This window comes from Zea mays, chromosome 3 (assembly GCF_902167145.1).
Source record: "Zea mays cultivar B73 chromosome 3, Zm-B73-REFERENCE-NAM-5.0, whole genome shotgun sequence".
In the NCBI taxonomy this organism is placed as follows: Eukaryota; Viridiplantae; Streptophyta; class Magnoliopsida; order Poales; family Poaceae; genus Zea; species Zea mays.
Window position 1 is genome coordinate 69856166 of NC_050098.1, and position 72089 is coordinate 69928254.

General features: G+C 44.2%; 1 protein-coding gene and 1 long non-coding RNA gene across 2 annotated transcripts; one reads left to right on the plus strand and one right to left on the minus strand.

The window, feature by feature from the left end:
* Positions 1-22416: 22416 nt before the first annotated feature.
* Positions 22417-24857, minus strand: LOC109944822 (uncharacterized). The gene is made up of 2 exons (XR_002268012.3): positions 24446-24857; positions 22417-22505 (listed from the first exon to the last, which is right to left on the minus strand). It is a non-coding gene; the product is annotated as an uncharacterized lncRNA (long non-coding RNA).
* Positions 24858-66976: 42119 nt separating this feature from the next.
* LOC103650187 (glutaredoxin-C1) lies at positions 66977-67787 on the plus strand. Its single transcript, XM_008675825.3, has one exon. It carries the CDS (start codon positions 67220-67222, stop codon positions 67529-67531), a length of 312 nt encoding a protein of 103 aa, XP_008674047.1. The 5' UTR covers positions 66977-67219; the 3' UTR covers positions 67532-67787.
* Positions 67788-72089: the final 4302 nt, after the last annotated feature.

A 72089-nucleotide genomic window follows, 5' to 3' on the forward strand; every position in this document is an offset into this window, starting at 1 on the left:
CTCGTTTCCCTCGAGTACTTCGTGATAGTAGTCGGGGGTCGGAACCTGGTCGGGAATGGCGCCCGCGGATGGCCCGACTGAAGGCCTGCGGACCGGGTGGTTCGGGCGAGGGACTCCGATCCTCCCCGCTGTCGTAGCGCCCCCCACGCCTGGGGTGGTAGCCTCGGCGCACCCTTTCGTCGAGGTGGGCCCGTCGGTCGCGTCGTCGGTGCTCGTTGCCGAGGTGGCCCGGGGCCGCAGGCGCGGTGTTGCGCGTGGGCCCGGTGTAGACCGAGGCTTCCCGCATGAATCGGGAAGTCGCGGCATGAGGTTCCGAGGGATATCCCTGCCTTCAGGAGGCAGTGCTCTCGGCCCGTCGGGCCGCAGCGCCTTCCAGGAGATTCTTGAGCTCTCCCTGGATTCGCCGACCCTCGGTGGTTGATGGCTCCGGCATCACGCGGAGGAGCATCGCTGCGGCTGCCAGGTTCTGACCAACCCCGCTGGATGCGGGCGGCGGCCTGACCCTGACATCGTTGGCGACGCGGTGCTGGAGACCTTGGGGCAGGTGACGTATTTCTCCGGCCAGGGGTTGGCCCGCCCATGCCTGCCCGACGTCCCGACGAATCGGCTCAAGCGCTCCTGTTCCCCCGTTGAGCCTGGCCTGCGCCTCGCGGACTTGCTCGAGTTGTGGGTCGTAACCCCCCGCCGGAGCGGGGACCACAGCTAGCTCCCGTGGGATGTCGGCGCGAGGCATTGGCCTAGGAAGATCACCGTCCTCCGGCATGCCGAGATGGTTGCCTTCGGAGGGATCCCCTAGCTCGATGTGGAAACATTCGCGGCTTGGGCCGTAGCTCTCGTCGCCAAGGCTGCGGCTTCCGTCGGAACAGTCGGATAGGCAGTAGTCACATGCGGTCATGAAGTCCCGCATGACACTGGGGTTGCCAAGTCCGGAGAAATCCCAACAGATGCTGGGATCGTCTTCTTCCTCGGACCCAGAGGGCCCGTAGGTCGAGACGTCCGTCAGCCGGTCCCAAGGCGACCGCATACGAAACCCCAGTGGGGTTGCACTCGCCTCAATGAGAGCGCCCGCCAAAGCGAGGTCGTTTGGCGGGTTGAGGCCGAGTCGAAATGACGTAAGATGGGAGTTAGTCGGTACCTTTTGGTCGACGAGGAGCGACGTAGTCACATCGGGGACTGGTTGCACCGTCATCTCAGGTACGAGGGCGACGTCCTGCAGGCTTTCCGCGAGCGCGCCGGCGTCGTCTTCTTGCTCGGGGTCAGCGTGTCGCGGGGGGACGGCGCTTGCCTTCGTCTTGAACGCGAGGTCGACGTCCGGCGTGCCTTCCGTCGGAGCGTCGGGGGCGTCGATTCGCTCGATGACCAACGAAGCGTGGCCTCCCGCTTGGCCTTGATGGCCCCGCCTCCTCCTCCGTTGGCGGGGGAGAGAACGGAGCGAGCTCGAAGGTTGCTCTTCCACCACGCGGGGAAGATGTCGTCGATTCCGCCGCCGGCGGGCGGGTTGTCGGCCGCCATTGTCGTTGTCGCGCGGCGGTGGAAGAAGTATCATGTCGTAGCTGCCGTCAAGGACATGAACTCAAGTGTCCCGAAACGAAGCACCGCCCCGGGCCGGAGAGGTTGCTGGAGACTGCCCATCTGGAGCTTGACGGGGAGCTGTTCGTCAGCACGCAGCAGGCCCCTACCTGGTGCGCCAACTGTCGGCGTTTCGAGACAGGGGGGTCCCTAAGCCGACGAGTGAGTGTGCTGCGTGCCCCAGCCCAGATGGGTCGAGCGCGTGGGCGAGCGCGAAGGGGGGAGAGGCGAGGTGGCCGGAGTCGAGCGTGAGAGAGGTGGAAGTCCCGCGACCTTCGTGTTCGTCCCGCGCCCAGGTCGGGTGCGCTTGCAGTAGGGGTTTACAAGCGTCCACGCGGGTGAGGGAAGCGAGCGGCCCCAAGAGAGCGCCTGTCCCGTCCTCGGTCCCGCGCGGCCAACCCTCTCTCAGAAGGCCCTGGTCCTCCCTTTTATAGTCGTAAGGAGAGGATCCAGGTGTACAATGGGGGGTGTAGCAGAGTGCTATGTGTCTAGCGGAGCGAGAGCTAGCGCCCTAGGTACATGCCAATGTGGCAGCCGGAGAGGTCTTGGCACCTTGCTGGCGTGATGTCGTGGCTGTCGGAGGTGCGACGGAGCCTGGCGGAGGGACAGCTGTTGGAGCGGTCGAATCCTTGCTGACGTCGCCCTGCTTCCGTAAGAGTGCTGGGGGCCGCCGTCGTCACAGAGCTTGTGGAGCGCCATCATTGCCCATCCGGCGGAGCTGGCCGGATGGGACGCCGGTCTTGTTCTCCGCGACCCGAGTCGATTCGGGGTAGGATGATGATGGCGCTCCCTGTTGACGTGGCGGGTCTATGCCCTAGGCAGGGTGACGTGGGGGCTCCTCCGAAGCCGAGGTTGAGTCTGTCTTCTGTTGCCAAGGCCGAGTCCGAGCCATGGGGTCGGGCGAGGCGGAGGTCGTTCGGCCGAGGCCAGGGCGGAGTCCGAGCCCTGGGGTCGGGCGAGGCGGAGTTTCGTCGTCTTCCGGGTCTTAGCCCGAGTCCGAGCCCTGGGGTTGGGCGGAGCGGAGTTCACCGTCTTCCGGGTCTTAGCCCGAGTCCGAGCCCTGGGGTCGGGCGGAGCGGAGTTCGCCGTCTTCCGGGTCTTAGCCCGAGTCCGAGCCCTGGGGTCGGGCGGAGCGGAGTTCGCCGTCTTCCGGGTCTTAGCCCGAGTCCGAGCCCTGGGGTCGGGCGGAGCGGAGTTCGCCGTCTTCCGGGTCTTAGCCCGAGTCCGAGCCCTGGGGTCGGGCGGAGCGGAGTTCGCCGTCTTCCGGGTCTTAGCCCGAGTCCGAGCCCTGGGGTCGGGTGGAGCGGAGTTCGCCGTGGCGCCTTTGGCAAGGCCTGACTGCCTGTCAGACTCACTCTGTCGAGTGGCACCGCAGTCGGAGTGGCGCAGGCGGCGCTGTCCTTCTGTCAGACTGGTCAGTGGAGCGGTGGAGTGACAGCGGTCACTTCGGCTCTGCCGGGGGGGCGCGTGTCAGGATAAAGGTGTCAGGCCACCTTTGCGTTAAATGCTCCTGCAACTTGGTCAGTCGGTGTGGCAATTTAGTCAGGGTTGCTTCTGAGCGAAGCCAAGGCCTCGGGCGAGCCGGTGATGTGTCCGCCGTAAAAAGGGGGGCCTCGAGCGAGACGGAAGTCTCTCGAGGTCGGCTGCCCTTGGCCGAGGCTAGGCTCGGGTGAAGCGTGATCGAGTCACTCGTGTGGACTGATCCCTGACTTAATCGTACCCATCAGGCCTTTGCAGCTTTATGCTGATGGGGGTTACCAGCTGAGAATTAGGCGTCTTGAGGGTACCCCTAATTATGGTCCCCGACACATAGATTGGTATACCTTTTGATCTACGGACTTACCTCCTATGTTGAGGTCCATGTGTCCATCAGTTCCCATTGGCGTCTTAGCAAGCTTTGCGTCCTTCATCCCAAACTTCTTTAGTATATCTTGGATGTACTTTGTTTGAGAGAGGAATGTCCCTTCCTTGAGTTGCTTTACTTGAAATCTAAGGAAGTAGGTCAACGCTCCCATCATGGACATCTCGAATTTCTGTGTCATCAACCTGCTAAACACTTCACATAACTTTTGATTAGTAGAACCAAATATTATGTCATCGATATATATTTGGCATATTAACAAATCACCATTGCAAGTGTTATTAACAACAATAGGATCCGCTTTCCCGTCCTTGAAAGCATTAGAAATAAGGAAATCTCTAAGGCATTCATACTATGCTCTTGGGGCTTGCTTAAGTCCATAGAGCACCTTAGAGAGCTTGTACACATGGTCGGGGTACCTGTCATTCTCAAAGCCAGGGGGTTGCTTCAGATACACCTCCTCCTTGATTAGCCCATTGAGGAAAGAACTATTCACGTCCATTTGATAGAGCTTAAAAAATGGTGAGCATCGTAGGCTAATAATATACGATTATACTCAAGCCTAGCTACAGGAGCAAAAGTATCCTCAAAATCCAAACCTGCAACTTGGGCATATCATTTTGCCACAAGTCTTGCCTTGTTTATTGCCACCACAACGTATTCATCTTGTTTGTTGCGAAACACCCACTTGGAGCCCACAACATTTTGCTTTGGCCATGGCACTAGATTCCATATTTCATTTATTTTGAAGTTATTGAGCTCCTCTTGCATGGCCAACACCCAGTTCGGATCTTGCAAGGCTTCTTCTACCCTGAAAGGCTCAGTAGAAGAAACAAAAGAGTAGTGCCCATAAAAATTTGCAATACGTGAACGAGTAGTAACTCCCTTGATAATGTCACCAAGAATTTTATCCCTCGGATGATCTCTTTGAATGTTGGTGCGGACTTGGGTCGGAGGTGCTTGTGGTACTCCTTCATCCTCTCTTCCTTCTTGTTCTTGTGCACCCCCTTGATCCATGCTATCATCTTGAGGTACTTGTTCCTCATCTTGTGTTGGGGGTTGCACCATCTTTGAGGAAGAAGGTTGATCTTGCACTTGTTGTTCCTGTGGTCGCACATCACCTATTACCATAGTCCTCATTGCGGCCGTCGGAACCTCATGTTCATCAATGTCATCAGTATTAACTTGCTCTCTTTCAGAGCCATTAGTCTCGTCAAATACAACATCACTAGAGACTTCAACTAAACCTGAAGATTTGTTGAAGACTCTATATGCCTTTGTATTTGAGTCATAACCAAGTAAAAGCCCTTCAACGGCTTTAGGAGCAAATTTTGAATGCCTACCTTTCTTGACCAAGATGTAGTATTTGCTCCCAAATATACAAAAGTAAGAAACATTGGGTTTGTTATCGGTGTATAGCTCCTATGTCGTTCTCTTGAGGAGGCAATGAAGATAGAGACAATTTATGGCACGACAAGCCGTATTTACGGCTTTCGACCAAAACCGTTCTTGTGTCTTGTATTCTCCCAGCATCGTCCTTGCCATGTCAATGAGCGTCCTGTTCTTCCTATCCACTACACCATTTTGTTGTGGTGTGTAGGGAGCGGAGAACTCATGCTTGATGCCTTCTCCTCAAGATATTCCTCCACTTGAAGATTTTTGAACTCAGATCCATTATCGCTCCGTATCTTCTTTACTTTTAGCTCATACTCATTTTGGGCCCGCCTTAGGAAGCGCTTGAGAATTTCTTGGGTTTCAGATTTATCTTGTAAAAAGAATACCCATGTGTAGCGAGAATAGTCATCAATATTTATTAGACCATACTTACTTCCACCGATGCTAAGATAAACAACGGTCCCAAGGAGTTCCTTATGGAGAAGCTCCAATGGTCTTGATGTCCTCATCACATTCTTGCTTGGATGACTTATTCCCACCTATTTACCTGCTCGACACGCTGCACAATGTCTATCTTTCTCAAAAAAGACATTGGTTAGTTCTAAGACATGTTCTCTCTTCAGAAGTTTATCAAGGTTCTTCATTCCAGTATGTGCTAGACGGCGATGCCAAAGCCAGCCCATGCTGGTCTTAGCAAGTAAACATGCGTCTAGATCAGCATTAACTTTAGTAAAATCTACTGAATAAAGCTTACCTTCAAATACACCTTTAAGTGCTAATGAACCATCACGTCTTCTAAAGACAGTTACATCAACATTTGTGAATAAACGATTGTAACCCATGTGACATAACTGAGTATCAGAAAGCAAATTATATCCGAGCAAATCCACCAAAAATACATTAGAAATTGAATGCTCGATAGTAATTGCTATTTTACCTATTCCTTTTACCTTGCCTTGGTTCTCATCTCCAAAGGAAATCGTGTCATGGGAATCCTTATTCTTGATGTAGGAGGTGAACATGTTCTTCTCCCCCGTCATGTGGTTTGTGCATCCGCTATGAATGATCCAACCTGAGCCCCTAGATACATAAACTTGCAAGGTATTTAATTAGGCTTGGGATTTAGGTCCCCAACTTGTGTTGGGTCATGTTAGGTTAGTTACTGTAACACCCTGAATTTGGGGGTATAAAATTTCTTTTCTAATATCTACAAAATTCAGGTGTTACTCTCTCTCTTTTCCTTACTTTTCTTTTCTTTTTTCTAAATAGTGAAGAATATTTTTTTTATTTATTTTAGTTTATATCGATGTGTAAGCCTAGTAAAGTAAAACTCTAGAGGTGCTTTGACTGTTGCATCATACTGGAGCATGCTTTCATTTTGTTTGATGAGTGAATTTGTGAAGCATGCATTCAGTAAGGAATTCGATTTGAATTAGTAGGAAAAAGAAAAGAGAAAAAGAAAAAAAAGAAGAAACAAATAAAAAAGGAGGAATCCTAACTAGACCCCCTCTCGGCCAGCCCAGCTCGCCCCTCCCCGTGGCCCAACAAGCCCCTTCCCCCCAGCCAATTGTCGCGCGTGGCCCGCCTGGCCCTCCCGGCGCAGCCCGCCCCTCCCCCAAACCCTAGCCGCATGGAAACCCTGCCCCAGCCGCCACCTAGCACTGCCACCCACCCCAGCAGCCGCACCGCACGGCGCGCTGGCGCGCTCCCCGCCGCGCCTTTCCCTTCGACGTGTGTGCATGGAAGACAGGAACCATCGCCACGATGTCGCCCAAGTCGTTGAGGTAAGCCCTCGGCCACCCCCATGCGGTTCCTCACACCCCTCGCCTTGTCTCGCATCCCTGTGCAGCAGCCCCTCCGCGTTCTGCCTGAAGTCTCCCTACAGCCTCAAACACCATCGTAGCTGTTTTCCCGCCCATGCCCCCGGCGGCGCGGCGTGGCCAGGAGCGGCTCGCCTTGTGAGGTGGCCCGGTGGAGCAGCTTGCCCATAGTAGTGCGGCATCCCAGCGCGGCTCGGCCATGGCAGCCAGCGCGGCCTGCACGGCCGCTGCGCAGCGACCAGGTGCCCAGGGCAGGCGTGGCGCGCCCGCCGCCGCCCAGGCGAGCCTCCCAGCCCGCGCCCCTGCCAGCCGGCGAGCCGCTCTGTGGACGCAGGCCTGACATGGCCGAGGAGGGCCGTTGTTGAAGCCCCTACGGCTCCCTTGCCATCAACGCGCCAGTGCAGCCCGCGCCGTGGGCTAGAGCCTTGTCGCGCTCCATCACCCGCTTCGTCGAGCACCGCCGTACCGCATCCCCGTCGGCCGTTGAGGTGAGCTCTCTCCTCCTTCTTCTCCCCCCTCCCAGTGTAGCTCGTGGCATGGCCATTTGTGTCCACCTGTGTGGCTCGGCTCTTGCACGGCGAACGCGGCACCAGCTAGCGCCCCGCTGCTACGTGTGTCTAGCGCTGCCCCTGCGGAGCCAACCTAGCGCGACGAGCTTCTACTCATGCGCAAGTCGCCAAACCCAGTCCCAAACCGTGTCGTCGTAGCTCTGCGCTTGTCGTCGTGGTTGTGCCGCGGACGTACCCACATCCGTGTGTGCACAGCGTGTCGTCGGGGTTTAGATGACGTTCATCTACCTGTAGATGACTCTCGTCTACCCCCCGGCTACCTCGTCTACCCCCTGCACGTGCACGCGTTAGCGCCGTTCGCACGTGTCGTTGCTGCCGTGCGCGAGTGCGGTCCGCGTGCGCTGTCACCGTCCATTCGCGCAGTTTCACGCGTGTCACGCGCGATCGGCACTCATTTGTTAATCGTTTCTCTATAATCGTTCATGATTAGTAAGTAATTCTTGTTTAAATCTTGACTAATTGATAATTCAATTTATCTAAAACATCTTATGCAAATAAATTATATTAACTGAAATCAGCTTAGAAATATAGTTTTGTGTGTTTAATCATAATCTAGTGGTATTCATATGTCGCGTCGTTATTTAGCCGTGAATTGTTAATTCTTCAAGATGTTATGCATCGCAAACCTTATTCGACTCGTTTCGGTCGCGTCAAGTTAGTAACAACGTCGTTTTCATATTGGTAACATTATTTTGTCACGATGCATGTTTGAATTAGTGAATTATTTGTTCATCTGATATTTTAGAATATCAATTTAAATAAAACCAATGTTATAATTTTACTTGCGCTTTATAAATGCAAAGTAATATTATTAACGTCGACTCGCATGTCCTGAATTAACACTCGTTTATATTAAACATGATATTTGTTAGTGATCCTCGCGTGTCGTGCGTGCTGTAGCGTGTGCTGTTTCACACGCGTCGTCATGCGTTGTCCGCACATATCGCGCATGGGGATCGCGTGCGTAGCCACGCGTAGTCCGCGCGTTAAGTCGCGTGTGTCCGCGCGTCGTCGTGCATCGTTCACGCGTCATCGTGCTGTTTGCACACGTCGTCGGGTGCCGTTCACACGCGTTGTCGTGCGCCTTTCGTGTGTGTCGCGCGTCTCACCACACGTTGCTCGTACATGTCGCGCATGTCTCGCATGTCGATCACGTGGGTCGCGCGGCGTCTGCTCGTGATGATAAATTGCTTCCGATTATAATCACTTATGTTAAATAACGTTAATTCATCAGGCCATATATTTTAAATAATTTATTTAATGTTGCTCGACTAATATTTATTAGATTAATATTTTAACTAGATTAAATGTGTAGTGTTCAACTTGTGCTTTTATAATAAACATTGACATGGCTAATATTAACTTATCTGCTTTTTATTTATGTAATATTTGTTTAGTGCAAATGTGTCACCTATTTAGTATTTCTCGCCTATCGTGCGTGCTCTTCCACACGTGGTGGCGTGCTGGTTCACGCGTCGTTCGCGTTGGTCGCATGCACTATTTCGTGTGTCGTCAGCGTGATATGTCACACGTGTCCGCACATCGTTTGCACACAGTCGTGTCGTTTCGTGCATCGTAAACTCGACTCGCTTATAATTTCTCATGCTAATTATTTTACTTATTTATTTGACAATTGTTAGTGTAGTAGATTTAATCAAAACAAAATAGCATTTATAATTTATATTTGATGATGTTGAATTAAACGTCCTGACTATCACTTGCGTAGCGTAAACGTTATAACTTCTCGACCGTAGCTTCGACCGTCGCGTTTCTTATCCTCGCGTAACTGTAGAAGCGCTCTCTATTTTATATTGCTCGCTTCTATAATGTTTTATATTGTATGGTGTAATGTTCTTATGTATATATATGTTTGTTTGCTTGTGACTGTTCATCTTCGCTTCGCGTTGCGATTAAATCGCAGTTTTCGTTTATGAGATTCGAGAAATCGACGGTCAAGCGTTGGCGACCAGGTGATCTGGTTCTTCGAGTTCTGTAAAGTTGAGGACCCTCAGCATCTGTTTGGTGAAGGCAAGTGTCCTCTGACCCATTATGTCCTATTTACTTTATAATTCACCGTCCCGCATACCATGATAAACCTAAGGATTGACTAGCTTTCTATTTACCTTGTCCTTGATTACCTTTTGGGTTATTATGGTTAGCTTCATGCTATTGATTAAACTTAATCAATGAACATGATGTGAATACTTATGATACGATGATGTTATCCCCATGATGATCATGTGATATTTTAGGGGCTCAGGCCATTTTTCCTGAGTACCTCTCTGTAAGGACCTGTTCGTGTAGGGACCAACCAGGATAACAGTGCAACCATGAGGGTGGAATAGGACACCCTTAGCTGAATAATTAAATGAACCTGGGGGTGTAGATGGCTTTGCTGGAGGGCCGTCAATGGGGGCTGGGACGTAGTGCTCGCTCTGCCAAAGGGGGGTGCAGAGGTTCATTCGATTTGGTTTTGTTAGTCACCCACCTTAGGGAGGTGTATTGTGTTTGTACGACTGACGAAACATAACGAGCAGCTATGCACCAGGGTAGTCTTTGTAAAGGCTACGCAGTGATACCCTGCCAGGCCACCTAGGTAGTGGTCAATGGAGTGTAACTCTCTCCGGGCAGAAAGGGAATCAGGACTCGTGGGTAAAGTGTGCGACTCTGTAGAGGGAAGGAAACTGATATATCAGTCGTGCTCACGGTTATGAGCGGCCTTGGGATCCTCTTTGATTAGAGATGCAGATGATCTGAGATACAATGACTCTATTAATGGTTTGTTGTTCGATGATGATAATGATGTTCCGTGATGAGGAAATGATTCATAGGTTGGTTATATTACTAAAACTTGGCTTCCACTAATAATAAATACCTGACCAACTAAAAGTGATTGCTTGAGCTTAACCCCACATAAAGCTAGTCCACCTTAGCCAAACGGGACATTTGTTATGTACGTTGATGTGTACTCAGCCTTGCCTTCACAAAACACCAGGTTGCCTTTGGTGCAATCAATGCTCAGGTAAAGAAAGAGAAGAAGGCGTCTGTGGCGGAACTGCCCGAATTATTCCAACTTAAGTGCCTACGTCCCGCCTTAGAGGCTAGACCACACTTAAATGGGAATAACTCGTCAATCTCTCGGATCTAGTCCGACGAGGCCACTGACAGGATCAAGTACCACAATCTCACTCGATGGTGAGTCACAGAGCAAATACAATAAAACATAAAACCATACATTAAGGAGTATTAAATTATTACATCATCATCGGAGTTTTTGCAAAAGTAGTCATCATTGTTCGAAGTGCAGCGGAATGAAATTAACGATAAATAAACAGAGAGATGGGGAAGCCTGTCCCATCACTCCTCATGCTCCTCCTCAGCCAAGGCGGGGTCCCACTCGACAGTCCAACCCGGTGGCAAGATGGACGGCCAAGTAACTCCAGCAACCATGTCCTCCAAAGAACCTGTAAAATTATGCCACAAGCAAGGTTGAGTATACTAATACTCAGATAGACTTACCCGGTGTGAGGAGTCTACTCCTCTACCTCTAGACATGCAGCTGTTTGGCTGTGGGGTTTGGTTGCCAAAAGCACTAGCTAAGTTTCTACATCAAATTTTATCTTTGTCAAGTTTAAGTGTGACTCTCTTAAGGCTAAATGTGTACTATCTACTCATACATAGTATCAAACATATTTAGCAATCAACATCTTATGTCAACTCCTCACATTTCCACTTGTTACTCAATGTAGCAGCATGGATCAAGCAGTCTCATTAGCTGTGAGAAGCAGACGATTCGAATCGAGTTTTTATCCTTGCAAGGTAAATCTAAACACACGACATGTAGGGGCACTCCGTCCCCACACACATCAACCGTCCCCATCGATTCCCCGTCAGCAGATCAAGGCTCACCGCCTTGGCGTACAATGCCTCACTGACCCCGACTGCCGTCGTGCAGTGACCGCACTTGTACCCACCATAACCGGAATGGGAGACCACGTCTCAGGTCGCGTGAGGGGTAAAGTCCACTGCCAGGTTCAATCAGGTACTAGGCTTACCGATTTACCATATTTCTCGGCATGTGCTTAGTACGTTCAAACGCTTGACACACGGTACCACACCTTAATCCTTATTCCAATTTTTATCCCGTGGACAACCAATCCCCATGGATTGTTGTCCACAAACCAGCATCATTATGATAAGAAAGTGGATACAACCAATTTCCTGACCTCGCGCGAGTGCTAGAAAAATCACTCGACTTCTACCGAAATCCTAATTAATAAAGCAGCTACTCGACCTAGCATACTAGTATTCATCTCAACAGGATTCCTGAGATTATGCAACTAGGGTTTCAAACAACTCCTATACTTAAGTGCACATTCAATCCTACAATCAATAAGTGTAGTAAAATAGCATAAATAACAGGTTATGCATAAACCGGGGCTTGCCTTCCAAGGCTGTGGCAGGCAGATCCTCTAGTGTAGGCTCTGGTGCTGGATCCGGGGCTACCTCTTGAGCAGCTCCTTGCTCCGGCACGAGGACGTACTCTCCGTCAGCGAGGTTGCACTCTATCGAATGCAATGAATATGTATGTCATGATCATGCAGGATTTAACAACTTTATGCTAAAGGAAGAAAAACTAAGTTAGTAACTTAGGGTTTCTTGGTCATACGTGGCTTTTGGTGGTTTATGCTTATCACTCTAGGTTTAGGTTTTGTTAAGGATAAGCTTAGTGGATTGGTATTTCTCTTATATATTTTAGTGGACAATTTACAAAGGGTTTTAGGATGACACTAATTTCCATCATTCATTTTCCCCCTTCTTTATTTTCTATTTATAAATTCTAGTGTGGGTTTGAACTACAACAGTGGTTTAACTTTTTCCAAAAATTTTGTAAAAATTACAGTGGGTTGCCATTGGTCACTATAGCCTGTTCTAGGAATTTAAGGTTCAGAATAAAAAGGCTATGCCTTCGACAAAAATAACAAAAGTTGGGCAAAGGGGCCACTTTGCACTACAACTCTTAACTAGGGGTGGGTTCTGCCCTAAGGGTCATTTTTGTTGGCATTTAACAGTAATAACAAGCTTCTGTGCCAAAAATCACAGAAAGATAAATGAGGGTTATTTAGTGGTGCTTTTCTAAAGTTTAATGCCAAAAAGGCACTTTCTACTGTCTTCTTATTTGAAAAATGTCAAACAGCAGATTTCATATTTTTCCTATGTTCTTTATAACAAAACATTAATTACCCCAAAGGTTGGGTTGTTTTTACCTTGGGGTTATTTTTGTAGGGTTTTTCTAAGTTTTCCTTGTTTTCTTAAAATAAAAGGTATCCTATTTATTTTATACTAAACCAGGGTATAATAGATTTTTCTAGTGAGCTACACTGAATAAGTAGACTAACAAAAATAGGGGTGCTCCCTGGTTCTATATTTAAATTGCCTTTTCTATTTTCTTTAACTTTAAGCACAAAGTGAAATAAATGGCAAACTTTACCTTAATGGGGTATATAGAGGGGTTTATCATTTTTAAATAGGTCAGTAGGTGATCAAGTACTTCTCTAAATTTTCTTAACCTCAGTTAAATAGTGCAACTATTTTTCCTCCTATTATTTAGCTTTTGGCCAAATCAATATTTAAATCAGAACCCTAAAGTTTTTTGTAGCACTTAGGGGTTTTATATTTTTCTTACGTAGTTTACATTATTTAAGATTTGGCAAAATTGGTTTGACTTGATTTGGGTGAATAAAACAGAAGATATGAATTATTCAAGTTCTGTTTGAATTTAAATCAGATTTAATAAAAGGTTTCCTGGAAAACCACTTTGCACCGAAGTCCTCGGGTTCTTTCCAAACTAACCCTCTCAGATATACCCCTGTGCTACTATTCCCCTGAGTCACTGACGATGCGCAAAACCCCCTGGCCTTTTCTTCTTCTCCCCTGCGGTCCCTCCCTAGGTTTAAACAGTACCCGCGAAAAAGAAAAGGGTGGCGCGGCTTACCGGCGGTGAGAGAGGTCCGGCGAGGGGCGGGGTTGGCTCCGGGAGGTCCTGGCGGTCATAACGGTGTACGGCTCGACAGCGGAGGTGGCCGGAATCGTCCGGTCCACCTGCGCAGGCGGGTGCTCTCGTCAGCGGCGGGTGTTCTGGCCAAACCACGGCGACCTAGTTCAATCCAATGGCACGGTGAGCTTCACGGGGTGACATAGAGGCTAGGTGCACAAGGAATCGAAGAATGGAGAAGAGGATTACCCGGTCTACGCTCACCGACGGTCGGGCGAAGTCCGGCGACCGTGGACTGGCTTCTCCAGCGAAGCAAACTCCGATTCCTCGCTCGGGGAGCTTCACCGAGGTGTGCACAGTCTTCTCCAAGGGTCGGACGGGGTTGGGAAGGGTTCTGTTGGCCGGTCTACAGTGGCGGGGGAATCGGGCGGCCGCGGGCACGCCGTGCACGGGCAAACGCCGGTGAGGTCGAGCGCGTGCGGAGGGGTACGGTCGAAGTCCCTGGGTGCTTTATAGGCGCGGGCCATGGCGCCGGCTTGGCTTTGGCGCGAGGCGGGGCACGCGGGGGCGCGACGCGGGGCACGCGGGGGCGCGCGCGGGCGTGCTCTGGCGAGCTCAGAGCGCGTCGAACACGTGGCTCTTTGCTTCTGCCCTTGTTTTTCCCTCTACTGAGCGGCCAAAACGTACGAATCTTGCCCTAGAGCCTATGAGAGATCTCTTCCCTGCACCTAGAGCTACCTAGTTCATGTGAGTTCCAAGGGTAGATGTGGTCGGGTTAGAGAGATACGGGGGTGGGAAGTCGGCTATGTCAGAGATGTCCAAACCGAGACAAAACTTGTGCCAAGTCGTGTCAAACGTCTTAGGGTAGGTGTCAACTTCCTCCAGGGCATTCTAGAGGTAATTTGGCACCACTTTGTCAATTGGGTCGAAATGTTTTGAAGTTTGAATGAGGGTGAACATGTGTGATCTTTGGCCAAGGGTTGGTTTTGGGACTTAGAAAAATCCTGATTTTTCTTTTGTGCTCAACCCTTTGGTGAACCTTTTGGGGATTTTCTGAAATCTTTTTGGGGTTACTATCTTACTATTATTTGTAGGTTATTAAGTGTACTACAACTTTTATATTTGGCCCAAGCCATGATCATAAGGTTTTCATGACCTTTTGGTCATACTTACTTCTAGGGTTCCCATTGTCCAATGTGGTTTGCATTAGGGTTTTTGGGCAATTCTGCCCTTTAGATGTGCATGGCAAGTTAGGGTATGAATTCCAAGATGGGTTGCACTTGCTTAGGACCTTGAGTTCCAAGTTTGAGGTACTTTGCTCTATTCCAATCGCATGTGATGATGGGCTTGGCTTGTGTAGTCTTAAGTGAAAACCCTAAGTAACACCTGAGGTGTTACAGCGTCGAGGCGGATCTCTAGGAGTTCCAGGACTTCGACGAGTTCGAGGATTAGGCTAGCGACCTCCCCTAGTCAGCTGCCTGTGGTGGGTTAATTTACGTTGGCTACGTTTCTATTATGTGCACTTTGATTCATATTATGTAAATGACTCTAGTGTTTAATATTATTACTTAATGTTCATAATTATTCGAAGCATTGTGCTATGATGAGTCATTTATATAATCGATGTGTACGTGGATTTCTGACCCTGGCACGTACATGGTTCGCATTCGGTTTACCTCCAAAACTAGGTGTGACATAAGTGGTATCAAAGCCTTGCTGACTGTAGGACCGCTATCCTAGAGTAGCATTGGCCGTTTTAAGGACTTTTTGACTATTACTTCACTTCATCCTTGTTGCTGCTTCAAAATATTAGTCACCACGACAAATTCTATGTTGTACTCCTATATGCCCCCTTGCCAAAAGTATTTTATTTTAGTATGGTCTATATTTCTCTCAATCTATTAGATCTAATCTCACTCTTGTGCTTGCACCATCTTTGTAGATGCCCCCTGACCATAACCTTCTTGTCTTTTGGGATTCTTTTTTCTTCCATTATTAAATTACTACCATTTGACCATATCTATTCCATTGGTATTGACATGCTGCATCTTTTGGATTCCTACATACCCTTATCCCTTAATTCAAATACTTAACCCTAAAGTCTTTGTTGCCTACTTAAACATTTCAGTTTATATGTCTATGACCTTCTTGTCTTTTGATATCCCTTTCTATTCCACTGTTATGTCATCATCCTTCTCCTCTTTCTATTCCCTTGTCTTGGTATGCCTGTGTCCTTGGTATCTGGCATACCCTAATGACTGTTCAAGACATTTCAGTTAACGTGCCCTTGACCACACTTGTTTCTTAATGATCCACGAGCGGTTATTTTATTTTGCACACCTTTGGAAATCTCGTTGTTTCCTTGTAACTTCCTTCGATAATGAATTTTTACTTCAACTCTTCTGCAGGAGTCTCACTTATCTTATCCTTGATTGTTTTCTCCACTTCGTTACTTTGCGAGTCTTGCCTTAACTCTGTCCATGAATTATGTTTTTCACCATTCTCACCTTTATCCTTATCACCTCTATATCTTACCTTGATGTTTATCTTATACTGTCTTTAAAATATCCTCTTTTCCATCTCAATCTAAGCATTGTACTTTACCTACTTTTCCCTTGGTCGTATCCTCTTCCTTGTCACCTGCGAGTTTTTAACTCTATCCTTTGTTGTGTTTTTGTTTGTTATTTCCTTTACCCTTCTCTTCACTATATCCTACCTTGTGATTACATTATGTCCGTTATTTAAAAAATCTCCAATCTCCTATCCCAATCTGAGAGCGGTGTTTTACTTAGCTCACCCTTGGCTATATCCACTTCTTCACCGTGTGTAAGCCTTGAGGTAACTCCATTCTTTAAAGTACTTATACCACTTGCTCTCATGTGCCTTCATCTTATCTCTCATACCCTTGTCTGTTATCGCCTTTGACCCTTGCGATATTGAGGTTTTCTACCTAAATGCTCACCTTGAACTTGTCTTTTAAAAGCCTCTCGTTTCTTTCAACCCAGTTTGAGAACTACGAGTTACCTATCTCTCCCTTGATTTCTTTTCACTCCTTGTCGCCTTACAAGTTTTGTCTTAATTCCATCCTTTGTTGTGTGTTTTATTTGCTATCACCATTACCTTGTCATCCATCGGTCTTGCCCTGATACTTATCTTTCTTCTTGCTCTTTAAAAATCTCCTCTCTTCTGCCTCAATTTGAAAGTGGTAGTTTACTTGTCTGGCCCTTGGATGTACCCTCTCCTTTTCCATTTGCAGGTCCGGTCTTAACTCCATCCTTTATGGTACTTATATCCTTTGTCTTATGCCTAATTATCTCCTCCCATACATCCTTGTCTGTTATTACCTTTAAAACCCTCGTAATATCTATGCCCTTGCCTTCCTTCTTACCTTGAACCTACCCTTTGAAGCCTCCTCCTTTCCATCCTTGTTTGGGGATAATGCCTCATCGATTTCATCATTGACTGCTCCCTTTCTTTGTCACCTTGCAAGTTTTGCCTAAAATACATCCTTTAATGTGTGTTTGTCCGTTATCACTTTAACCCTTGTCATCCCTTGATCTTTACCTTGATGCTTATCTTGTATTTGCATTTTAAAGCCGCCTCTCCCATTTCATTTCAAGAGTGATGTCTTACCCACCCTGCTCTTGTTCGTTCCCTTTTCCTCTATCGCGTTGCAAGTCTTAGCTTATGGTCGATATCACCCTTACCTTCCTAATATCTCGATCTTTCCATGATGATTATCCTATGCCTACCTTTTGAAATATCATCTTTCCCATATCGATTTGAGAATGGTGTTTTACCTATTCTGACCTTGGTTGCATTTTCTCCCTGTCGATTCCAATCCTTGCTTTAGCTCCATCCGTTATTATGTTCATGCCCCTATCCTACATGTCTTATTATTCCCTTTGTCTTTCGATGGCCTTAGAGTAGTTTACCCTTTGTAAGGAAAGACCACCATCTAGTTAACACTAACGTGTAGCAACGAGATGTTTGTTGTTGTGTGCTCGTGATGTTTGTCTTTGTGTTATGACTGATTTGCTTCTTTGAAATGAGTGTAGATGTGTTGTCGCCTTTGGTCCGCAATGGCATCAGTTTACTAGGTGAGTATCATAGAGTCAGGCAGTTGGGCGCTCTCCCTTTTTCTCTCTTTAATCCATATATGCTTACCTTTTCTATCTATACCCTTTCCTCTTGCACCTGTCCGGTTGACATCCTACAACCTCTCTAAATCAGTCAAGATCCGAGTTGGCAACATCTTCACCAAGCGTGTATCAACACTCCTGTTAAGGGGGTTAGCCGCTAACCCCAATGAAGACCATGCGATCAACGTCAACCAACAAGATCAAAGTGACGTAGCGAAAGTGTGTGTGGGTCCTAACCCACAGGTCCAAGGGGTCCACAAGAAGTCTATTGCTTGTTCTTGAGCATCTGAAGGTCAAAGCAACCAGTCCACAAGTTAAGCTTGTAGAGTCAAAGTCAACTCAAGAAAGTCATGAACAACCTATGAACTAACCTAGTTTTCTTGCTAGCTTCTTCTTGAATCTCGAGGGCGAGATTCCTCTTAAGGGGGTTAGATTTGTAACACCCTGAATTTGGGGGTATAAAATTTCTTTTCTAATATCTACCAAATTCAGGTGTTACTCTCTCTTTTCCTTACTTTTATTTTCTTTTTTATAAATAGTGAAGAATTTTTTTTATTTTATTTTATTGTATATCGATGTGTAATCCTAGTAAAGTAAAACTCTAGAGGTGCTTTGACTGTCGCATCATACTGGAGCATGCTTTCATTTTGTTTGATGAGTGAATTTGTGAAGCATGCATTTAATAAGGAATTCGATTTGAATTAGTAGGAAATAGAAAAGAGAAAAAGAAAAAAAGGAGGAAACAAAGAAAAAAGGAGGAAGCCTAACTGGACCCTCTCTCGGCTAGCCCAGCTCGCCCCTCCGCGCGGCCCATTCCCCCCAGCTCATTGCCGCGCACGGCCCGCCTGGCCTACCCGGCGCAGCGCGCCCCTCCCCCAAACCCTAGCCGCATGGAAACCCTGCCCCAGCCGCCACCTAGCACCGCCGCCCACCCCAGCGGCCGCACCGCACGGCATGTAGGCGCGCTCCTCGCTGCTCCTTTCCCCTCGACGTGTGCGCGTGGAAGACGGGAACCATTGCCACGATCTCGCCCAAGCCATTGAGGTAAGGCCCTCGGCCACCCCCATGCGGTTCCTCACTCCCCTCGCCTTGTCTCGCATCCCTGCGAAGTAGCCCCTCCACGTTCTGCCCGAAGTCTCCCTACAGCCTCAAACGCCGTCGTAGCTGTTTTCCCGAGTACCTCTCCGTAAGGACCTGTTCGTGGAGTGACCACCCGGGATAACAGTGCAACCATGAGGGTGGAATGGGATGCCCTAAGCTGAATAATTAGATGAACCTAGGGTGTAGTTGGCTTTGCTGGAGGGCCGTCAATGTGGGCCGAGGCGTAGTGCTCGCTCTGCCAAGGGGGTGGAGAGGTTCATTCGATTTGGTTTTGTTAGTCACCCACCTTAGGGAGGTGTACTGCTTTTGTACGACTGGCAAAACCTAACGAGCAGCTATGCACCATGGGAGTCTTTGTAAAGGCTACGTATTGATACCCTGTCAGGCCACCTAGGTAGTGGTCAATGGAGAGTAGCTCTCTCCGGGCAGAAAGGGAATCATGACTCGTGGGTAAAGTGTGCGACCTCTGCAGGGGGAATGAAACTGATATATCAGCCATGCTCATGGTTATGAGCGGCCTTGGGATCCTCTTTGATTAGAGATGCAGATGATCTGAGATACAATGATTCTATTAATGGTTTGTGGTTTGATGATGACAATGATGTTCCTCGATGAGGAAATGATTCATAGGTTGGTTATATTACTAAATCTTGGCTTCCACTAATAATAAATATCTGACCAACTAAAAGCAACTGCTTGAGCTTAACCCCACATAAAGCTAGTCCACCTTAGCCAAACGAGACATTTGCTAAGTACGTTGATGTGTACTGACCCTTGCTTTCACAAAACACCAGGTTGCCTTTGGTGCAATCTATGCTCAGGTAAAGAAAGAGAAGAAGGCGTCGAGGCAGATCTCCAGGAGTTCTAGGACTTCGACAAGTTCGAGGATTAGGTAAAGAAAAAGAAGAAGGCGTTGAGGCGACCTCCCCCAGTTAGCTATCTGTGGTGGGTTAATTTACGTTGGCTACATTTCTATTATGTGCACTTTGATTGATATTATGTAAATGACTCTAGTCTTTAATATTATTACTTAATGTTTATTATTATTCGAAGCATTGTGCTATGATGAGTCATTTATGTTATCGCTGTGTACGTGAATTTCTGACCCTGGCACATACATGGTTCGCATTCGGTTTACCTCCAAAACTGGGTGTGACAGTTACATAAGACTTTGTAACCCAAATGCAAGTATTACCTTTCTTGCATTTTGGTCCCACATTTGTAGCAACAATTTCATCATTTTTATAATGAATCACATAGGATGCATCAAAAGTACGGAATAAAATGAAAGATCCATGAGATGCATTCCTATCCTTTGGCGTATGAGAAACAACATGAGAAGCATGACGCCTAGTTCTACTCCTATTAGAATCACTAGATGAAGCATGCACAACGTGAGGAGTAGAGATACTACTATGATACTATGGAAAAGAAAAACGATCATTACAAGTATCATGATGAGCATAATGAGAAACATTCATGATATGAGAATATAAGTAAGCATGGTTTTTCCTCTCATGAATAGAATGCAAGCTATTAGCCATAGGTGTCTTCCCCTTCTCCTTTGTGAAGTTGAGAACCTTTTGGCTTTTAGTGTTCTTGGTTCCCTTTTGGAAACCAAGTCCATCCTTAATGGAGGGCTATGTACCAATGGTAAAGGCATCCCTAGCAAATTTAACCTTTTCTACTTTATTTTTGCAAGTTTTAAGTTGAAATTTTAATTAGGCAATTTCATCATTTAATTTTGCAATAGTATAAGCATGATTACTACAAGCATTAAAATCATGGTCTTTGCGTTTAACACAAATTGAAACATGCTCAACGGATGAACTAGGAATACTAAGTTTTTCAATTCTAGCATTCAAGCCATCATTTAAACTTTTAAGACTAGTAATAGTGGAATGGCAAGAAGTCAATTCAAATGTAAGCATTTCATTCTTCTTAATTTCTAATGCAAGAGAGTTTTCCTACTTCAACTACTTTATCATGTTCCTCATAAAGCAGATCCTCTTGTTTTCTAGCAATCTATACTTTTCATTGAGAGCATCAATTAATTCATTAATTTTATCTACCTTAGATTTATCTAAGCCCTTAAAAAGATTGTTGTAGTCTATGTCATCGTCATCGTCACATTCTTCATCACTAGATGAGGTATACTTAGGAGTATCATGTGTATGTACATTCTTATCTTTTTCTACGAGGCAAGTGTGATGCTCGTTGGGGAACAGGGAGGATTTGTCAAAGGCGGAGGCAGCAAGTCCTTCATCATCGGAGTCGGATGAAGAGTAGTCTGAGTCCCATTCCTTACCAATGTGTGCCTCGCCCTTCGTCTATCTGTAGAACTTCTTCTCCTTCTTCCCTTTCTTATCTTGTACCTACTCATTCTCAGTATCGAGATATTGAGCAATAAAATGACTAGACTTACCGCACTTTAAGCATGAACACGTTCCCCTTGATTTGTTCTTGTTGGGGTAGTCCTTGCGTCTTTTCAATGCAGTCTTGAAGCGCTTTATTACAAGCGCCATTTCTTTCTCATTAAATCTGGCAGCTTCCACTTGTGCTACCTTGTTTGGGAGTGTCTCTGTGCTGGTAATTGCTTTGAGTGCAACGAGTTGCAGCTCGTAAAGAGGAAGAGGTCTGTTGGCGATGTTGTCGACGTACCTTGCTTCTTTTACCATCAAGCGCCCACTTACAAACTTACCAAGAATTTCCTCGGCGACATTTTGGTATACCTAGGTTTTCATGAATAAGATTAACAAGATGGGGATCAATTACAGTAAATGACCTTAACATGAGGCGCATGACGTCGTGATCCATCGATCTTGTGCTTCCATAGCTTCATATCTTGTTCACCAGGGTCTCGAGCCTATTGTTCGTTTCAGTTGGCTCCTCTCCCCTTATCATGGAGAATCTCCCCAGCACGCCTTACACCAACTCCATCTTGATGATCATCCTCATGAGAGATCTTGAGGGTGTCCCATATTTTCTTGGCGTTGTTCAAGCCACTAACCTTGTTGTATTCATCCCAGCATAGGGACGCTAAAAGAACAGTAGTGGCTTGGGCACTTTTATGAATGTGATCATTAATAAATATGGCATTATCATTACTATCTAAATTCATTCCATTTTCTACTACTTCCCAAATGCTAGGATGAAGAGAAACTAAATGAATATGCATTTTATGACTCCAAAAAGAATAATCTTCCCCATCAAAGTGAGGGGGCTTGCCAAGAGATATAGATAATAAATGAGCATTGGAGTTGTATGGAATTCGAAAATAATTAAAAGAATTCTTTTGATTAACTGCCTTTTTCATAGTAGATGATCTTCTTGGTGCGCCTCTTCTTCTTGTCCTTCCTCTTGTTGTTTGATCCTAAGTTTTTGGGTTTATCTCCTTTTGGTCGTTATTGTTGAGGATCTCATTCTCCTTGTCGTTATCACAATTCCCTTGCCCTTAGGATCCATCTCTTCGGGCGGTTAGTCCCTTGATGAAGACACTTGCCTAGAGGGGGTCAATAGGTGATCCTGCAAAAATCAATTCTAAACAACACAAACTTGGTTTCTAATGAGTGTTATTGAAAGCTAAAACCAAGTTGATACGAGCAGATATGGAGGAGAGGAGAATTCTTCACTTGATTGCTCCTTTGAGATGTGTATCATACTTAGGAGCAATAATACAAGTGAAATATGATAACTCTAGAAGACACTAATCGCAATAAAGTAAATAGACAAAAGACACGGTGATTTTATCCCTTGGTTTGGCCAATGCCTAGTCAACATTGTAGTGACCTTCTTCGGTCAAGGGTTGCTGTCACACCCGGATTTAAGGGGTAAACCTATGTGCGTCTCATATGTGCGCCAAAAAAGAACAACACATATAATGACCAAGTGTATAGAGATAAATGTCACAAATATTATTACATTGTGGAAGTGTCTTACAAAAATAAATGATAACAAATAAACGAACTAATATTATTCCTTGGCGCCATTAAGACTGGGAGACACCACCTAGACTTCCTCGTACTCCTCGTAGTAGTCCTCCTCCTAGGCTACCTGCTCTTCACATGTGGGGGTTATATATCTCAAGGGCGAGATCACAAAAGATCATAGCTCAACAAGTTGTGGGAAATAATGTGCATGAACTCACCAAAGGTGGGAGCTCATGTGAAGTGTAAAGTTGATCAACAAATAATGGGTAAAGGTAAATCATTGCTTTTAATAAGTTGGTCAAGTATTATTAGCACTTACTAAGTATAAGTAAGTACCAGTCCAAATATTGAGAGATCGCAATTAATAAATAAACCACAATGCGATGCAAATGACCTATTAAATTTAATTCCATAAGTTACTCATGTGAGGGTCCGAGCCGCTCATGACCGTGAGCACGGCTGATATACCAGTTTTACACTCTGCAGAGGTTGCACATCTTTACCCACAAGTCATGTTATCCATCTGCCATGGGGTTGTATAGGCCCCACACACCTCTACCAAGGAAGCGAGGCACGGTAACACTATGAAGCATTTACAAAGTTCCATTAGCTTCAGAAAACCCTCTACGATTTCTAAGGAGCGCAATATAGGAATCCTCCGTCTGAAAAGCCATCTCAGCAAGATCAACCTGAGAACCTCCCTATAACGACAACTCCCCGCCCTTGCCCCTTTCGAGTAAGGTAGTCCTCCACTAGATTTCCTAATTAGTTAGCCAAGGGCATCCGATACCACCCTTGTGGTAGCACTATTTTCCCGGGTGGTCGCTCCATGTTCTAATTAACATAATGATCTTGTCATGAACAGTAAATAACTCATTTGTAATAAAAGCATGATCATGAATAATGTGTATCTTAACACCTAAAACCACATAAAGCAATAACAGGTACTACTCAAAAGTTGAGTGGTAAACAAGGTATAAAGATGACCAAACTAGGGTGACCTATTGGGTCCCAGCAAAATTAGCCTATGCAGATCATAACGATTAACATGAACATTATTGGGTAAAGAGAAGTGATCAAGGGCACAAGTTGCCTTCAATGAGCTCCTGCTCAGTATTTTCCACCTATTGGGTACCGGGATCCTCGGATGCTTCCTCGTACTCGCAACAATACAAACAAACATGGTATAGGAGAAATTAACATCACACCAAACATAAGATCATACTGCATAATAATGTTCTACACATCGTAACGAGATCGTAGGTTCGAGAATCACTAAATTCGGAGTTACGGTTGAAGAGTTATGATTTTCTGAAGTTTTAAGTGTTAGATATAGAATGAATTAAGTGCATAATTTTAACCTATGCTTCATAACAAAATGGATCAAAAAGGAGTTTAAATGAATCACTTATTAATTAAACAAGTTTCTAATTGGGCTACGCCACTATTCTGGAGTTCTCCAAGGTCTATCCTACAATATCCAGGACTCATGTGTAATGGTTTTATCAATAACCTGGAGTGTGGGTTGATAAGTAAAAGCACTAGGGGCTATTTTGTATAGCTGGATGGCTGAAGGGGTACCATCGCATATGGGCCACCAGAACGAACACAGACGATTCAGGTTAGATTGGAGCGGTGAGAAGATCAGTATGCTATACGAGTCCTCAGATCGGGGATCTACGGTCCGAGGCCCACGTGACAACATAACCACTAGCTAACCGATCGACGGCCAAATCTTATTGTCGCAATGGGGTATGTTCATGCGCTAATCTGAAACGCCCAACGTGAGATCGATGGCTAGGGTTTTATGAAACGTGACCCAAATCTGACCCTTGGATTCGATCTCAATGGTCCGAGTGCAATACAACCGAAGGGGTATCCCCACCTAATCGTGGTCGTTACACACGAAATCTATGGCCCAGGAACCAAGGGTCGAATCGTAAGACTACCACGGCGGAGGACTTCACCGATGAGGCGAGTCTACGGTCCTAGCGCCCCAACCTCTAACCCAAACAGCTCTACACGATGCGGAAATAAAAGCGAATGCGGGTGAGGAAACCTTACCGAGGATGATGCGCGCAGGCGGGCAATCCACTTGGAAGAGCGGATCTGTGGTGGATTAGGCTCGACGACGAGAAATTACACAGGGCTCCAGTGAACTTCGCCCGAATCAATGAGGAGCACGCCTTCTACGAGGTGCGATGATCCCCCAAAGCCGAGTCCCAAGCCCAGACTTGTCGCGGTTCCGATTTCCCATGCCGGCGGCCTGCTCTCACTCTCGTTTCACACTCTGCGTCGAAGTGGCTCTCGGCTATTGCTCCTGGTGCGATTGGGGTGGGTCGATATGGCCTAGGCGACCCTACCGCATTGGTTTATAGCAGAGAGGATCCCCCCCCAGTTGGCTCACCCCATCGGGGCGGTTGTTGTAATGTTCCTCGCCGAAAGCTCCGCGACGTGGAAGACAAACAAGGCTGGGGAGAGTGCCCCACACGTCAGCTAGAAGAATGACTGGTGCACGCTGAGTGGCCGACAAGTGGGCCTGGCTTGCTAGTGTCACGTCCAATGATGCGTGTGGTACGCTAGGATGGGCCGGGCGCGCATGCGAGAGAAGAGGAGACTGGGCTGAATTCTAGCTTGCCGGCCCAACACAGGTAGTTTGGCTTTTTCTTTTTCTTTTCCATTCTTTTCTTTTCTATTTCAAACATTCAAACTAAATTTGAACTCTTGTTTTGAACTCCAGATTTCAAAGATCAAACAAAATTCTAATATGAATAATACTTATACTCCTTACAATAATATTATTTATTTATTTATTATTATCATTATTACTATTATTACTATTATTTTCCACTCTTTTGCTCCTATATATCTAGAGCTCAAATTTGAATTAGAAGCTAGGTTTGTTTTAATTACGAGTTTGAGTTTAACACATAAACAAAGGAATGCCAGCATGATGCATAAGTTCATGTGTTTATTTGGTATTCATTTAAAAGAAAAATATGCCTCAATAACAAGTCACATAATCAAATTTGGCTCCTTTATTATTTCTCACATGACTAGAGTCCTAGAGATTAGATCCTAGGGTTTACAGTTGCACTCAATCCCTCTCAAGTGATCCAAAGATCAAACTTGAGTACCATGGTTTTCTTCCTTATATCAAATCCCGTTTGTGAGGAATCTCCACAAGTTGGAGTCTCTCATGCCTTACACAAATTATCTTAATCAAAACTAGAGTAAGGAGGGAGTAGAAACACACACAAGAATACAATCGTAGCAACAACACGCACACAAGTCAAGAAAAAAGAGCAAGAATCAAAACAACGGAGTCACATCTCAAGAACACGCTCAAATCTTTATCTAATGATCCGACAGCGTGGTCGCGGACTCTAGGAGTTGTAGATTGCTCAAAGTGTGCTTAGTTCCTGCTCCATGTCACCTAGTGGGTCCTTTTATAGCCACAAGGGACCTAGGAGCCTTTGGAACTTCATTTGGAAGGCCCTGGGTTCCTTCTGTCCGTGGGTGAACCGGACTTTCCGGTGCACACCGGACACTGCATAGTCACCGGCCTTTCCTTAATCAGTCGAGCCGACCGTTGCCTACCATTGCTCACATGGCACACCGGACAATCCGGTGGCGCACCGGACACTCCGTGCGACTTGGTGACCGTTGCTGGGCTGACGTGGCCTGCGTAGATTGTGTGGCCGACCGTTGCCTAGGAGAGCGGATAGCACATCGGACGGTCCGGTGCACACTAGACAGTCCGATGAATTATAGCCGTGACGTCCCATTGATTTCCCGAGAGTGGTTTGTTTGGCTAGCTGAACAGTCTGGGCACCGAACACTGTCTGGTGCACACCGGACAGTCCGATGCTCCCCAGACTAGCACAAGTTTGGCCAAACTTAGCCAGACTTCTTCCTTTCAATTTTTCTCGACTTGGATAGTTTCCTAGCATTTATATGAACATTGTTATCCACTCAACCAATTTACTAAGTACTAGAATTGTACCTTTGTTTCTTTCATACATTGGGATTTGCAATATACACCAAATGCACTTTTCCATATTTCTTAATTTACCTTTCAAATACTTGCACCTATTCTCATACATCAAGATGTTAGTCCAAGACAATGTGTTGAGCAATTGATCACCAAAACAAACTAGAAATGGCCCAAGGGCACATTTCCCTTTCAAGAAGAGCCTTTGTACGACGAGTCTAAGGGTTGTACCAAAGAGTTCACGACGCTCTAGTCTGTGCTAAAGCTATTGATGTTAAAAGCTAGATATGGTCAGTCTGATGCTTGCTTCGATGTGTTCTTGAGTATTATCGCAGACATGCTTCCAAAGGAGAACAAAATGCTTACTAAGACATACTATGCAAAGAAACTAATCTATCCAGTCACTATGGGTGTGGAGAAGAACCACACATGTAGAAATCAGTGTTTCCTTTATCGAGGTGATGATTATTAAGACTTAGAGAGCTGCCCAAAGTGTGATGCAAGTAGGTACAAGACGAATAAAGACTATCAAGAAGAAGAGTGTGTTGCATCTGTGTCTACAGGGAAGAAGTGAAAGAAAGCCCAAAAAAGACTTCAAAATCCACGAGCAAAGAAAAAGAAGTAGACTATTATGCACTCAAAAAGAGTCCTGCTTTGGTGATGTGGTACCTCCCCATTGTCAATCGACTAAGGTGTTTGTTTGCTAACCCTTAGGATGCCAAAGTTATCAGCTGGAATGCTTTTGTTGAGTACAAAAACGATGGGAAGCTTCGACATCCAGCTGGTGGGGAAGCAGTGGGCAAGATTTCAATGACAACCACTGAGACTTCGCCAATGAACTAAGAAATGTTAGGTTCATACTAAGTACTGATGGATTGAATCCATTTTTTGAGAGGAGTAGCAAGCATAGCACATGGTCAGTGATCCTCACTATCTACAACCTTCCTCCATGGTTGTTGCAGAAACGAAAGTACATTTTGCTAAACATCCTTATTTTTGGACCTACACAACCTGGAGTTGACATGGATGTATTTTTGAAGCCCTTAATGGAGGATATGAAAATATTGTGGGAAACAAGTGTTCAAATGTTGGATGAGTATTATAAAGATTCATTCATGCTTAGAGAAATTCATTTTGTTATGGTCAACAATTATGAAAGGGAAATAGGGTTAACCTTTTTCCTAGTATTAATTTTGGTGGTTGAATGCCCAACACAAATATTGGACTAACTAGTTTGCTCTAGAGTATATGATCTACAGGTGCATAAATGATCAACACAAACCAATAAAAAATTGAAGAAAGGGTTCAAATTCAAAAGGAGCAAGAAACCGAGTGTGCCCTGGTCTGGCACACCGGACTGTCTGGTGTGCCACCGGACAGTGTCCGGTGCACCAGGACCATACAGTCTCAAACTCGCCACTCTCGGGTTTCTCAGGGCGCGCTCCACTATAATTCACCGGACTGTCCGGTGCACCAGCGGATCAACGGCTACTTCGCGCAACGGTCGCCTGCAAAAGCTGAAGATTCAGATGAACAGTGGGCAACAGTACGCGGCAGAGCAGAGCCGCCCATCAGAGGCGCATCGGACACTGCACATTGTTTGTACGGTGCAGCACTGGACTATTCGGGGTTGAAAGGATCACGATGCCCAAGAGGGGGGTGAATTGGGCTTTTCTAAAAATCAACACTAATTAAAACCTAAGCAACAGCTAAACAAGAGCCCAACTTCACCCCAACAACTAGCACTAAGAATATAATACTAGAAATGTAACAAAGCTAAGAAAATACTTCAAATACTTGCTAAACAAATACACAATGTAAAGTGCTTGAATTAAGTGCGGAATGTAAAGCAAAGTTTAGAAGACTCCTCCAATTTTTCCCGAGGTATCGAAGAGTCGACACTCTCCACTAGTCCTCGTTGGAGCACCCGCGCAAGGGTATCGCTCCCCCTTGGTCCTCGCAAGAACCAAGTGCTCACTACGAGATGATCCTTTGCCACTCCGGCGCGGTGGATCCCTCGAGACCGCTTACAAACTTGAGTCGGGTCACCAACAAGATCTTCACGGTGATCACCGAGCTCCCAACGCCACCAAACCATCTAGGTGATGCCGATCACCAAGAGTAACAAGCCGTAGACTTTCGCTTGACCAAGAGAAGCCTAATGCAAGTGGTGTGTGCTGTAGGTGGCTCTCACTGGCGCTAATGAGGAACAAGCGCGGATTATGATTCTCTAATCTCCTCACTAGGCTCTTGGTGCTTGCAATGCTCTAGCAATGTGCTGGAATAAATGTGGAGTGCAAGACATTGAATATGGTGGGTGGAGGGGGTATAAATAGCCCTCACCCACCAACTAACCGTTACAGGCAATTCACTGCGCGATGGCGCACCGGACAGTCCGGTGCGCCACCGGTGCGCCAACGGTCGTTTCCAACGGCTAGTTCTGACAGAGAGCCGTTGGACTCATGGCGCACCGGACAGTGAACAGTCCACTGTCCGGTGCACACCGGACAGTCCGGTGCGGTGTCCGGTGTGCCACTAAAATTCAACTCTGGAAGCTGCGCTCTCGGGTTTCTGCGAAGGGAAAACACTCTGCCGTGGACCAGCCTGGCCCCACCTGACAGAGGGTGCACCGGACAGTCCGGTGCACACCGGACAGTCCGGTGCCCCAAAGTCAGAAACACTAACTCTTGTTTTTCAGCTGATTTTCAAATCGGTTTTCGCTCTAACTTGTGTGTGAGTTCTAGAGTGACACCTAGCACTGTATATGAGTGTGATTGTGCACCAACACTACACTAGAACTCTCTTGGTCAAACTACTCATCGACAACCCCTCTTTATAGTACGGCTAAAAGAGAATAAAAGACCTAACTAAATCGTGAGTGTCCACATCTCCTTGACACTCGGACTCCGTAGACCTTCACCTTTTGTTCCGTCGTTTTAGCCGTCGCTTCGAGTTCTTATCTCCGGGATTGTTTTCACCGTTGTAGTACTTCTACCTGTCATGCGACCTAACTTACCATTTGTCTCTGCAAAACACACGTTAGTCACATATAATATTACGTCGTCATTAATCACTAAAACCAACCAGGGGCCTAGATGCTTTCAATCTCCCCCTTTTTGGTGATTGATGACAACCCTACAAGTTTTGTGAGAGTAGTTTGTTTTGAAGATTCTGTCAATAGAAAGAATGGTTAGTTATAGTCAGTAATCTTTGACAGAAAGAATGTGTACCATAATAATAAGAGTGAGCGCATACACATCATAAGATTCTTGTTCATATAAAAGTGAAGTTAGATTAATGAAACAAGAGCTAGAAGACTGGTGATATAATATAAGGTGAAAACATAATACACACAGTCAATCATACGCAACGAGAGTATATGACGAGTTTGTGAGCCAAAAACATCAAGCTAGTACAGAGAGTAGCAAGCACATATATTACATCAAAATGACTCTGACTCTCTACTAACTCTCTAACTCCCCCTAGCTCTCACAACTCATATCTCTCCCCCTTTGGCGTCAAACACCAAAAGGGACCTGAACCTAAACACCTGAAGCAGGAGGAGGCGGCGGGGGCACATCCGGTCGTGGTCGAGGTAGCAGAGCGAACGCCGACGGAGGGTCAGAGTCAGTCTCGGATCCAGGATCTGCGGTAGAAGCTGGAGCTGGTACTGACTCGGACTGAGGCCGCGCTGCAGGAGCTACCGGAGCAGAAGCGGTCACAGATACTGCCACAGCGGTAGTGGTAACAGCAGATGCTGGTGGCACTGGCGGCTGCGGACAGACAGAGCTGAGAACCGGAGAGGTGAACGCCAAAGTGACCGGCCGGAGCGGAGAGGTACCAACAGGGGGTCCAGACAAAATCGAGGGGACCACTGGAGCGTGAAGCAGAGGAGGCGGAGCAGACTGAACCGGAGGTGCTGAGATACCAGAATGCTGAAGCATGAGAGCCATGAATGCCCGACTCTCAGCCCGATCCTGAAGTAATTGCTGCTGAAGAGCATCCTGCCTGTCCTGCATGCTCTGAAACATCGAGAGCATCGTCTCGGATAACCGTGCCTGCTCGGTTGCCAGGTTGGCTAGAATCGTCGCAAGAGCAGGGTCCATAGCCGGAGGAGGAGCAGGGGCAGCACGAGAACTCCCAGCCTCATGATCATGTGAGCGTGGAGGCATAGGAGGCGGAGGCGGAGGAGGAACCCCAAAATCATCATCATCATCATCATCATCATCATCATCAGCTGCTGTACCCTGAGTGTCAAACTGTCGAAGAGCTGCATCCTCGTCTTGAGAGTCAAACACAGAAGCAGAAGCTGGCACAGGAATCTCAGGAGCAGGACGATAGGATCCAAAAACAAGGCGAGAAGCCTCAAGGGTGCTCTGAAATCGAGGGGGCTGAATCAGCTGCGCAAAGATGTGGCATAAGTAGTGAGCATAAGGTAACTGCCGACGAGCACGAATCCCATCCAGAACGGTGTCCTCGATCTCACAAATCAGGAAGTCCACAACATCAAACTCAGAGTGGGAGACCAGGGCACCAAGGAGCCAAAGCTGAATATGAGTGGTAGCCTCCCTGTATCCCATCCTCGGCAGAAGAGTCCGTCTGATGAGCTCATATAAGTACTTCGCTGCTGTAGTAAAGTCTGCTGGTGAACGTCGCGACCCATCTGTGAAAGGCGGGCGGAACAGAGCCGCGACGTGAGCTGTCCCTGGAGCCACACCGCCGTGAGGGCGACGAGGAGGGTCAGAAGAGCCGTAGCAGAGGCTGTGAAGGCGAGTCGTCGACTCTGGGAATCCAAAGAGCTGACGGATCTGACTGGCAGTGATCGTGACATCCTCTCGCTCAAAGCGGAACCTCATCCAGTGATGATCCGGGTCAATCCAAACAGAGGCGTAGAAGACTCGGACCCACTCCTCAACATATCTGCCGCTGATAGTCAGAAGGGTCAGAATGCCAGGCAGATAGGTGAGATGCGCCTCAGACTCAGCACCGGCTGCAAGCAGAAAAGCTGGAAGATCCAAAAGGCGGTGCACTCGCAGAGCTATCTGAGCAGACATCTGAGCTCTGAAAAATGACTCCTGAATCCGTGTGCTGAAAAGATCACCTGCTGCAGGGTCTCTCTGAGCTGGTAGCCAAGACTCCACAGGTATGTATCTGAACCTACGTACCCGGGCCGCAGTAGCACGCTGAAGATCAAACAGACGAGGATCCGAAACCAGAGGACGGACCTCAGTCTCATCACGCTCCCGGAAGCGAGGTGGAGGGACAGGGGGAGATGAAGCGGGAGCGGGAGCAGGGGAAGCAGTGGAAGCTGGCGTAGAGGAGGTAGTGGGTATGGCTGTGGAGGTGGATGGAGCAATGGGAGTGACGGGAGCAGGCAGAGTGGGTGGCGGAGTGGAAGCGGAGGTGTGAGAGGAGGAGCGAGTCCGGGAGGTGAGACGACGAGCACGGAATGCAATCTGATCGGATGGAATCTGCGGCTGATCTCCAAGTCCGGCCTGCGCAGCGGCTGCTGCAGCTGCTGCCGCTGCACGGGCTTCTCTGTCCGTACGCCGCTTCTTGCGGCCTTCCTGCTGCTCCAAATAAACAGTCTTGCCCTTGACCTGCCTGAAGGGGCGACGAGGGTCCTCATCATCGCCACCCCCTGGCGCCGACGCATTCTTCGTGCGCGGCATCCTGATCTGATGTCTGGAAAGCTCACACGAGAGGTGACGATCCAGGCAGAACGGGAGACGGCACACGGTCAAACAAGGTCACTGAAATGACAGAAGAGGTGAGCACGTATTAGTCACATAGTCATAAGCATATGAAATGTGAATAAATACATACACAGAGAGATATGGCACGAGACGGGACGTTCAAGAAGTCAAAAGACGTGAAAACGACGTTTGACGGATAAAATGTGTCATAGGATGTTTGGAATTCGAATTGAGGCACGAAACGATATGGAATTGAGCCGATACTTCACGAATAGGTTTATATAGGTGAATAAGAGTGAAGTGTGTGCTTGGTTTGAATTTAGGCGAAGAAAAAGAGATTTGGGCACTCGGCTCGGAAACGATCGCTCAAAACGGGAATTTTGGTGAAATTTAAGCCTGGGATCTCGGATTGGCGTGAAATTTGGCAAGTAGGTTTCTGGAAGTGTTGTGAAGGTGCCTGAACAATTTGGGTTCAATTGGAGCATTTTTGGCTGGTTTGGGCATTTCACCGAGCATGTGGCGTGCGGGGAATTAGGGTTTCGGTGAAACGGCCATTTGAGGAGTGAAAACCCTCCCGAAGGAGCTAGGATCCTGCAGGGATACATAATGGGGACAAAGGAACATATTCCACCAACTGGATTTACAGGAATTGACAAGGATTCGAGGAAAATTGAATTGATGCACATGGGGAGGAAAAATGAGCCTCTGCTCACAGAACCGAGAGGGAGAGGAGAACTGAGGGGGAAGAGGGGAGCCTGCTCACCGAGAGGAAGAGGACGAAGGGCAGGTCGCCGGAGGGTCGCCGGAGACAGGGCAGATCGCCGGAGGGTGAGGAGAGTCGCCGTGGGACAGAGAGGGAGTAAGCGCTGGCAGAGAGAAGACAACGCCTCTGGCTCGGTCGGGCTGGAGGCCTTTTTTTAAAACACGATATGGGTGCACCGGACAGTCTACAGTGCCTATCCGGTGCACACCGGACAGCGCACAGAAAAATTGAATTTTAGCGCGCGGCTGCCGGTGCACCGGACATTGCACAGTGCAGTGTCCGGTGCACACCGGACTGTCCGGTGAGCCCAGACAGAGGAGAGTTTGAAAAAATTTGAATTTTTCTATCTAACTCCCAACCAAACCAAATCCCAACTTATAATCACTCAAAATAACACTTGTTGGGACAGGTATTGGCACCCTCATATATTTTTCAAAATATTTCGCCATAGGCTAGATAATTTTTAGAGAAAATGGGCAAATGGTGAAATTTGCATTTTGGTTTGCACTAAGGGTTTTCATGAGTGATTTGAGTTTTGAATACTCCCCCTAAGTGCAGTACCTCATGCATATTTCAAGAACCAATGATTGCATAAAAAGTAAGAATTTAAGTGCTAAAAGCTTAAAGCTAAGACTTGTCAGGTTTGACCCGAGTTAAGCTTATTCACTCGCTTTGTTGGCGGTTATCTCAACTAGGTTAGACAAGTCCTAGATGCAATACAAGGAATTTAAATATGCAATGCAAGTGACAACACCATTTGACATTTTACATAAAATTTCTGAGATCTAGAATATTTAGTTCATTCCTCAACATGGAAAAGCGGGTCTTATCAAGTGGCTTAGTGAAAATATCCGCTAATTGATCTTCCGACCTCACTCCTTCTAAAATGATATCTCCTTTAGCAACATGATCTCTAAGGAAGTGATGACAGATATCAATGTGCTTGGTGCGAGAGTGTTGTACAGGATTATTAGCAATTTTAACAGCACTCTCATTATCACACAACAAAGGTACCTTTTCTAGAACTACGCCATAGTCTAGAAGAGTTTGTTTCATATATAAAATCTGTGTGCAACAAGCACCTGCGGCAATGTATTCCGCTTCGGCAGTTGACAAGGCAACACTATTTTGCTTTTTGGATGTCCATGAAACTAGTGATCTACCAAGCAGATGGCATCCCCCAGAAGTACTTTTCCTATCAATTTTGCAACCGGCATAATCCGAATCGGAATAGCCAATTAAATCAAAAGTAGCTCCTTTGGGATACCACAGACCAACGCTTGTGGTGTGCTTGAGATACCTAAGAATTCTCTTAACAGCGCGAAGATGAGCTTTCTTAGGATTAGATTGAAATCTAGCACACATGCAGACACTAAACATAATATCGGGCCTAGATGCGGTAAGGTATAATAAACTACCAATCATAGAACGATAGAGAGTTTGATTAACCGGGTTACCTCCCTCATCTAAGTCGAGATGTCCATTTGTAGGCATGGGAGTCTTGATTGGTTTGCACTTCTCCATGTTGAATCTTTTCAACAAGTCTTTGGTATACTTCTCTTGTGAGAGAAAGTTACCATCTTTCATTTGCTTGACTTGAAAGCCGAGGAAGTATGTTAGCTCACCAATCATTGACATCTCGAACTCCTTCGACATCAACTCACCAAATTCCTTGCAATGATAGTCATTTGTCGAGCCAAAGATTATATCATCAACATATACTTGACAAATGAAAATATCACCGTTATGTTTCTTTGTGAAGAGAGTTGTGTCGACGGTCCCGATCTTGAAGCCCTTTTCGATGAGGAAGTCGCGAAGACGCTCATACCAAGCCCTTGGAGCTTGCTTTAGCCCATAAAGCGCCTTGGACAACTTGTAAGCATGGTTAGGATATCTAGGGTCTTCAAATCCAGGCGGTTGCTCAACATATACAAGTTCATTTATGAAGCCATTTAAAAATGCACTTTTTACATCCATTTGATAAAGTTTTATATCATAGCATGATGCATATGCAAGTAGGATACGGATGGCTTCCAGTCGAGCAACCGGTGCAAAGGTCTCTCCAAAATCTAAGCCTTCAACTTGAGAGAATCCCTTTGCGACAAGTCTTGCCTTGTTTCTTACAATCACACTTTGATCATCTTGTTTGTTTCTGAACACCCACTTTGTTCCAATGATTCTTGCATCTTGTGGGGGCTTCTCCAGGGTCCAAACTTCGTTACGGGTGAAGTTGTTAAGTTCTTCATGCATGGCATTCACCCAGTCCGGATCCTGTAGCGCCTCATCTATACAAGTAGGCTCAACACAAGAAACAAAAGAGTGATGTTCAATAAAATTAGCATGTCTATGTGATCGAGTAATAACCCCTTGTGAAGGACTCCCGATGATTTGGTTTTGAGGATGAGCTTGAAGTAGTGATGAGTTTCTCCTGTCAACCACTTGGGAAGAAGATCCTGGAGCATCAACATCTTCGGCTTGTACCCTTGCTTGTTCATGAGAGACAAATGTATCTTCATTTGCATGCCTCTCATCTTTTTCATCATCTTGTGGTACATTTGATGAAGAGGGCCTGTCAATGATTTGCACCTCTTCTTCATCTTCTTTTGGTTTGATAGCTCCAATAGGCATGTTCTTCATTGCTTCCCTAAGTGGCTCATCACCTACATCATCAAGATTTTCAAGTGCTCCTTGGGAGCCATTAGTCTCATCAAATTCCACATCATATGTTTCTTCTACCACGCCAGTGGCATGGTTGAATACTCGATATGCTTTGGACTTTAATGAATAACCCAAAAGAAAACCAATATCACAATGTCTTTGAAACTTTCCTAGGTGATGGCGTTTCTTGTAGATGTAGCATTTGCACCCAAATACCCGGAAGAAAGAGACGTCTGGCTTTTTCCCATTTAGCAATTCATAAGGAGTCTTCGCAAGTAGCCGGTGAGGAAATAGCCTGTTTGATGCATAACAAGCAGTGTTGACAGCTTCGGCCCAAAACCTCTCTGGTGTGTTGTACTCATCAATCATTGTTCTTGCAAGGGTGATCAAGGTCCTATTTTTCCTTTCAACAACTCCATTTTGTTGAGGTGTATATGTGGCAGATACTTCATGCTTGATCCCAATTTCATCACAGTACTCATGAATGTTGGTGTTGTCAAATTCTTTGCCATTGTCACTTCTAATCTTCTTAATCTTGCAATCAAATTCATTTTGTGCTTTCTTGGCAAACTTCTTGAATATAGATGCAACTTCAGATTTGACATGGAGAAAGAACACCCAAGTGTATCTTGAGAAGTCATCAACAATCACTAGACAGTAGAGGTTGCCACCGGCACTGACATAATTTGTAGGTCCAAATAAATCCATATGAAGTAGTTCCAGTGGCCTCGATGTTGACATGAAAGCTTTAGTGGGATGTGTATTAGCAACTTGCTTTCCAGCTTGACATGCACTGCATGGCTTGTCTTTTTCAAACACCACATCCTTTAATCCTCTAACCATATCTTTCTTTAATACCTTCTTGAGTGTGCTCATTCCAACATGTGCAAGCCTCCTATGCCAAAGCCATCCAAGAGAAGCTTTGGTGAAGAGGCAAGTTCTCAAGTCTGCATCTTCTGAAGTGAAATCCACTAAGTAGAGGTTGTTGTATCTAAATCCCTTGAATACCATTGATTCATCATCCATTTTTGTTACAATAACCTCTGATGGAGTGAATAAGCATTGAAGTCCAAGATCACAGAGTTGTCCCACTGATAATAAATTGAAGCTCAAAGGTGCAACTAAGAGAACATTTGATATTGATAAATCATTTGAGATTGCCACCTTGCCAAGTCCTTGCACTTTTCCTTTTGAATTGTCTCCAAATGTGATTTTATCTTGACCATCAACATTCTCATCTAGTGAGGTGAACATCCGTGGGTTGCCTGTCATATGTTGTGTGCATCCACTGTCAATAACCCAATGGCTCCCACCGGTCTTGTAGTTCACCTACATTCACAGACAATTCAAGCTTGAGTTTTGAGGGCCCTATATTGCATAGGACCAGTGACTCTCTCAATTAAGGACTTTGCCACCCAGATTTGTCTAGGTCTACTCTTATTTGGTGGACCTAGGAATGTAACCTTAATCTTTCCATTTGCAACCTTTCTTAGAACATAGTGAGCATTGAAAGCAAATGGTCTTGAGTGCTTAGGCAAGGGAGTTGGTGGTTTAGCTTTGCAGTTGTGGGCAAAATGACCTTCATTTCCACACTCAAAGCATTTGATAGGCTTGTGAGTCTGCTTTGGCTTGTATTGAGTGATAGCTTTCTTTTGCACAAAAGCATTGTATCCAATACCACTCTTGTTATTTTTCATAACAGTGTTCATAAGCAGCTCATTTTGTAGGTATTGACCCTTGTTGAACTTTTGCACACTTGTTGCAAGATGTTCATTTTCACTTTTTAGTTTCTTGACCTCATTCTTAAGCCTTTGATTATCCACTGCCAACTCATTGTTGAAATCATTGTTCTCAATAGCAACTTTTCCTCTAGTAGTTGCATCAGTCAAGTAATTCTTCAATTTTTGGTTGTCTAAAGTCAGGACTTCAACTTTTTCAGTCAATTCAGCATGTAGACTAGTTTGCTCTTCTTGAATCAAATCATCACATGAGGTTGCTACATCAAGCTTAACAACAGGGTTAATAGCCTCATGTGTTTTGCAAGATAAAAGTTCATTTTCAACAAGAAGATTGTCATGATCAAATTTAATTTGAGTATAGTCTTCCTTGATCTTTACTAGTCTATTTTGCAACTCCCTATTAGCTTCATTTAATTTGTCATATTTTTCCTTAGCATCTTTTAGGGAGTTTGTGAGCTCATTTACAGTTGATGACATAGTTTTATTTTCTTCTTTTATTTCATCACTAGCCTTTATAACTATGTCATACTTGGCATTTAAAGATTCATTTTCATTTTTCAACCTATCACATTTAGCTTTTGACTTTCTAATGATTTGAGTATATTCTTTAAGTAAGTCAGCTAACTCATCATATGAAGGTGAAGCAAATTCTTCATCACTATCACTATCACTATCATCAGCAATATTAATATCATTTTGTACCTTTCGTTCACCCCTAGCCATGAGGCATAGGTGAGAAGTGGATGATGGCGATGGTGGTGGTGAAGAGAAGTCCCCGGCGATGGCCGCAACTTTTTCATCATTCTCTTCTTCACTTGAAGAAGACCCACTTGATGATTCGATGTCGGTGAGCCAGTCGCCAACAATGTATGCCTTTCCATTCTTCTTCTTGTGGAACCTCTTTTGCTTCCCATCCTTCCTCTTGAAGAATTTCTTTTCCTTCTTTTCATCATCGCTGTCATCTTCTTTCTTACCCTTGAACTTATTCTTCTTGGGCTTGTTGCATTGATGAGCAAGATGACCAAGCTCACCACAGTTGTAGCAGTCCATCTCAGAAATGGGCTTTCTTTTGTTGGAAAAGAACTTCTTCTTTCTTGAATCAAATTTGATGCCTTCTCTATTTAGCTTCTTCAACATCTTGGTGGTCTTCCTTACCATCAAGGCAATGTTTGCATCAAGGTCATCATCACTTGAGGATTCTTCCTCAACTTGTATTTTTGCTTTTCCTTTTCTTTCATGATTTGCTTTGAGAGCCAAATCCTTTCTTTTGGAAGATGATTCTTCTTTGTTGATGTGCATGTACATTTCATGGGCATTGATCTTTCCCAAAATTTGTGTAGGTGTGGCAACTGAAAGATCCATTTGATGTAGCACAGTGACAATGTGTCCATATTTGTCTATTGGGAGGACACTGAGAATCTTCCTCACAACATCCGGTTGTGAGATTTGAGTAAGCCCCAATCCATTGACTTCCTCTACAAGAATATTAAGTCGTGAGTACATAGCGTTTGCATTTTCATTAGTAAGCATTTCAAAAGAATTTAACTTTCGCATGGCTATGTGATATCTTTCCTCACGTTCACTTCTAGTTCCTTCGTGTAGAGCACAAATGTCCATCCACAAATCATGAGCATTTTTATGATTCCGTACTCTATTGAACACATCTTTGCAAAGGCCTCTAAAAAGGGTGTTTTTGGCCTTCGCATTCCATTTCTCATAATTGAACTCATCACCTACAAGATTTGTGGGATCTCTAGGTTGGGGAAACCCTTGTGTGGCGGCTTTATAGACACCAATGTCTATAGCCTCTAAGTATGCTTCCATACGAATTTTCCAATAAGGAAAATCGTCACCATCAAAAACGGGAGGAGGTCCATCCCCACCGGACATCGTAACTCTAGCGGTTAAGCTAATCTATGAGCAACAAGCCTCTAATACCAATTGAAAGGATCACGATGCCCAAGAGGGGGGGGGGGTGAATTGGGCTTTTCTAAAAATCAACACTAATTAAAACCTAAGCAAGAGCTAAACAAGAGCCCAACTTCACCCCAACAACTAGCACTAAGAATATAATACTAGAAATGTAACAAAGCTAAGATAATACTTCAAATACTTGCTAAACAAATACATAATGTAAAGTGCTTGAATTAAGTGCGGAATGTAAAGCAAAGTTTAGAAGACTCCTCCAATTTTTCCCGAGGTATCGAAGAGTCGGCACTCTCCACTAGTCCTCGTTGGAGCACCCGCGCAAGGGTATCGCTCCCCCTTGGTCCTCGCAAGAACCAAGTGCTCACTACGAGATGATCCTTTGCCACTCCGGCGTGGTGGATCCCTCGAGACCGCTTACAAACTTGAGTCGGGTCACCAACAAGATCTTCACGGTGATCACCGAGCTCCCAACGCCACCAAACCGTCTAGGTGATGCCGATCACCAAGAGTAACAAGCCGTAGACTTTCGCTTGACCAAGAGAAGCCTAATGCAAGTGGTGTGTGCTCTAGGTGGCTCTCACTAGCGCTAATGAGGAACAAGCGCGGATTATGATTCTCTAATCTCCTCACTAGGCTCTTGGTGCTTGCAATGCTCTAGCAATGTGCTGGAATAAATGTGGAGTGCAAGACATTGAATATGGTGGGTGGAGGGGGTATAAATAGCCCTCACCCACCAACTAGCCGTTACAGGCAATTCACTGAGCGATGGCGCACCGGACAGTCTGGTGCGCCACCGGTGCGCCAACGGTCGTTTCCAACGGCTAGTTCTGACAGAGAGCCGTTGGACTCATGGCGCACCGGACAGTGAACAGTCCACTGTCCGGTGCACACCGGACAGTCCGATGCGGTGTCCGGTGTGCCACTAAAATTCAACTCTGGAAGCTGCGCTCTCGGGTTTCTGTGAAGGGAAAACACTCTGCCGTGGACCAGCCTGGCCCCACCTGACAGAGGGTGCACCGGACAGTCCGGTGCACACCGGACAGTCCGGTGCCCCAAAGTCAGAAACACTAACTCTTGTTTTTCAGCTGATTTTCAAATCGGTTTTCGCTCTAACTTGTGTGTGAGTTCTAGAGTGACACCTAGCACTGTATATGAGTGTGATTGTGCACCAACACTACACTAGAACTCTCTTGGTCAAACTACTCATCGACAACCCCTCTTTATAGTACGGCTAAAAGAGAATAAAAGACCTAACTAAATCGCGAGTGTCCACATCTCCTTGACACTCGGACTCCGTAGACCTTCACCTTTTGTTCCGTCGTTTTAGCCGTCGCTTCGAGTTCTTATCTCCGGGATTGTTTTCACCGTTGTAGTACTTCTACCTGTCATGCGACCTAACTTACCATTTGTCTCTGCAAAACACACGTTAGTCACATATAATATTACGTCGTCATTAATCACTAAAACCAACCAGGGGCCTAGATGCTTTCAGGGGCCACTAGAAGACAAAGCCTCCAACGGTTAGGAGCTCCCGAACCCTAACGGTTGGGTGATGTGGATGGCACACCGGACAGTGTCCGGTGGTGCACCGGACTGTCCGGTGTGCCCATCGACAGCAGCCTGCCCCAACGGTCAATTGGTGGTTGAGGGCTATAAATACCCCCCAACCACCACCACTCCAAGCATCCAAGTTTCCAACACTTCACATTCAATACAAGAGCTAGTGCACTCACTCGTAGACACAACTCAATAGAATCAAAGCCTCTCCAAGTCCCAAATTCACTCCAAACACCTAATGACTAGAGAGAGTGTTTTGTTCGTGTTCTTTGTGCTCTTGTTTCTTGGATCACTTTCTTCCTTCCTCATTCTTGTTCTCAAGTGACTTGTAATCAAAGCAAGACACACCAAGTGTGTGGTGGTCCTTGTGGGGTCTAAGTGACCCGTTTGATTAAGGAGAAAGCTCACTCGGTCTAGGTGACCGTTTGATAGAGGGAAAGGGTTGAAAGAGACCGGGTCTTTGTGACCACCTCAACGGGGACTAGGTTCTTTAGAACCGAACCTCGGTAAAACAAATCACCGTGTTCATCTGCTTTATTTCTTGGTTGATTTGTTTTCCCCTCTCTTTCTGACTCGGATTTAATTCTAACGCTAACCCCGGCTTGTAGTGTGTGCTTAAGTTTATAATTTTCAGATTCCACCTATTCACACCCCCTCTAGGCGACTTTCAGATTACCCTGCTCTCTCCACATTATTAGGCTAGTTTAAGGGAAAGGTTGGTTGCACTGTATGCATTGATGGAACTGCTTACGTCTCCCTTTTTGCATCAAAGAAGATAGTGACATGAGGCACTATGCTTTTTATTGAAAGGACACAGGTACCGCATGCAAAAGATGGACAAGTACTTCATCAATAATGATGAACTACATTCTGTTGGTCCATAGGGTAACAATAAAGGTCAAAGAGTTTTTTAAATAGTTAGAAATATCAAAAAAATTTGGGAAGAAGAAAAAACACGAAAAAATAAGGAAGGATACCAAACCAGCTCCAGGTGCTACATTCAAGGAGAAGTCTATTTTCTTTAAGTATTTTCCTTACTGGAAAGAGTTAGGTGTCCAACACGCGACCAATGGTATGCATTTTTAGAAGAACATGTTTGAAAGAATAATTGACACCTTGCTAGATGTCAAGGGCAAAACAAAAAGGGCTCAATTCACGCACGAACTTGGTAAATTTAGGCATAAAAAAGAAATTCATCCTATTCTTCAAGAAAATGGGAAGTGTCATCTCCTAGTAGCAAGCTACAATCTCAATGTGGATGAGAAACATGAGATGTGTGTTTGGCTCAAGAATTTGAAAGTCACATCCAGATTCTGCTCTAGTATACGAATTATTATGTTAATGAAAGACTTGAGAATCACCAACTACAACTCACATGCTTACTACTTTCCTACCTATTGCCATGCTTACTACTTTCCTACCTATTGTCATCAGGGCTACAAATTCTATGTTCTAAAAGATAGCAATCACACGGTTGTGCTACTTTTTCAACAGGATTTCACAAAAGGTAATTGACCGTGATGAGTTGGCATCTCTTTAGGAATTCACAGTGGAGACAATATCAAAGTTTGAGATGTACTTTCCTCCATCTTTTTTGATATTATGGTGCACCTTGTGGTGCACTTGGTGCCACCAATAGAGGCATTGGGTCCCATGTACTTGCAAGAAATGTAGACGTATGAGCGTTTCATGTCAATACTTAATGGCTATGTATCAACTTGTGCTCATCCTAAGGCATCCATCATAGATGGGGACTGTACCGAAGAAGCCATTGAGTCTGGAGGTCCATTCTGCAATAGGATCCTAAAAGACCAAGTTGCAAGAAGTTTGCCTCTCTCTCGACATGAGGGTAGATTGTATGTAAGCAGGAGGATGGGACGGGAATCTTTTATCCCACTAGATTACAATATAGTATTAGAGGCACATTATAGCATCCTACATCAGCTATCGATAATGGAGCCATTTATGCAGCAACATATCAATGAGCTTCACGAGCAAAATCCTGGGCATACATATGATTGGGTAATGAAGCAATACAAGTAGTGGTTGAACACATGGTTAATGGTGAAGGACATTCAACTTGAGGAGACAATAGAAGAACAAACCATCAAGGGGTTGGCATCTTGACCATCACGCCATGTCATGAATTGTTAAACCTATGACATTAGTGGATTCACATTTTGTACCAAGTCCAAGGACAAAAAAAAGCATGTCACAAAACAGTGGTGTTTGATGCGAGGTCATAGACGATCAAACTAGTGAGATTAGTACATATTTTGGCTTTATTGATGACATAGGGAACTAGACTATCGTACATTTTAGATCTCGGTTTTCGAATGTCAATGGGTTGAAGACAAACATGTCATGGTGGATAACTATGGTGGCCAAAGTTCTTGATCTAAGTAAGGTAGGTTATAAAGATGACCCGTGGATCCTTGGTAACCATACTGCATAGGTCTTCTATGCTGAATATATCATTTCTAAAAATGAGAAGAAAAGCACTGACTAACCGAAGTATGCATTTTATCTTGGAAAAAACATCGTTGTCCTGGGTACACCATGATGGACAAGGAAGAACAATAGCTCCCTAGATTATATATTTGTCATGTAATTGATTAATGTTATGACTTGTCTACTAAGTTTGAGATCAATATATTTTCTTCATTGTCTTTATTCAATGTTAGGAGAGAGGTAGAGGAGAGAGGGTAGAGATGAGGGAGAGAGAGAAGAGGGGGATAAAATGTATACTCAATAATATATATAAAGTATAATAAAGCCTTATTATAATATATAAAAGTATACTAAATAATATGATAAAAAGTTTAACATATAGTTTAACTAAATAATATATAATACATATACAATTTAACATATAGAGAGGAGGGAGAGGGAGCGAGGAGAGAGGTAGAGGGGGAGAGAGAGGGGAGAGGAGGGAGAGAGAGGAGGGAGATGAGGGGAGAGAGGAGGGAGAGGGAGAGTGGTAGAGAAGAGAGGAGGGAGTGGGAGAGAGGAGAGAGGTAGAGGTGAGAGGTAGAGGGAGAGAGGAGAGAGAGGGAGAGAGAGGATTAATAATGTATATAAAAGTTTAACATATAGTTTAATTAGTAATATATAATACATATATAATGTAATTAATAATGTATATAAAAATGTGAAAAAAATGGGTGATGCTAGTTTCAAACCCAACACCAGTGGCATCAAAGACTTAAACAAATTGCATTGACCACTCCAACCCTTCGGAAGTTTGAACATATGCTGCAAAGTTAATTCTTATAACATTTATTATTTCTACTGGCGGTAGTTAATGTGAACCGCCAGTAGAAATGGGCTTCCACAATTTGTGGAAGCCTTTTCCACTGGTATTTGTCTTTGTGAATAGGCAGTACAAATGGATGTTATATATAGGCTGGCGCACGAGCGCCAAATTTTTTACAAGTCCTAGCGCTAGTCCTTTTTAATCTACGTCGTCAGGCTGCCAAAATTTCACCCGGCGCTTCATCTTCTCCGTAGTCCGCCATCGACCATCATCGTTGTTCACGCTGTCGTCCCTGCGCCGTACATAGGTACTCTCTTCCTGTCCCGTCGTCCTTCTTCCTTTGATTGCGTGCGTGCCACCGTCGATGAGCACTGCAGCCTGCACGGCGCCATGCACCACCATGTGCTCGCGCTAAGTGTGAGAGGGAGAAGAGAGAGAGGACAATAGGGAGAGAGGAGATGAAGGGAGAGGGGAGGGGAGGAGAGGAGAGGAGAGAGGGAAGAGGGTGAGAGGAGAGTAGAGTGAGAGAGAGAGGAGGGACGAGAGAGAGAGAAGAGGGAGAGGAGAGTGGAGGGAGAGGTAAGAGAGAGGAGGGAGAGGGAGATAAGATAGGAGGGAAGAGGGAGCTAGGGAGAGAGAGGGAGAGGGAGAGGGAGAGAGAGGAGAGGAGAGGGAAGAGAGGAGGGAGAGGGTGAGGGAGGAGAGAAGTAGAGAGAGAGAGGGAGATATATAAACTTGTTTAGTGTATTCAATATATACTTGTTTAGTGTATTCATACAATACTTGTATTCATTCAATATATGTGTTTAATATATGTGTTCAATGCATGTGTTCAATATCTGTGTCATACAATACTTATTCTTATTTTTTAGTGTATTCATACAATAATTGGTGTATGTGTTCAATATACGTGTCCACATTCATTATCATCTAGTTGAATATATACATGAAAATCAATTTATGTGAGGAGGGTTAGGGGTTAGGATTAAGGGTTAGGGTTGCGGTTTATGGGATAGGTTTAGGGATTAGGGTTTAGGGTTATGGTTAGGGTTAAGGGTTATGGTTAGGATTAGGGCTATGGTTAAGGGTTAGGGTTTAGGTTTATGTTTATGGTTAGGGTTAGGGTTATGGTTATGGGTTAAGGTTTAGGGTTAGTGTTTGGGTTATGGTTAGGGTTAGGGTAAGGGTTAGGGTTAGGATTAGGGTTAAGGGTTAAGGTTAGGGTTATGGTTATAAGTGCAATCAAGCCCTAATTGTTGTTTTTGGTGATAATGATCATACAATTAGAGGTCTATTATGTTTACTAAGCAATGTGACAGGACAGGCATCGAAAAAGGGAGAAAGCTTATGGCAATGGAGGGACTTCAAGAGTTTAGAAAATATGTTGTACATTTTATTTACATCACTAGTGTAGAGATGTCGTATTATCAAGTTTTTGTATGTTTGACTATTGTTCTTGGTTCTTCAATACTCAAACTCCACAAAACACCTCCACCTAAGCCTAGTTAGCAGTGCCAAAATCTCATATCAATTTAATTTGTTTGGGCTGCATGGCACTGCCGGACATTAAATAACTGTTATAATGTAATAAATCTTATTTTGATTGTTCCACAGGTCTCCAATGGTAACCTGTTGTGTATCCTTACACCTAGACACAACATAAAGGTTACAAGTACCCCTTGGTCCCATTTTCAATTTCCCTCTCCCTCACTTGCTCTACTTTGGCTCAAATTTCAGTTGCTTCTCCTCCAAAACTGAGAGAAAACTCTAAGAGCAGCAAGAACCCTAAGTCTCTCTCAGTTTTCCCATTGAGCATTGGAGCTTCTCAGGTCCAGCATTCTCTCATTGAATCTTGGAGCTTGCTCCTATCCTGCGTGTGATTTTCTCCTCAAGCTGCAAGTTTGTTGAAGCCTTGGTATGCTGTAAGTTCCCCTTATTCATAGTGAAAAACCTATCATACAAAGAGCAATAGCTCTTGGCTTAAGATCGAGGAAGGGTTTGTGTAACCCTTAGCCTTAGTGGCTCTCCTCAACAACGTGGAGGTAGGCAATCTTTGTGGTGAGCTGAACCATGGGATAAATGCCTTGTTCATGTGTACTGATCTGATTTGCTCATTTGAGTAGTTAGGGTTTAAACTATGCTTATTTGAATGCCTCCCTATTCTATTCTGTCAGCTTATTGCGCATTGCTATTGTGTGATCTTCATATTATGAATAGAAGTGAGAAATCATATCAATAAGACTTTGTAAAAGTTTGGCTGCGTTTAGAACATTTTAGGCTATCTAGTAGTGCTGGGCTTAAGAGCGACACTGTCGCTCAAGTTTTTAACAATTTCTTGAGCTAAAAAATTTATAGGTAGCCTATTCACTACCCCTCTAGGTGTACCAGATCCTTACAATGGTTAGGGTTAGGGTTAGAGTTTATGCTTTATGGTTAGGTTTTGGGGTTAGGGTTTAGTTATAGAAGATTTTTCTTACTCTCTCTCTCTCTCTTTATGTTCTAATATAATCATTGTGGTCTTTGATAGATATCTTTATGTTATTATGTGTAAATATGTATTTAATTATTGAATATGCATATTTATAGCTCAATGAGTTCTCTGATCAAGGACCAAGGATTAGGGCCCAACCACATGGACAATAGTATTTATCAAGAACAATCCGGTGGTGAAGGATATCAAATGCCTAGCGACCCTATTCTTAGCATAGATAGGGCCACTTGTCGTGAGTTGTAACGTGACCCTAGTTATGATCCACAAGACGATGAGGTAAAGTACACATTCTTAATTTCGTGTGTGTACCTAATTAGCTTATTTCAAAATGTCTATTACACATGCATGATTTCTTGTGCATTTTATTACATGAATAGGAGGTCTTATCTCAATTTCGTGTGATAATCGATGAAGCTGAGGCACGATACCATACCGACCCAAGGCCCACCTGAACGGACCGAGACAACCACTGAAAGGTCAAGGAAAAGGAAGTAGAGCGATTGGAAACGAGGTGATAGAGGACTTAACATGTTTCCTAACAATACATATAAAATCTCATATGTGAGCCCGAAAGGTCAGCCCCTAGCTCCAGAAGAGGCACTACCAATGCTTCGGAATACACTTGGGTTCTTAGTTAGAGATAATCTTGAGATCACAATCTGACAGTAGAAAGATGTGTCAGATGATGTCAAGAATCCAATGTGGAATAAGCTATTAACGAGGTTCGTTCTACCTCGGGGTTTGAAACTGGAAGTGTGAGATGGATACCAAGTTTGCAAAGAAAGGCCTAGACCCGACAAAAAATATAAAATCTCAGCAGGACAGTGGACAATATTTCTATAGCAAATGAGTAACCCTGATTTCATACCTCTAAGTGAGGCAAATTCAGAACTATCTAAGAAGAACAAGTACCACCACCACCTAGGCATAGGTGGTTACAAGCATCAGATTCCTGAATGGAGACAAGAAGACGCTAAGAAGAAGGCTACAGGGTTGCTGACGCTGTCAGAGCCACTTGGTTAAAGGACGACTAATTGGATCCGTGCTCAAAAACCAAGGGAAACCGAGTCTAGTGTATCTTTTGATGATCCCACTATCAAAGAAACTGCAAAGAACATATATGCAATGCAGCTAAGCAGAGCCAAGGAACACTTAAGACACAAAGGGAGAGATACATCATAATGGCTAGTCTCGGTAACCCTACGCATCTTGGTCGTATACAAGGCATCTCATCTAAGGAAGGATGGAAGGAAGGATTCGAACCACAATGGGAAGGTCAATACAAGAAACGTGATTGATACAAGGAAGAGATGGCAGATTATTTTAAGGAGGAGGCTAAGAAAGAGTTCAAAGACCTAATGTCTCAAATGTTGTCAAATCTTCCTCCAGAATTGATGCAGCAATTGGCGAGTGCGATGTTTGTTCCACAGATGACCACTCAACCTCCATAGATGCAACTAATTCCAGTAGCTCAACCGTTGTCTTCGACCGATTGTACAACCGTCCCAAGCTGCGTTGTGTTAATTGGAAATAAGGTCCACTATCTAGTTGATGACATCACAAGGCCTACGGCATGCACCCTTGTTATAAGATATGGTATTAACAATCATCGTATGAAGAAAGTAGCCATAGGCCTTGCAATCCTAGGACGCAAGTTCCATGGAAGCGACATTCCAGAAGATTATTGCAGAGTAGAAGTGACGATGGTTGTCTAAGGATCCGAGAACGACATGCTAGACATCCCAGGGCTCGAACGTATTGAGATACTTGGACAGGCTATCAAGAATTTCATCCTTTGGCCATGATGGGATGTCGAATTGGTTGATCCACCACTGTCATGTCTCATGCCCAACCCCTAACGCAAGAGTCATCACATGTAGATCCTATTGTACAACTGTCATCACCTCCTCAAACTTCACCTGCTGCTCCTCATCCTCTCTGACCCATCGTCTTCGCGACAAGCATCGTCATTCAGGGCTTGTAACACCCTGGGATCCACAAACACCCCGAGATGCTACTAGACTTCACTACTGATAGTCGCCTACAGGGGGGGTGAATAGGGCGAAACTGAAATTTACAAATATAAACACAACTACAAGCCGGGTTAGCGTTAGAAATATAAACGAGTCCGAGAGAGAGGGCGCAAAACAAATCCTAAGCGAATAAGCGAGTGAGACACGAAGATTTGTTTTACCGAGGTTCGGTTCTTGCAAACCTACTCCCCGTTGAGGAGGCCACAAAGGCCGGGTCTCTTTCAACCCTTCCCTCTCTCAAACGGTCCCTTGGACCGAGTGAGCTTCTCTTCTCAAATCAAAGCCGGGAACAAAAAAACTTCCCCCGCAAGGGCCACCACACAATTGGTGCCTCTTGCCTTGATTACAATGGAGTTGTGATCTCAAGAACAAGTGAGAAAGAAAAGAAGCAATCCAAGCGCAAGAGCTCAAATGAACACGGCAAATCACTCTCACTAGTCACTAGGGCGTTGTATGGAATTGGAGAGGATTTGATCTCTTTAGTGTGTCTAGAATTGAATGCTAGAGCTCTTGTAGTAGTTGAGAAGTGGAAAACTTGGATGCAATGAATGGTGGGGTGGTTGGGGTATTTATAGCCCCAACCACCAAATGTGGCCGTTGGGAATCCTGTCTGTTCGATGGCGCACCGGACAGTCCGGTGCACACCGGACAGTCCGGTGCCCCATGCCACGTCATCACTGCCGTTGGATTCTGACCGTTGGAGCTTCTGACTTGTGGGCCCGCCTGGGTGTCCGGTGCACACCGGACAGTTACTGTTTGCTGTCCGGTGTGCCAGCATGGGCGATTCTGACTTCTGCGCGCGCAGAGGGCGCATTAAATGCGCGGCAGGGAGCCGTTGGCGCGGAGATGACCGTTGCTCCGGAGTCGCACCGGACAGTCCGGTGCACACCGGACAGTCCGGTGAATTTTAGCGGACTAGCCGTCGGCGTTTCCCGAAGCTGGCGAGTTCCTGAGGCCGACCTCCCTTGGCGCACCGGACACTGTCCGGTGTACACCGGACAGTCCGGTGAATTATAGCCGAGTCGCCCTGGAAATTCCCGAAGGTGGCGAGTTTGAGTCTGAGTCCCCTGGTGCACCGGACAGGTACTGTTCACTGTCCGGTGGCACACCGGACAGTCCGGTGCGCCAGACCAGGGGTGCCTTCGGTTGCCCCTTTGCTCCTTTATTGAATCCAAAACTTGGTCTTTTTATTGGCTGAGGGTAAACCTTTTACACCTGTATAATCTACACACTTGGGCAAACTAGTTAGTCCAATTATTTGTGTTGGGCAATTCAACCACCAAAATTATTTAGGAACTAGGTGTAAGCCTAATTCCCTTTCAATCTCCCCCTTTTTGGTGATTGATGCCAACACAAACCAAAGCAAATATAGAAGTGCATAATTGAACTAGTTTGCATAATGTAAGTGTAAAGGTTGCTTGGAAATTTGCCAATATAACTACTTACAAGATATGCATGGAATGTTTCTTTCTTATTTGACATTTTGGACCACATTTCCACCACATGTTTTGTTTTTGCAAATTCTTTTGTAAATCCTTTTCAAAGATCTTTTGCAAATAGTCAAAGGTAAATGAATAGGAGTTTGCAAAGCATTTTCAAGATTTGAAATTTTCTCCCCCTGTTTCAAATGCTTTTCCTTTGACTAAACAAAACTCCCCCTAAATTAAATCCTCCTCTTAGTGTTCAAGAGGGTTTTGATATACCATTTTGAAATACTACTTTCTCCCTCTTTTGAACACAATAGGATACCAATTGAAAAGTACTAAGTTTTTGAAATTGGTGGTGGTGCGGTCCTTTTGCTTTGGGCTCATTTCTCTCCCTTTTTGGCATGAATCGCCAAAAACGGAATCATTAGAGCCCTGGAAATTGCTTTCTTCACCTTTGGTCATAAATGAATGAGTTAAGAGTATACCAAAGACGAAGTCCTTTTGCTTTGAATTCTCATTTCTCCCCAAAGAATAGAGACTTGCTTGGAGTGATGGCGAAGTATGAGTTACGGAGTGGAAGCCTTTGTCTTTGCCGAAGACTCTAATTCCCTTTCAATATACCTATGACTTGGTTTGAAATGGACTTGAAAACACATTAGTCATAGCATATAAAAGAGATATGATCAAAGGTATATAAAAGAGCAATGTGTGCAATTTTAACAAAAGAAGTTCCTAGAATCAAGAATATTGAGCTCATGCCTAAGTTTGTTAAAAGATTGTTCATCAAGAGGCTTGGTAAAGATATCGGCTAATTGATCTTTAGTATTAATGTATGAAATCTCGATATCTCCCTTTTGTTGGTGATCCCTAAGAAAATGATACCGAATGGCTATGTGTTTAGTGCGGCTATGCTCGACGGGATTGTCGGCCATTTTGATTGCACTCTCATTGTCACATAGCAAAGGGACGTTGGTTAATTTGTAACCGTAGTCCCGCAGGGTTTGCCTCATCCAAAGCAATTGCGCGCAACAATGACCTGCGGCAATATACTCGGCTTCGGCGGTGGAAAGAGCGACCGAATTTTGCTTCTTTGAAGCCCAAGACACCAAGGATCTTCCCAAGAACTGGCAAGTCCCCGATGTGCTCTTCCTATTAATCTTACACCCTGCCCAATCGGCATCCGAATAACCAATCAAATCAAAAGTGGATCCCCGAGGGTACCAAAGCCCAAACTTAGGAGTATAAGCCAAATATCTCAAGATTCGTTTTACGGCCGTAAGGTGAGCTTCCTTAGGGTCGGCTTGGAATCTTGCACACATGCATACAGAAAGCATAATATCCGGTCGAGATGCACATAAATAGAGTAAAGAACCTATCATTGACCGGTATACCTTTTGATCCACGGACTTACCTCCCGTGTCGAGGTCGAGATGCCCATTTGTTCCCATGGGTGTCTTGATGGGTTTGGCATCCTTCATCCCAAACTTGGTTAGAATGTCTTGAGTGTACTTTGTTTGGCTGATGAAGGTGCCCTCTTGGAGTTGCTTTACTTGAAATCCTAAGAAATACTTCAACTCCCCCATCATAGACATCTCGAATTTCTGCGTCATGATCCTACTAAACTCTTCACATGTAGACTCGTTAGTAGACCCAAATATAATATCATCAACATAAATTTGGCATACAAACAAGTCATTTTCAAGAGTTTTAGTAAAGAGTGTAGGATCGGCTTTACCGACTTTGAATCCATTTGCAATAAGAAAATCTCTAAGGCATTCATACCATGCTCTTGGGGCTTGCTTGAGCCCATAAAGCGCCTTAGAGAGCTTATAGACATGGTTAGGATACTCACTGTCTTCAAAGCCGGGAGGTTGCTCAACATAGACTTCTTCCTTGATTGGTCCGTTGAGGAAGGCACTTTTCACGTCCATTTGATAAAGCTTAAAGCCATGGTAAGTAGCATAGGCCAATAATATGCGAATTGACTCAAGCCTAGCTACGGGTGCATAGGTTTCACCGAAATCCAAACCTTTGACTTGTGAATACCCTTTGGCCACGAGTCGAGCTTTGTTCCTTGTCACCACACCATGCTCATCTTGCTTGTTGCGGAAAACCCATTTGGTTCCTACAACATTTTGGTTAGGACGTGGAACTAAATGCCATACCTCATTTCTGGTGAAGTTGTTGAGCTCCTCTTGCATCGCCACCACCCAATCCGAATCTTGGAGTGCTTCCTCTATCCTGTGTGGCTCAATAGAGGAAACAAACGAGTAATGTTCACAAAAATGTGCAACACGAGATCGAGTGGTTACCCCTTTATGAATGTCGCCGAGGATGGTGTCGACGGGGTGATCTCGTTGGATTGCTTGGTGGACTCTTGGGTGTGGCGGCCTTGGTTCTTCCTCATCCTCCTTCTCTTGATCATTTGCATCTCCCCCTTGATCATTGCCATCATCTTGAGGTGGCTCATCTTCTTGATTTTGCCCTTCATCAACTTGAGTCTCATTCTCATTTTGAGTTGGTGGAGATGCTTGCGTGGAGGAGGATGGTTGATCTTGTGCACTTGGAGGCTTTTCGGATTCCTTAGGACACACATCCCCAATGGACATGTTCCTTAGTGCTATGCATGGAGCCTCTTCATTACCTATCTCATCAAGATCAACTTGCTCTACTTGAGAGCCGTTAGTTTCATCAAACACAACGTCACATGAGACTTCAACTAGTCCAGTGGACTTGTTAAAGACCCTATATGCCCTTGTGTTTGAGTCATAACCAAGTAAAAAGCCTTCTACAGTTTTAGGAGCAAATTTAGATTTTCTACCTCTTTTAACAAGAATAAAGCATTTGCTACCAAAAACTCTAAAGTATGAAATGTTGGGCTTTTTACCGGTTAGGAGTTCATATGATGTTTTCTTGAGGATTTGGTGAAGATATAACCGGTTGATGGCGTAGCAGGCGGTGTTGACCGCTTCGGCCCAAAACCGGTCCGGTGTCTTGTACTCATCAAGCATGGTTCTTGCCATGTCCAATAGAGTTCGATTCTTTCTCTCCACTACACCATTTTGTTGTGGCGTGTAGGGAGAGGAGAAATCATGCTTGATGCCCTCCTCCTCAAGGAAGCCTTCAATTTGTGAGTTCTTGAACTCCGTCCCGTTGTCGCTTCTTATTTTCTTGATCCTTAAGCCGAACTCATTTTGAGCCCGTCTCAAGAATCCCTTTAAGGTCTCTTGGGTTTGAGATTTTTCCTGTAAAAAGAATACCCAAGTGAAGCGAGAATAATCATCCACAATAACTAGACAGTACTTACTCCCGCCGATGCTTATGTAAGCGATCGGGCCGAATAGATCCATGTGTAGGAGCTCCAGTGGCCTGTCGGTTGTCATTATGTTCTTGTGTGGATGATGAGCTCCAACCTGCTTTCCCGCCTGGCATGCGCTACAAACCCTGTCTTTCTCAAAATGAACATTTGTTAATCCTAAAATGTGTTCTCCCTTTAGAAGCTTGTGAAGATTCTTCATCCCAACATGTGCTAGTCGGCGATGCCAGAGCCAGCCCATGTTAGTCTTAGCAATTAAGCAAGTGTCGAGTTCAGCTCTATCAAAATCTACCAAGTATAGCTGACCCTCTAACACTCCCTTAAATGCTATTGAATCATCACTTCTTCTAAAGACAGTGACACCTACATCAGTGAATAGACAGTTGTAGCCCATTTGACACAATTGGGATACGGAAAGCAAATTGTAGTCTAAAGAATCAACAAGAAAAACATTGGAAATAGAATGGTCAGGAGATATAGCAATTTTACCAAGTCCTTTGACCAAACCTTGATTTCCATCCCCGAATGTGATAGCTCGTTGGGGATCTTGGTTTTTCTCATATGAGGAGAACATCCTTTTCTCCCCGGTCATGTGGTTTGTGCACCCGCTGTCGAGTATCCAACTTGAGCCCCCGGATGCATAAACCTACAAAACAATTTTAGTTCTTGACTTTAGGTACCCAAACGGTTTTGGGTCCTTTGGCATTAGACACAAGAACTTTGGGTACTCACACATAAGTCTTGGAACCCTTGTGTTTGCCCCCAACAAACTTGGCAACTACTTTGCCGGATTTGTTAGTAAGCACATAAGAAGCATCAAAAGTTTTAAATGAAATGGCATGATCATTTGATGCATTAGGATTTTTCTTTCTAGGCAACTTGGCGCGGGTTGGTTGCCTAGAGCTAGATGTCTCACCCTTATACATAAAAGCATGATTAGGGCCAGAGTGAGACTTCCTAGAATGAATTTTCCTAATTTTGTCCTCGGGATAACCGGCAGGGTATAAAATGTAACCCTCGTTATCCTGAGGCATGGGAGCCTTGCCCTTAACAAAATTAGACAATCTTTTAGGAGGGGCACTAATTTTGACATTGTCTCCCCTTTGGAAGCCAATGCCATCCTTAATGCCAGGGCGTCTCCCATTATAAAGCATGCTACGAGCAAATTTAAATTTCTCATTTTCTAAGTTGTGCTCGGCAATTTTAGCATCTAGTTTTGCTATATGATCATTTTGTTGTTTAATTAAAGCCATATGATCATGAATAGCATGAATATCAACATCTCTACATCTAGTACAAATAGATACATGCTCAACAATAGATGTAGAGGGTTTGCAAGAATTAAGCTCAACAATCTTAGCATGAAGAATATCATTTTTATCTTTAAGATCGGAAATTGTAACTTTGCAAACATCAAAGTCTTTAGCCTTAGCAATTAAATCTTCATTCTCTAATCTAAGGCTAGCAAGAGATACATTCAATTCATCAATCTTAGCAAGCAAGTCAACATTATCATCTCTAAGATTGGGAATTGAAACATTACAAACATGTGAATCAACCTTAGCATTTAAAATAGCATTTTCATTTCTAAGGTTGTCAATCATCTCACGACAAGTGCTTAGCTCACTAGATAGTTTTTGACATTTTTCTACTTCTAGAGCATAAGCATTTTTAACCTTAACATGTTTCTTGTTTTCTTTAATTAGACAATCCTCTTGGGCATCCAAAAGGTCATCCTTTTCATGAATAGCACTAACTAATTCATTTAATTTTTCTTTTTGAGCTATGTTAAGGTTGGCAAAAAGGGAACGCAAATTATCCTCCTCATCACTAGCATTATCATCACTAGAAGATTCATATTTAGTGGAGGAGTTGGATTTAACCTTCTTCTTTTTGCCGTCCTTTGCCATGAGGCACTTGTGGCCGACGTTGGGAAAGAGGAGTCCCTTGGTGACGGCGATGTTGGCGGCGTCCTCGTCGTCGGAGGAGTCGCTTGAGCTTTCGTCGGAATCCCATTCCCGACAAACATGGGCATCGCCGCCCTTCTTCTTGTAGTACCTTTTCTTCTCCTTTCTTCTCCCCTTCTTGTCGTCGCCTCGGTCACTGTCACTAGATATAGGACATTTAGCAATAAAATGACCGGGCTTACCACACTTGTAGCAAACCTTCTTGGAGCGGGACTTGTAGTCCTTCCCCCTCCTTTGCTTGAGGATTTGGCGGAAGCTCTTGATGACGAGCGCCATTTCCTCATTGTCGAGCTTGGAGGCGTCTATTGGTTGTCTACTTGGTGTAGACTCCTCCTTCTTCTCCTCCGTTGCCTTGAATGCAACGGGTTGGGCTTCGGATGGGTCGCCAAGCTCGTTGATTTTCCTCGAGCCTTCTATCATGCACTCAAAACTTACAAAATGCCCGATAACTTCCTCGGGGGTCATTTTAGTATATCTAGGATTACCACGAATCAATTGAACTTGAGTGGGATTAAGAAAAATGAGAGATCTTAAAATAACATTTACCACTTCGTGGTCATCCCACTTCTTGCTCCCGAGGTTGCGCACTTGGTTCACCAAAGTCTTGAGCCGGTTGTACATGTGTTGTGGCTCCTCCCCTTTGCGAAGCCGGAACCGACCGAGCTCCCCCTCGATCGTTTCCCGCTTGGTGATCTTGGTGAGCTCATCTCCTTCGTGTGCGGTTTTGAGCACATCCCAAATCTCCTTAGCGCTCTTCAACCCTTGTACTTTGTTATACTCCTCTCTACTTAGAGAGGCGAGAAGTATTGTCGTTGCTTGTGAGTTGAAGTGCTCGATTTGGGCCACCTCATCCTCATCATAGTTCTCATCCCCTACCGCCGGTACCTGTGCACCAAACTCAACAACATCCCATATACTTTTGTGGAGCGAGATTAGATGAAATCGCATTAAATCGCTCCACCTAGCGTAATCTTCACCATCAAAAGTTGGTGGTTTGCCTAATGGGACGGAAAGTAAAGGAGTATGTTTAGAAATGCGAGGGTAGCGTAGGGGAATCTTACTATACTTCTTGCGCTCTTGGCGCTTAGAAGTGACGGAGGGCGCGTCGGAGTCGGAGGTTGATGTTGATGAAGTGTCGGTCTCGTAGTAGACCACCTTCCTCATTCTTTTGTGCTTGTCCCCTCTCCGATGCGGCTTGTGAGAAGAAGATTTTTCCTTCTTCTCTTTGTGGTGAGAAGAGGAAGACTTTTTCTCCTTCCGTTTGGAGGAGTCCTTCTTCTTCTCCTTCCTCTTGGTGTGGGACTCTTCCGATGAAGTGCTCCCTTGGCTTGTAGTGGGCTTTTCGCCGGTCTCCATCTCCTTCTTGGCGTGATCTCCCGACATCACTTCGAGCGGTTAGGCTCTAATGAAGCACCGAGCTCTGATACCAATTGATAGTCGCCTAGAGGGGGGGTGAATAGGGCGAAACTGAAATTTACAAATATAAACACAACTACAAGCCGGGTTAGCGTTAGAAATATAAACGAGTCCGAGAGAGAGGGCGCAAAACAAATCCTAAGCGAATAAGCGAGTGAGACACGAAGATTTGTTTTACCGAGGTTCGGTTCTTGCAAACCTACTCCCCGTTGAGGAGGCCACAAAGGCCGGGTCTCTTTCAACCCTTCCCTCTCTCAAACGGTCCCTTGGACCGAGTGAGCTTCTCTTCTCAAATCAAAGCCGGGAACAAAAAAACTTCCCCCGCAAGGGCCACCACACAATTGGTGCCTCTTGCCTTGATTACAATGGAGTTGTGATCTCAAGAACAAGTGAGAAAGAAAAGAAGCAATCCAAGCGCAAGAGCTCAAATGAACACGGCAAATCACTCTCACTAGTCACTAGGGCGTTGTATGGAATTGGAGAGGATTTGATCTCTTTAGTGTGTCTAGAATTGAATGCTAGAGCTCTTGTAGTAGTTGAGAAGTGGAAAACTTGGATGCAATGAATGGTGGGGTGGTTGGGGTATTTATAGCCCCAACCACCAAATGTGGCCGTTGGGAATCCTGTCTGTTCGATGGCGCACCGGACAGTCCGGTGCACACCGGACAGTCCGGTGCCCCATGCCACGTCATCACTGCCGTTGGATTCTGACCGTTGGAGCTTCTGACTTGTGGGCCCGCTTGGGTGTCCGGTGCACACCGGACAGTTACTGTTTGCTGTCCGGTGTGCCAGCATGGGCGATTCTGACTTCTGCGCGCGCAGAGGGCGCATTAAATGCGCGGCAGGGAGCCGTTGGCGCGGAGATGACCGTTGCTCCGGAGTCGCACCGGACAGTCCAGTGCACACCGGACAGTCCGGTGAATTTTAGCGGACTAGCCGTCGGCGTTTCCCGAAGCTGGCGAGTTCCTGAGGCCGACCTCCCTTGGCGCACCGGACACTGTCCGGTGTACACCGGACAGTCCGGTGAATTATAGCCGAGTCGCCCTGGAAATTCCCGAAGGTGGCGAGTTTGAGTCTGAGTCCCCTGGTGCACCGGACAGGTACTGTTCACTGTCCGGTGGCACACCGGACAGTCCGGTGCGCTAGACCAGGGGTGCCTTCGGTTGCCCCTTTGCTCCTTTATTGAATCCAAAACTTGGTCTTTTATTGGCTGAGGGTAAACCTTTTACACCTGTATAATCTACACACTTGGGCAAACTAGTTAGTCCAATTATTTGTGTTGGGCAATTCAACCACCAAAATTATTTAGGAACTAGGTGTAAGCCTAATTCCCTTTCAACTACCAACAGCCGAACACTAAGAAAAATAAAATTTGGCAGTGCCTCCTTTGTAATTATAAGCATCGCAGAAGCAAAAGAGATATATCAATACAAAATGAATCATACTAGTATGATATAATTCTCATCAAGGACATTTAACCACGAATGAACCAGTTTATGCCTACATCATACTCTAAAGTATGAACCTTAAAAGTCAGTAACCCAAGCTAATTATTTGGTTCTTTAAGCAATTGTGCAACGTGCCGCTACTTTTCACTCCCCTTGATAAGCATCAAGGGCCTGCATTGAGTAATGGAAGAGTGAGATGAAACATCTCAGCAAGCAAATTGTTTTGACGAGATATTTAAACCACAACTTGAATTAATCAACATTTTACAGGAATCACAATTAAGAATAGAAATACTTGTAGATATAGAACTCAATAGTCCCAATATAACCAATACCATCTCATTTCCTCCAGCAACCACAATAGTTTGTATAACACTTCACTGCGTCAACAATATCTGCAAATATCACTTCAATGAATGCATGTGAATGCAATGCATATGTCCTCTGCCTTCATACCTCTTAGGGTATGAAGCCGCATCGTACCCCTCCTCGGGAAAGTACAATGCAAAGTTGTACCGGTACAGTCGCACCATAGGTCACGACAAAACTTCAGATGCAAATGAATCATGCAATGCATATGGCATGCTGCATTTATCAATATACTTCACTTCCTTCACATACAATACAAACCTCAAACAATACTTCATCTTCCTTCAGATACAATACAAACCTCAAATAATATATTACCTTCCTTCTGAAACAATACAAACCTCAAATAATACTTCATCTTCCTTCAGATACGTGAATTGATCTCATGGGTCATATTCGAACCATAATCATCCTCAATATATGATTGAGCATCAATATAATACAATCAAGTACAACATCATCATAGAGTTCAATTATGAAAGAATTTAATAATTCTGAATATTAGAGTGTAGGCGATAAAAATAACAAGTCAAAACGATAGCAACCATCGCTACATTCACTTGCCTTCATCGAAGAAGAAGAATGTACTAGGCATGATCCGGAGTGTAGCCACCAGCTAGCGGGCATAAAACATAGTACAAATATTTCACAAATATTTGCCAACAATCAACAAATCGTTGCTACACTTGAAACCAAGACCCGGTGGAAAGACTCCCACCCTGAACCACATGCCAAACAGCAGCAGCACTGTTTGTTAATTTTATATCTTTAAAATTATAACAGTGGTGATATCAAACAAATAATCTAGGAGTATCTACACAAAATACTCTACAACTTTGCTATTCAATGAATAATTAAATTTTGCCATCTATAAGTTCTAAAACATCTGACAAGATAACTGACTGAATCTGTTTCAGACAGCAGCATAGTTAACTTCAAAATTAGATATCTCCCAAACTAACCAACCAAAAATTATGAAATTCTGCTGGAAGTAAGAACTTTTATCTGTCTACAAAAGTCTCCATAGTTGGAAGAGTCAATTCGGCAATATTACTAGATGAAACCCACCGGTGAACAGACCCGCTCATTTTTGTCAGGCAAACAGGAACAGCCACAGTAAAACAAAAATAATTGGGGTTCATAATTCATATGAATACACTATTTACCAATCTGGAAAGCTTATGAAATTATCTACAACTTCTGTTACAAACTCAAAGTTTAATTCTGTTGATAAATTTGTCTAAATCGTAAGAGAACAGATTCTGCACAAAATTATGAGACTGAAAAACTGCTATAATCAAACTGCAATAACTCTCTGATCTGATGTCCGATTGAGGTGTTCTTTGCGGCCACGGAAAGATCTACAAATTATCTACGGCTCATAGACAGACGTTTTTTTTAGGCCACTACGACCACGAAAAACAGGTATGAACAGAAACTATCGAATCTGCCACCCTACAGGGACTAATTTCGAGATCAAAATCTAATCCCCCATCTAATCCAACCAAGAAAGGCTAATTGCAGGGCCTAAAACTCATCCAAAACAAGGGAAAGCATTCATCAAGTGGAGAAAAGAGAGAGAGGAACAGAAATCCAACCAATTCTTGGATAGGAACGACGACGATGGGCGACGGTATGCCCTCATCTCCCCTCTCTTCTCTCCCTTTTTCTTCCTCTCTTCTCTTGGGGCAAGGCACAAAAGGGTGATGGCTGCTAGGGGTGGGAGGACGTGGCTTCTAGGGTTAGGGAGATACAAATAGTAGAAAACTTCCACAATCCTAATATCCAATGGCTCAGATCAACCGGCACTCGAAAAGACTCATCCGGATTTCAAACAAGGCAAACTAGTGATTGATCGGAATCATCTTGATGAGATCTATACATCTACCGCCTCCGATCATCCATAGGACACACCATATTTGGATTATAAATATGGTTTAATTTTTAGGGCGTCACAGGGCTCCACCACCTTCTCCTCCTCATCGTCTTGGTGACCCACTATCTATGCCACCAGCAAGGGATCCACCTTTTCCACAGCCATAAAGGGATCCACAACCATCAAAGAAATCTAAATTTTCTATACCAAAATTGGTTTCCACGTTCGAGAAAAAGAACAGTAAAGCTACTACTTCTAGCACAACCAATTTTTTGTCAGGGATTTCATGAAGCCTCACGTCACATACTGTTGATCTGGCTGAGCACGAGAAGTCTGCAAAAAAGGCTGAGGCAATGACCATAAAGATAAAGAAGCCAACTAAGGCGGATTATAAAAATGTGCCTAATATGTGCCATGTAGACCTCTACTCACTTTTGAGAAAGTAAGGAAGCTCCCGACTGGTATTAAAAGGTTGCATAACTGGTACATGCAGGCTTCTTTAGTTGGCATCGACACCATTAGTGTACTTATACTAGGAAATTATTTTAATGGTTTAAGCGATAAGGTATTTATTGCATTAGAGGACATGTGGTTCATGATGAACCTTAAAAGACTCGACATACAAATTGTAATGGTGTTTTCATTGTAAGTGTCACTCATACTTTCACAAATATTTGTTATTAGTAGTGAGCTGTATAAATTTTTGATATCTAACATACACGTGTGCCTTACACAATGCAACATGATCAGCAGGAGATCCTTTACGGTCCCAATCCCTATGCTAGTGTCGATAAAAGGTCGGGTATCTCATCCCAATATAGATATCCGAGCAAAATCACACTTTCATAATTGAGAAAGGAAAGAAGAATTATAGGGAAAGACAAACGAAGTAGTTGAGAAGAATATACAGGATATGAAGAAAGATTTTGAAGCCTGATACGCCACCTACATAGGACACGCAATGCTTCAATTTCAAGATAGGGAAGCCATAGTGGCCCCGTACAACTTTATGTAAGTGTCATTTTGTATAAATAAAATTAATAATTTCAATACACATGCATCACAAATTTGATTCGTACATGGACCACTGGATATGCTTCCTCATTTATCCCATGGTTGGAAAGATGCTGGTGCTCGACTCCTTGGATTACGACCCTTCGACCTATGCAAAATTCCTCAACATATTAGACTTGTAAGCCTTATTTATGCATGCATACTTTTATCGATAAAAAATTAAGAATAACATGGTGATTCTATTTGAGATCACATGGCTTTTGGATTCTATAAGATGAGAGGTGGAAAGTACGATACATCGAAACAACGCGTGCCACTAGACATCCACTGTAAATGGCCAGTAAATATGTGAATTTATGAATACATATCATACATGTACATACATAGGACAATGTTGCAACTAAATAACCAATCTCCCCTTATGTAGTGCCATAAGCAACCACCCGGATAGGTCCTATGTGGGTTCTATGTGTGCGAGTTCATGAGACAGAATGGACGATACATCACGTACCCTGGCCAGGTATTATTAATAATACTCATGTATGTATTTATGTCATTAAAGATGCAAATGTGTCATCAAGTGTAAATATATGATGTTTATAAACTTCCTTTATAGGAAATTCAACAAGGAAAGATGTAGAACACGATCGAAAGTGCATTGTATGGCATAATTGAGGACCTATGCACATTCATATTGAAAGAGGTCATTCCCATTGAAGGAAAATATCATGATGCAGATGGTACCTTAGCTAGGCCAGAGTTTAGAGTACTAATAGAAATTAGTAGACTATCTCTTAGCCGAGATAGTTATTAGAGCTTAGGTGAAAACTTTGATGTATAGAATGTGTGATGCATATATGGTTGTAATAAACACAAGACTTTGATGTATATAAATGTATGATATAATTTAATTCCATGTCACTTTCAATATCAATATGTTTGTGTGTGCAAATATATATAAAATTCAGTTTTGTTTGAAAATTTAAAAAAGGCGGGAAAACTACCACTGGCGGCTTAATAAAGAAAACCGCCAAGGATAAAGTGCATTTCCACTGGCGATTTGTAAAGAAACCCGCAAGTGGAAATACCAGGTATTTCCACTGGTGGTTCCAAAATAACCGCTAATGGAAATGTCGATTTCCACAGGCCCCTAGCACTGCTGGCTCTGAAAAGCGCCAATGCAAATAGGTTTAGAATCACCACTATAGAGTGATACACCCAGCCCAGGTGGGGTTGGCCGAGGCCCAACAAATTACGGTTGCCCGGAGCCCAACAATTCATTAAGCGCACCCAACTCAGGGAAAGGCCCAATCGCCCCAAAAGACTAGTCCAATGGGGGAAGGGTGGCTCTCCCTTTTAAAGTGGCTTCCTCCTCCCAAGTTAAGCGAGGTGAGATAATTCTGAGGCTCGCACGGTCACCGTCCGACTACAATTGGGCCAACCGGGCCAATTTCGTCTTTGCCAACGGGTAATAGTGGAGGATGTCCTCATCATTCCCACCTTCCTAAAATGGGCCCTAGCTCCGATACCAGATGATACACCTAGCCCAGGTGGGGTTGGCCGAGGCCCAACAAATTAGGGTTGACCGGAGCCCAACAGTTCATTAAACACACCCAACTCAAGGAAAGGCCCAATCTCCCTAAAAGACTAGTCCAATGGGGGAAGGGTGGCTCTTCCTTTTAAAGTGGCTTCCTCCTCCCAAGTTAAGCGAGGTGGGATAATTCTAAGGCTCACACGGTCACCGTTCGACTACAATTGGGCCAACTGGGCCAATTGCATCTTTGCCAACGGGTAATAGTGGAGGATGTCCTCATCATAGAGCTTCTCTAAACTAGTGTGAATTGGGTCCCCAAACTTAGCATTTTGTGTCACTTAGGTCCTTGAACTTGGCATGTTGTGTCACTTAGGTCTCTAAACTTTCATTAGTGTGTTGCAACATGGAAGACCATATATCGACACCCGATTTGAGCAAAGCCGGTTTTGAATAATGTTACATGGGTCGACAAAGTTATAGGACTTGTTTTTCTAGTTTTCTATGTTCGTGAACCCAAGTGGTACAATGTGCTAAGTTTGAGAACCGATATTGTATTTACTCTATGGTAATCTTATATCTAATTGAATGTAAAGAAACTTATTGTGCATGAAGCATCAAGTTGTAAGGCATCAATGCTTTGAGTTTTTTAAAGAGCGTTTTCACTTATTTCATTGAGAGGTTTTCCAACTTATTTAATAATTAGTATCTTACAAAAATAGACTTCTAGATCTTTCTATTCTGCAAATACAAGGTTGATATGTGTTTTTTGTTTTGGGTTATTATAAGTAATTGTCAACAAATATATTGTCTTAGGTTGAGTCGAGTGGACTAATCAGGGCGTGAGTGTGTTTGTGCAACCTGTCTCTTGGCTAGTGGTGCACAGTGCGAAGTACGGAGGCGTTGGTCAATGGTGAAGGTCATGCGGGTTTGTGCTGATGGACCAGGATCAGCGAAGGATGAGCACTGAGTCTTGGAAAAGGAACTGAAGAAGCTGGATTACCAACCATGATCGTTGACACCTGACGACACTAACAAGCGCAAGGACAATGACGAGTTGATCATGTCGCCGAAGCAGTTAGGGGCCGGTGGGACTAAAAGGAACTTAGACACCTAAGAGGGGGTTGAATTAGGACATCTAAAAAACTCGCTAAACTAGTCCACAAATAAATCCCGAGAACAAAACCTATGCAAATAAGTAAACTAGATTATGCAAACTAGGTTTTGTCTAAGTGTTGCTATCTCTATGTAAAAGGAGTTTTGCAACCTAAGTTCCAATTCTAAGTATTCTAAACTAGGAATAGAGAGACTAAAACTTAAGTACTTAAAGTAAATGAGGAATCTGAAGAGCAAAGGTAGAGATTGAAAACTCTCGTGGACGACGCTGGTATTTTTACCGAGGTATCCATAACTGTGTAAGGTCCCGACTAATCCTCGTTGGTGCCCTACGCAAGGGTAGCCCACGCAAGGGCCAAGCACCACGGTCGAGTAACTCCGTAGTAAGCCACGGGCTTTCTCCATGTGCAAGTAGTGCTCCACTTTTAGCTCCTCTGGAATGCTTGCCGCCGTCTCCACTATCGAGCTTCCGGTCGAATCGCCACGGGCCTTGTTCCCTCCAGTACATGGTGGCGGCTGCACCACAAACACGATTGATGTGGTCTCACCGAACTCTAGCCCCACTCGATACAATATTAGAATGGCTCATGCAAGAGCTGAGGAGTTTGGTTGGTTTTTCTAAACTCACTCAACTAACTATGAACAATCTAGAGCAAGTGCGATAGCGGTCTAACTAACCTAAGCACTTCACAAAGCACCTACGTTGATCACTGAGTGATTCTATTATGCATTGGATGTTTAAAGCATTGGAGATGTGTATCACATGTGTTGATATGTTGCTTGGCCTCCCACACCTTCAAATGGCCGGCTAGGGGGGTTATATAGAGCCCCCACTCAATTCTAGCTGTTGGAGAGGAAGCAAATTTTTCTCTGCCTACATCGCACCAGACTGGTCTGGTGCACACCAGACAGTTCGGACTGGACTCTCCACATCATCTAGCTATTGGGCTCTGACTGCTCTGTAGATGGTCCGGTGTGCCACCATGTTAGATAGCCGTTGGACCATGGTCCGGTGCCTCACCGGACCAGTGCAGTGCGCCATCTGCCAGAGAGCTATTTTTAGAGCTCTCTGCGCACAAGGTCTGGTGCACCACTGGACCGGTCCAATGCGCCAGCTGAGAGCCCATTATTTTATTTCTTCAGTCTTTTTTGCTTGGCCTATTTTGGTTTTGAGTCTTGGACTTGTGCTAAGTATTTGTAGGTCTTTTATGAGTCCTTTATGTCTTCTTTTGAGGTGTTGCATCCTTAGAGCCTAAGTCCAATCCTCTTCGCATCTTATGAACAACAAAACATAGACACTTGGAAAACATTAGTTCACTAGTTATGTTGTTCATCAAACACCAAAATCACTTAGACAAATGGGTCGAGGTCCATTTTCCTTATAGGGACACATGTCTAGGACATTGGGAGCTGGAGTACGCTACCCATGGGGTTTCAGTGATTGATCATAAAAACCCACCCAACGTAAAAGGTCGCGTGTTTCACTAGGTGAGCCTCAAAACCCGATAGCATGGAGAGGCGGCATGTGGTGTCATCGTGAAGGGTGTGTCAAGGCAAAGCAACTTCTTGAAGAGTGTATGGTCGTTTCATTGAAATTCCAAGAGTTGGCCTAGTTGCCTTGGCAAAGTGGATATACTTTATGTATCTATCAATAGTTTAGAAAAGAGAAATAACCCTCTATAAATAGGAGGGGAATACTGAACCATTCAGCTAGCTCTTAGCACCTCTTTCACTTGTAATCTTATTTTTATTTCTCATTTTGTTAGGAGATACTTAGATGCTTTGAACCTTGACATCAAAGTTCATGCTATTCTGAGGAAGTGTGGCAGTAACCACACATTGTCCTCTGGATTTTTCAATTTGTGCCAAATATGATGGGTTTAGATGTTAAGTTGTTTCTTCTCCTCTCTACTCTTCTAATTTGATTTTTAGAGGGATTTTGAGAACATGAGTTCTTGGGATCATTTGGGTTTGATAGAAACGTGCTCGGACCTTCTTGGATCACTTCCACCAAGTGGTATCTGCTTATTCACCTGGACGATGAATTTCCAACCCCTTAGGCAATTTTCAAATAACCCTAATTTGAATTCAGATTTTCATATATGACTTGAAGTTTAAATCTTTTGCGTTCAAATTTTGTGTACGCTTTTAAAACTCTTTTGTGAAGATGTGTGCCAAATTTCAGTTCAATTGAAGTCCATTTGGATTGATTTTGCATTTTAGAACTTCAATTCAAGATACTGAAAATAGTCTGAGTAAGCGGCACAGTTTTTGGTCATTTTGAACTTTTCGGTCTCAATTTTGTGATCTGTTTGTTTCATTGGTCTCATGTGTGTCCTAGAAACATTGGCAAAACATAAAATCGCTAGTTGGTTGATATGTTTTTGGTTTAAGTAATTCCTTCATCTCTAATGAAAAGTTAAGCGTTCAGTTTCTCGAGTTTGGAATATTTCTCTTGGAAAGACATTTGTAGCCAACTTGAGTGCTTTGTTGTGTTACCTGGTTATCACCAAGAACTATTAGCCACCAGTGGGTGCTTAAACATCTCTAGTGTGTCATTTGGAGTTTTAGAGGTTATATATGGTGTAATATTGGAAAGCAAGCGAAGAGTACTTCAGCATATAAAATTTTATTAGCTCTCATTCACGCTCTCTGTTCGTTTTTTTTTCCGATTCTTCAATCAGTTTTGGCGTCTCATAGTTACATCTTGTTCTTATTCAAAGGTGTAGCTGTTGCTACAGCCTAATCCTCAGCTCACTCAGCTCTTATATCGTCTACGAAGACTAGATGACCATGATCTCTCACCGGCCGGCATCTAGCTCTCTCCTTTATCCGTCTCCCATTCTCTCTCTTCTGACTTGTCGAATGGGAATCAGAGAACTAGAAAAAGCAGGAGTCCCAAACCTTATCAACATGCATGGACGACCATCTCGGTATCATGTCGCTGCCGTCCATATATTCCATATTCTACACTAAACCGATCAGTGGACTGTGGTGGTATCGCAAGAAATAGGCTTGGTCATCAGATCTCTGCAAAATCCCTCCACTGCTGGCATTTCCACGGCTATATAAACCAGTCTCCTCCCATCACCAATTCTAAGCAAGCAAGCAAGCACAACAAGTAGTCAAAGCATCTAGCTCGTTACAAGTGGCTCTTGTCGCCTACAATTTTGCCTTCTTCCAAGTCTTGTTTGAAGTTGCTCTCTGCGAAGAGCCGGTAGAGAAGTTAATATCGTCTAGCAATGGACCGGGTGACGAAACTGGCTTCTCAGCGCGCGGTGGTCATCTTCAGCACGAGCTCCTGCTGTATGTGCCACACGGTGACGCGCCTGTTCCGCGAGCTCGGGGTGAACCCGACGGTGGTGGAGCTGGACGAGGACCCCAGGGGGAAGGAGATGGAGAAGGCACTGGCGAGGCTGCTCGGGCGCAACCCCGCTGTGCCGGCAGTGTTCATCGGCGGCAGGCTCGTCGGCTCCACCGACAAGGTCATGTCGCTTCACCTGAGCGGCAACCTCGTTCCGCTTCTGCGCAATGCCGGCGCGCTCTGGGTGTAGCCGTGTTGCATATATATGTAGCTAGCCGTGTTCCATTCCATATGCATGCTATCTATCAGGAGAGGAGACACACGGAGGGAAGTACGTAGTAATAATTAATTAAGCAGGCCTTTTTATCTGCACCGTAATAATTTTCCATAGAGGACGGAGTGTTAGATCACGGCCTCTTTTTCGTGATCCGCATCAAGTTAAATATTTCATCAGAGTATGTATCAGAAAGATATATATGAGGTGAATATAGCATCACGTTGGAGTATCAGAAGGCGCCTTTTTCCTGACTAAGCCCTTGCTTGGTTTCTTCAGTCACCTGAGTAAAATTTAGCTAAAGCACCCCATTATTTGATTATAGTGACTAAAACTAACTAAGAGTATCTTGAACAATAAACCCTAAAATAGAGTTCTAAAATTTAAAATAGAACTATATTTAAAATGTTGAGTATCTCAAAAGATATGTTTACTCCAACAATAATCGGACCTTAAATAATGCTATTTACACTAGTAAAAAGAGCTCAAAGCCTGCGGCATAGTTTAATTTTTAGAGACGGTTTCAGTTATCAAACACAATTGCTTTTTAAAAAACCGCCACTAAAAATCATTTTATCCTGAATTTTTTGAGTTTTTTAAATGACTATGTATGAAAAATCACCAATATAAAAGTTGTAGATCTATAAAAGTTATAAAACTTTGAAGTTGACAACTTTTTTATTTGAAATAATTTTGACTCTACAAATTACATCTAAATTTGTCAAATTTAAAATGCAAATTTTGCAAACAAACTCGGATGGAAAAAGTACCAAAATAGAAGTTGTACAACTTCAAAAGTTATGAAACTTTGTAGTTGACAACTTTTCATTTCAATTTGTAAACAAGGTCAAATAGTCGACGGAGATGGGTGGGCATGCAGGGCCTAGTGAGGCCCCTCTCCTAATAAAGATATTTTTTGTTATTTTTAAAACACATTTTATATTTCCTGGAAAAGATTTTAACTGACGTTTTTATGACTTCAGCCGCTAGTGAAAAATAATTTCTACTCGCGGTTTTCTTAGCCCGACCGCAAGTGAAAATCGATTTCAACTAGTAGTTCTAAGTTACCCGCATGTACAAATAATTTTTTCTAATAGCTCTAGCACCGACGGTTCTAAAAAACGTAAGTACAAATGTGTTCACAACCGACTATATAGAGCTTCTCTGTACTAGTGTTAGAAAATAAATAATGTTATTAGGAAATAAATGGTTGGAGATTAAGTGAAAATGAGGATAGGGCTCGAGTATATGGGGTACTATATTGAGAACCCGAGAGACCGAGCCCTATAATCGTTGATAAAATTTTATAAAATAGGGTCGTTGTTGGAATAGTGTTTTATGATTTTAAACCCTATATTTAAAATAGTACCATGTTTAGAGCCTCTCTTGGATATGCTCTAAAGAGCATTAATTAGTACGATTAATGACTATATTACCCATATTATTTAGTGGTTGCCTGCTGCAAGGAAAAAGAGGAGAGGGCAAGTGAGGTGAAAATCCTAATTTAGTCCTTTTTAGTCACCCCATGGTAACTAAAGAACTAAAGTTTAGTCATCCCATTTTAGTCAGCCTATTTACTTCTTTAAAGACTAAAAGTGACTACACCCCAAATTAAACGGGCCCTAAAGCTTACCACAATGTAGGTTCGTTGAACCAGTTGACTTCTCCTCTTGAGCATTTTTCAGAGGACACACATAAAGTTAGCCGTGACAACAACTTGTTCAACAACCATACAACTAGCAGTGTCCTGAGTCCTAGAACACGAAGTTGCTCGGCCCAATGGAAAAGCGATAGGCTACCACACTTGTTCGGTTAGAGGTGGATTGACAGATATTATAGACAAATAAATCATCTTCTATTCAAATTTGTATAGAAGGAGATTTAATCGAAGAAGCCCTAAAGGATAAAGATACGCCATGGTTGTGGTTCATGAAGGGCCAGTTTGGTAATACAGTTTTGAAATACTATAGTTTTGAAATACCATAGTTTACAATTGCACATGACACAAATAATACAATATTACCTTGCAGTAGTAAAATCACAATATTGTTTAAAACCGAGATGTGTTTGGTTCCATTAGAAAACCAAAGTATTTCAGAGAGAACACAAGAAAACTGAGGTCTTTAGTGGAGTTTCGAAAACTCCAAAAATAACACGGTTTTAGATAAACCATGGTATTTAAATTTTTTTTACCTGTACCAACCAAACATCTTTTGGCTTTCAATACCACAGTACCATTAAATACCATAGTATTGCCTCAAAACTACAAAAATACCAAGCTTCCAAACATGGCTAAAGTGTTATTTAAGAAACTAGGGGTGTTAATGCTAGACAGTTTTGTGTGCGAATAATCCGCCGATTTTGAGTTTTTATATGGCTCCTCGAAAGGCCCATCAATAAGAACAAGATGGATGCAATCAAGGTTCTCAGGGAGACTAGAACCAAAACAAAGTTGATAAAAAAAACCAAACCAAAGAACCGTTGTAGCAAGCTCTAGACCTTGGTCAAGGCCGCTTCGTTTAGAGTTGAGGCAGTCATAGAATGGACACTTTCACGCAGCAAACCGTAAACCAAATCGAGCCGAATTATTGGTCTATTTGGTTTTTGGTGCCGAGTTTGGTTCTGGGGTTTTTCAAATTCGGTGCTCGACTTACGCCGCTTCGGTTTTCTAAGCAAATCAAACCGAGAATCTTATAAACCAAAGTGAAACCACACCCACTTGCCCATCCCCAACGCAGTCCAAATCGATCGGATGTTATGCGTTGAAAACCGAATAAACCGCATCGAATTTCTGGTTTACACGGGACGATGTCCGGTGTGAGGTTTACTACGTGTGTGGTAGTGATATGTGGGACATTGTTCAATTGTAGTTATTGTTAGCTATGTTGTTGTCTATCGCTTTGAGTTATGTTTGTTGTGGACAAGACTAGATCGGTTTGTTGTCATTGTTGTCTTCGGCTTTTATCGTGCTGCTACCTGGTGTCATACCCAGATTTAAGGGCCAAACCCGAGCGTGAATCGAATGTGTGCTAGTATCAACTCTCAAACATATGATGACTCATGGTACAGAATGAATGTCACATCTTTACTATATAAGGGAGTTCTATACAATATAGTTATAATTAAAATATTTTTAAGTCCATGTCTTATTTCATAAAACATAAACCAAACCTTTTTGAAAAGAGTGTCTTTACATTAGAGCCCTCGCTTGTGATGTATTTGAAAAGCAAATGCTCTTTTTGTTATGCTTTCTTTTTAGCTTGTTTGAGGTGATTGTTGTATGTTATTGAGTGGTGTATGTTCTTGTTTGTTTTTATGTTATTCAGTGGTTGATCTAGTAGTTGAGAATCAGGATCTATTTCGTGGAAGAATTTCAAGTTATCTTTAAGCAAGGCAAGTGAATTTCTCCCTATGCATTTTTCTGTCTGATCCCATACAATACATTTAATAAAGTTTACTTCTGGATATGTGCATAATTTGATGGGTTTTCCTAAATAGGATTACCTAGAAATATTATCCTTATTCCTTGATTAACTTGGGATTGATACTATGATGAGTAGCTTTGCTATTACTAAAACTTTAACTATATGACGTCACTCCTTGTGAATGATATTAATGTTTCGGAAGTTTATATTCTTTTTGTTAATCCGATGATTAAACAAGACCATATTATGTTAAATGGAACATATGGAGTGACCACCCAGGAAAACAGTGCAACCACGAGTTCTATCATGGCTCTGGCTTTGGTAATTAGCTTTATATGCTTAGTGCTTAGCAACCTTTCCTGAAATATGGGCAAGAGGGGGACAGCAGTGGTGACAGCTCACGTTAACATGGGCGTATTCTTGGCTAAGGTACCTCACCTAGAGGCTCACCACACTGGCCTAGAAACCTTAGCACGTTGTTTTGTATTAAGTGTATTTTGTGAAAGCCTCATAGTGGATCCCTAGACATTCACCTCGGTAGTGAATACGGGGCCGATCAACCCAGGCTAGATGGGATACATGGCTTGTGGGTAAAGTTGTACCACCTCCGTAGAGTGTAAAACTGATATATCAGCCGTGCTCACGGTTAAGAGCAGCCTGGACCCTCATATGATAATTGAACTTGAAGATGGAAATAACTCATGATCAGTTTTGTTTAAGCGGTATGCTTAAGTGGTTCGCTCAAGTGGATTGAACTTATGTTGTTGATTACTTATGTTGATGAATATTGCTTATGCTTAATATGCACTATAGGAAACACCTAAATTTTCGTGGGCCAAAAACCCACGAAAATAAGCCTAAACCGACGAAAATAGCCGCCGAAAATAAGTTCGACGAAAATAGGCAACTATTTCCGTCGGTACCGACGAAAAATACCTATTTTCGTCGGCTTTCCCAAGGCCGACGAAAATAGTTGGTCGACTGACTATTTTCGTGGGCCCGGTGGTGGCCGACGAAAATACGAGCCCAGGCTATTTTCGTCGGCCAGGTGGTGGCCGACAAAAATACGAGCCCGGGCTATTTTCGTCGGCCACCGACGAAAATATGTT

Coding starts and splice junctions, on each gene's coding strand:
- LOC103650187 (XM_008675825.3), top strand. CDS start 67,220: ATGGACCGGGTGACGAAACTGGCTTCTCAGCGCGCGGTGGTCATCTTC.